We start from the raw sequence: 70,924 nt of genomic DNA, 5'->3' as shown, positions 1-70,924 counted from the left end.
TGGGCCGCCCAAATGGGACAGTGTCCTATTGCATTCTGGGAGTTGGAGTGCTGCACTTTAAAATCCATAGAGGGATGCGCTTTCTTGTTGCCAATGAAGACTCTGGATGAGGCCCGCTCGTGTCACCGTCCTCAATCCTAACGTAGATGCCCCACTGCAAGGTAGGTAAATACCAACCCTGGGGCCCCCAGTGATCAAGGGGTGGTGCATTCCCTACGGCTGAGGCCGCCACACATATATCAGGCTCCAAGGTTACCACACAAATTGGGAAGCACTCAGCACACACCCCGAGATGGAATGGAACAAGGAGGATGTGTCCGGTTTTATACATAACATGATGGTGGCAAAAGAGGTCAAGATATGGGCGGGGAAGGGAGAGCAGCCCTTTTGGGGTTCCTTTTACAAAGGCAGGTCATTTCATACAATTGGAAGGCCCCATCCACCAGCGGGCCGGCAGCCATTTGCTGGAAATTGAAGGTCAATGAATGCACATAGAGGTCCTCTTGTAAGTTTCAACACATATGCTCCACCTGTGGAGGGGCACCAAGCAGCGGGATGCAGACGCAAGAAGGAGCAGCTAGGGGACAAGAAAGAGAAGAAGCACTACCACGGGCACAGTGGGTGTGGGGGGACTAGAGGACTTGAGCAGTTACCAGAAGCAGCGTCCCCCATTATCTCGCACCAGCTCAGGAGGCTGGCTAACAAATACCATAACAAAGATTGTGCGAGTATGTTAGTGAAAGGGTTTTGAGGAAGGTTTTGTCCTACCATGTGAGGGCCCCCTGCCCTCGGGAAATGCCAAAAATGTTAAATCAGCGCAGCAGCACCCAGGCATAAGGAGGCAAAAAAAAGTCAAAGAAATCCCTAGCTAGGATTGAGGGCCCCCTGCCCTCCCCGGCACCAAAGGGATTAGTGATCTCCCCATTGGGGGTGGTTCCCAAGAAGGAAGGAGGTCAGTTCAGACTCATTCACCATCTTTCCTTCCATGAAGGGGAGTCGGTTACTGATGGCATTAGCCCAGAGTTATGTTCAGTGGGCTAGGCGACAGTGGACGATGCCATTGACTAGTCAGGGCAGCAGGCCATGCGGCACTCATGGCGAAAGCAGACATTGAGTCCGCATTCCGCCTGTTCCTGGTTCACCCGGTTAGCATTCACCTGTTGGGTTTCCAGTGGGAGCGGTTGACTTACTTAAACAAAGCAATGCCAATGGGTTGTTCAGTGTCCTGCGCATATTCTGAGCAGTTTAGCACCTTTTTAGAATGGGCTTTGCAATACCGGCACCCCACAGGGGGCAAGCTGCACTACCTCGACGACTTCTTGTTCGCAGGTCTCGCCAGGTCAGCAGAGTGTGGCGAGACCCTGGGGTTGTACGATGGTACAACGCAGGTAATTCGTTTTCATGCCTTTGCCACTCATTTTTTAGCGTGCATGTTTTTACCATGAATTAGCATTTACAACGCATGCCAATACCACACATTGTTTTTAGATTAAAAAACAATGTATTTGTGTGGGGGGGGGGGGGGGGGAGACCCCGCCACAACCTCTCCCGACTTATCTTAAATGCGTGGTATCGTAAATGCATATTCGTAGCAAAAATATGCATGCTAAACATGCGTGGTAAAGGCACAACGAGGTAAAAACCTTACTGTAAAGGTAAGGTTGTTTCCCCGACCCTGGCGGCATTCCAAGAGCTAGCTGGGGAGCTTGGAGTACCACTGGCAGCAGACAAAATAGTAGGACCCTCCACAAGGCTCACATTTTTAGGAATTGAGCTGGTCTCAATCGCAGGAATGTTCAGGCTCCCAGAGCCTGAAGTAAGGGAATGCAGGGAGGACATAATAAACTTGTGCGGTAGGGAGAAGGCAACCCTAAGCGAGTTACAGCAGCTTATTGAAAAGCTCAACTTTGCAGCCAGGATCATCCCAGCCGGCAGGGTCTTTGCCAGACGCCTAACTCAGTTAACTGCCGGACTTACGCACTGACACCACCATATCAGGTTGGAGGTGGGGGTCAAGGACGACCTCATGTGGGACACATTCCTTGCCGAGTTAAACAGCTTGTTAATTTGGAGAGAGGACGGGGTGACGTCCAGGCAGATCGCCCTGTTCACAGACTCTTCAGGTAGCATAGGCTTCGTGGCCATACTAGGTAACAAGTGGTGCGCAGGACAATGGCCAGACAGCTTGCATAAACAGGGAGTCACCAGCAACATCACATTCCTAGAGTTGTTTCCCATTGTAGTGGCCCGATGGTCTGGAGGCGAAAATTGAGGGACATAAAGCGGACGCCATGGTCCGATAACGAAGCAGTGGTGCAGGCGATTAACAGAGGCACAGCCAGGAGTCCTGACACATTGAGGCGAATAGTCACTTGGTTCAATTACCAGGGGAGTAACACAGGCCCCCGCAGCCCCCGTGGTGCAGGGGGGCCCCCACGCTCCAGGGGCCCCCTCACTCTAAGCGGAGGGAGACGGCTGCGCCTGCAAGCAAGCCTTTTCAGCCTCCCCAAGTCCCCATAAATTAAACTGTGAGCGCACACCACGGTGACGGCATCATTCTGTCTCGCTCCTCAGTTAGTGAAAACCGAGACTTCAAGAAACGGGTATTACCCTCTCTTTCGTTTATTTGCTCCCCTGTGAAATGGATCCAAAAAAGAATAAAATTTTTGCTGGAAAGGTTGCCTTTTTCTGACACAAGTACATCCTCGGGGTGGAGAGAAATAAAACATTCCAAATGTGAAAAATAAATAACTAATTAAAGCAAGACAGAGTGGTTGCAAGGTGTCCAGATTGATTTATTTACACCTAAACACATTAGCGCCACTTTACAGTGTTTGCCAGTGAAGTGATACTTTTGTTTACTCCTCTCTCTTTGAACAACATTGTTTTCCCTGTGTGGGAAAGCACACCTTGCCTGGAGGTACTGAAATACCTGCTTGATGGGTGAATTGGAAAACAAAATGTGTACAGCGACTGTGTGTTTACGAATGTGGTCTTTTTAAACCATACTGCCTATGTTTTGAAAGAATATAAGCAATGGGCACTGAAACGGGTCCCTTCCGGGCCCTGTAGTCATGGCCTTACCTTTTCACGCAAAAGCACTCACTGATTTCAGAATAATGAGTGTAAAAGGAAAAAGGTAACCATGTTGTTCCTGCTTACATTTCACATGCTTTACTTAATCTTGCATTCCCTATGAGTGTTTGCTGTTTCTAGGATGTTGTTAATTTTTTTTAGGCAGCATATTGCTCGTCTAGTGCGTAATTAGAATTGAGTCACATCCAGGTATTTATACCGGGTCAGTGCAGTGCAAGTTTCTCTAAGTGGGGCAGTATAGTGTTCAGTGGGGGAAGAGGATGTGGCGCTATGGTCAGAGCTGCTGAAGTGGAACTGGTGAACCAGGTTCCTCCTTAATGACCAGGCTCCCAGACCACTCTCCTGAGGGAGCACATTCCTGTGCTACACCTCAGAAGGCGCCGCAAGATCTTAAAAGCCCTGGTGTCTTAGCACCAGCAGGTGGACCCTAGCGGTGGCAAGTGCGGATTAACCTTGAAGGCCTGTCCACCACTATCCATGAAGTTCAACTCCAGTCTTGGGGACAGACCTACGAAGCAGCACACCATAGAGTGGCAGTGACTCTGTCACTGAGGTCACAGGACCCTTGAGCAAGGTGGCTCTAGGGCAGTACGACCCCACCGGGTGCTAACTTCAGGTGGGGGCGTCTTGTTTGTAATTATATTATGGTTTTAAAAGCACTTGCTGCCTCCTTCCTGGCCTCCAACATTTGTGGGCAACAATAAAAATGTCTTGATAACTCCAGTGAATAATGTTCTTAGTAGAGAGAGATGGTGTTTTGTCTAGTGGAAGGTTTGACTCATGAAAAGGAATGGCAGAGGTGTAATGTGCATGCTGCTAAGAACATGTGCCATGCATATCACAAAGTGCACATAATATGAATAGGTCAGTGAGTTACTGCTTTTGTCAGAGAGACCCTATTGTTACTTGCAGTTAATAAGTTAAAATCCTAACATAGAAAAGTGAGCTATTAACTGTCATGTAAGAGCTGCATGCAAACTCCAAGGTATAAGTTAGAGCGTTATGTTTTTTTACCCAGTCTTCGATTATCCTAATGTTGCAAAAAAAGGGTTCATTTGGGTAGAAATCAATTCTGATTATTAAAGAGAACCCCTAACCATGGTATTATGTTTTTAATTCTGAGTTTGTGTTTCTGCAGACCAATCACTATTAAACTATGCTGCCTACTAGTATGGTTGTCATGTGACTCCTACACCTTGTAATCCTTTGTCTTATGTAAAATTTCCTACACAGTGATTTACACACATATTAATGATTGTCTCTGTGTAATATGTGTGATGTAGAGTGCTCTGATACCCTACACTGGTATTAGTGGTGCTGTAAATTTTCTGATACTTTATTATTTTGAAAGTTTTACACCTGCTAACAGTTTCCTTATTGGTACTAGTGGAACATACAACTGCAGCAATGAGAAAGGTGACCAGTCAACCTTTACAAAAGGCATTCCACTTCACAGCAGCACAAGTCACATTTTTTAGTAACTTTTGATGTGTTTGAGCCATAAACAATTTATTAGTTAAAATCATCAGATTATGCAGCAGATGATGTATTATGTGGCAAATATGGCAAAGCCATAGTTATGTGGAAAACATTTGCAAACTAGGATATTTTGCCATTCATGTTTGAACTCTCTTTCTAGGCATCTTGAAGCTGGAAAACGCCTGCATCCATCCCAAACTGGGTTTCGCCCCTCTCAAGGGACTGAAACAGCCTTACTGGCAGTCACGGAAGACTCTAGAAGGATTCTTGATGCAGGTGGTTCTCTAGCCGTGATATTGTTAGATCTCAGCGCGGCATTTGATATGGTTAATCACTGTATACCAATGCATCGACTCAAAGATCTGGGTGTGACAGGAACAGCCCTGAATTGGCTGTGCTCTTTCCTCGAGGGTAGATCCATCCAGGTCTTCGAGGGCGAGGCCATTTCAAGCCCTAGGCCCCTTTATTGTGGAGTGCCTCAGGGGTCGTCCCTGAGTCCCACTCTCTTTATGGTTTACATGGTTCCTCTCACAGACATTGTTCTACCCTTTGGGGTGCATATAATTACATATGCCGACGACACTCAATTAGTGGTGGCATTTAAGTACAAAAGCAGTTCCCTGCTTGTCTTGGCCCATGCCTCGAGAAGGTGATGAGGTGGATGTGCCATTCCCATCTAAAACTGAACAGTGATAAGACTGAGCTTATGTTGCTCGGTAATCCCTCCTCCCTCGAGGTTTCCTCTATCTTGCCAGCATGTACGAGCCCTGTGCCTATCCCCAATTCCAAAATAAAGCGTTTGGGTTTCTGGCATGATTCTAAGCTTAGCTTTTAAACCCAAACAAGGAAAGTTGTTGCCTCCTACTTCGGTATTCTAAGACTTCTGCGTAAAGTGTTGCCTTTGCTACCCCCTCAAGCAAGAAAGCTCGTGGTCGAGGCCCTTGTCTTATCCCACCTGGACTATGGCAACGATCTTTATCTCGGTGTTCCCTGTGCGGTCTTTAAGAAACTTCAAATCATGCAAAATTGTGCCGCAAGGATTCTTGAGGGTACTCTAAGCCGCCAGTCAGCCAAAGCTGCACTTAGGTCTTTACATTGGCTTTATATTCAGGAAAGAGTCGACTTTAAAGCCCTCTGCACCACCCATAAGATGCTAGGGGGTGTGGGACCGGCTTTCATTTCTTCCTTTGTCCAGCCCTATCAAGCCAACAGGCGGTTACGTTCAAATGACCTCCACCTGGCGTCTGTTCCCAGAATCAAGAGGTCCAGAAGTGGCAGCCGGCTCTTCTCTTACGCCGCTAAACTCTGGAACTCCTTGCCGCTTCAGCTACGTAAAGAGCCAGACCACACCGTCTTCCGCAGGAGGCTGAAAACCCAGCTTTTCCCAAATTGATTGCCACAGCTTAGTGCGGTTTCTGCCCTAGCGCTGGGATGCCTTCGGGTAACCATGCACTTTATAAATGCTATTTCATGCATTTCATTTCAACTGCTCTTATGGAAAAAGGGAGGAGAAGTGCTGATGACAGAAACTCCATGGCTGGGAGACAAATGGCTTGCGATTCCACTTTTAAGGATATTTGGGACATTCTGTGATCCACAGTTCATCTACTTTTTCCCCCCACTTCGACCACTGCCTGGCACTAAAATGCATTAGAGACAACTGTGGGCTTTTACCACTGGGTCTCTTAGAGAATGACACCTCAGGTCCATACACGGGGGCTAAACACATCACGTTTCTGGGTTCTCCGCACAACATGTTTGCTATTTGACGCCAGACTTTTGCAGCATGTGTTGAGGAAATTAAACATCGCCTTGTGCTTGTATAAAACATAGCTGCCAAGTGGCATTGGCACCATGTCGTGTCCATTGGTAGCTTTTATCCAACAACACTTTGCATGCTGGAATGTTTAACCCCTTACTTAGATGGTCACAGCACAACTCCCAGAATGCAAGGCGCGGTTGGCTTAAAATCCAGGCCTGGCTGGCGGTGTAACACGTGACAAAAGAGCCATTTGGAGGAAATGGTGAATCTGTAATTTAGCAGGCGTGCCTATACTCTTAGTAAATTGTAAATACCGCCAGTGTTAACACGCTGAGGTCTGAGGCCTCTGTTATGAGCTAAGGCCCAGTCTGGTGGTTCAGGTCCGTCCTTGTGAGGGAAGCTGCTGGACTTGTTTTTACCATGCACTTTGAAAGTATTTTCACCTTGATGCAAGAAGAAAGTTGGATTGTTTTACAAAACATGCTTGATTTTTATATATTGCTGGACTGGTGATTTCTTTATTTTGCACTTTGAAAGTATTTGCCCTTTTTCTTTTGCTTTACTAACTACAGTTTGTATAGATTGTCATTAGGTACTTGCTGATATGGTTTGTTTTTACTCTACATGCAGTGTTATTTATGGTGTTTTGCATGCACTGGTCTGTAATACGTGTACCTTAAATCTTGTATTTAGCATTGTTTACACTACAGAAATGATAAATTAAAACAGACAAACATCTGCATCAATGTTCTGAAGCATCCAAACAGTTTTCTTCCACAGCCTTGTTTGCCTACCTGTTTTGCAGTGCTTACTAATAAAGACATTATGATTGAAATTGCTTCCTCAGTTCACATTATCATCATGCACAACCCTGGACAGTCGCTAGTGTGTGGCATGCAGATAATTCACCAGTCTATTTCTCTTGACTTTCGCAGGATACTGAGTTATAGCTTGTGTACTTCTCATGTATATTGTCAGTCGAGTTTTTATGGAATTGCAGGTATGGGTTGGTCTTTCAATGTTTCATGGTATCAGCAATTCTAGTTCAGACCCTTCTTAGTGGTTCTTTGTTCTTCAGCAATAGGCAGTTCCTGAGACAATAGGACCGCTCCTTGGCATTGTTCTGATTGCTGCCTGTTAAATAATCTGCTTTTGACAGTATTGTTACAAATGGCATAGCTTGTATGTTAAGAGTGTTTCCCACTTTCTCATTAGAACTTAGAGAAAGACAATATAGAGGCATTTCATTTAAATGTTGAAGGTTTCAAATCAAAATATGCTAGATTTCTGGGTGCTAGGGCAAAGTGGTGGATGGAGGGCCGCGCCGCCAGGGGAGGGGGGGACCCTCCATGTGCTTGTTAGGGGGGCCCCTCAAGTTTTGTTACGCCACTGTCAATTACAGTTGGAGGGGAACGTAGAGGTGAAGGCGTGCCATGTACCTGGGGTGGAGAACGCGGTGGCGGATGCTCTTGCCCGCCCACAGATTAGCAGTTTCAGGAAGCTGGCACCAAAAGACGGAGAGGGACATGACCCCCTTCCCAGAAGACTTGTGGTCTCTGGTGGGTCGGACTTGTCAATCCTAGTGAACCAGGCCCTTACCCCGACGCAGCCAAGCGCTACAAGAAATACGCAGAGACAGTGATGCGAATAAGGCATATCTAGACACTGGGCGATGCAGGCAAGACAAAGGGGACTGTGGAACAATTCATTCAGTGGGCATTTACAAACAGAAGGTCTAGGTCCTGGGCCCAGGCCAACCTGTCAGCCGTAGCACACATCTCCAAGTTAATCACAGGACAGGATCCCACTGCCTCCTACTACATCAAAGCAGCAACGAAGGGATGGAAGGGGTAAAAGCGGATAACCGGAGGCCCAAAAACTTCAACAGACTGGCTTTACCCATGGATGCACTGGGGTAAAAAGCAAAAGATACATATCAACTGAACCTGTTCAAAGCAGCCTTTTCAACCGCATGCTTTGGGGCATTTAGGGTTAGTGAGCTAGTGGCCCCAGCTAGGACAGGCCCTGCGGGGCACTGCCTACAAGCAGCAGACGTCAGGCCCGGAGTGGCAGAGGTAGAATTGCTGCTGAAAAGGTCGAAAACTGATCGGGCAGGCAACAGGGCAGTAGTAAAGGTGGAATGCATCGGGGACCCAAAATACTGAGCAGTATGCTGCCTGCTAACCTACATGACATCACGCCCGGCGGGGGGTGGTGGGGGGGGGGGGTGGGGGGGGGAAGGGGGCCTGTTCAAACAGAGATGGGAACCTCCTAAGTAAATTCCAGTTCTCTGTATTGATGCGACAGGCCCTGGGTAGAGCGGGCCTCCCTCTGGCCTCTTTTGGGTCTCATTCATTTAGGATTGGTGCGGCGACCACTGCAGCGCAGCACAGCACAGGATGACCAAGGCAGGGATCAAGGCCATCTGCAGGTGACGGTCCAAGGCTTACAGGATTTACTTGAGACCCCAGCTGCTGTAAGCAAGCCCGGAAGCATGGCGACATGGGGAGGGAGCACGCAGGGGGCATGACCACAGGAACACATGGTTGCCTACCACGCTCCTGACTGTGATTATTGCCCCTGCAGGTCGGTGGCATCCCCAGCTGCTATGGGTGGTGGGTCACTCTTATTTCCTGGATTAATTTGTGGTGGCAGGGGGGAGGTCACAGGCAGCTAGGCGGCCTGCCAACTCTTGCGTCAGATGGTGGGGTCGCCAGGGGATGAGATGGGACCAACTTCCAGCGGTGCGAAGTTACAGGCGAACTCTGACTGGCACCCATACGTGATGATAGTTCATCTGGGTGGGAACGACTTAGCACGGCAGGGGACGAAAGAGCTACTCCTCGCCATCCAGGCGGACCGAACAGAAGCGGGACGGTGCTTCGGGAGCGCCACCATCATATGGTCCAAACTCATTAGCAGGCTGGTGTGGCAAGGGGCAGAGTCGCATAAGGCGGTCGAGAACTCAAAAAAGAAACTGTATACCACTATAAGCAAATTATGCAAGGCCAATGATATGGAGAGCTGCCCGGAGCTCTATGGTCTGGGTGGGGTTCACCTGTCAGAGGAAGGGATGCGTGTATTCTGGAACAACCTGTGGGGTGCAATGGTTTTAGCTGGCTGCACTAAACAAAAAGACAGATAAAAAATGGACTGCACAGGGGGGGGGGGTCGCAGGAAGACGTGAACCTCCCTAGCGGCGGGGCAGATAAGAAGGGTACATTCGGTTAGTATGGAGGCACACAGACAGGACGGTGTGTAGAAGGAGGGACGCTCACTTGGGGATGCCTTACAGCTGGGTGAGTAGGTCTGATAAAAGGGGGTAGCAAACGGAGACTGCACTCACTGCCTAGACCCCGCCAGACAGCAGGGCACAAAAGAGACTAACAAGGTAGCGAGTTGGGGCCTAACTCTGTTTAGAGGTTACCCCCACACAGGCAAAAGGGCGTGGAAACCAACAGAACAATCTACGAACTGTCAGGGTGATTTATGACTATGATATGCAAATGAGCGATCACAAAGAAGCGATTTATGACCAACAAATGATTTATGGGTGATTCATGACAATCATGCAGAATGATTTATGACAATTTGGTGACTGCTTGTGACAATGAATTACGTTACACCAATGATTTATGACCCGTGATTTATGATGATTAACAATTGATTTATGATTGTGAGAAAGTGCCGTCTTTCTTGCATGGTATGCCCCCACTTTTTGCTGAATGTACTTTGAGTGCGCCCTGGACTCCTGCCAATCAGGTGCCCAGGGCCTATGTTCCTTCCCTAAAACCCAAATTGGCAAACCCTGACCCCATGTCAGCCCATGGTAAATGGTACCATAGGTACCCAGGGCCTTGTGACCAGGTAAGGCCTCTAAGGGCTGCAGCACTATTTGTGCCACCCTTAGAGGCCCTGTACCCTAACACACACACACACACACACACACACCCCCCCCCCCCCCCCCCCCCCCTTGCAGGCTGAGTGTGTGGGTACAAGACAAAACAATGAGTCGACAACCTACACTGCCCTGGCATACATCAGCCACCCCTCTAGCTGGGTGCCCTATGCCAGTGGTGTGGGCACAGGAGCATGAGCCCTGTGCCCCTACAGTACCCAGGTTCATTCCAGGGCACTGTAAGTGCAGTGCTGCCATTTAAGAGTATATGATGCTGGGAGCTCGTCAAACACGAACTCCACAGCACCATATTGGCAACACTGAAGACTGAGAAGTTTGGTATCAAACTTCTCAGCACATTAAACCCGCACTGCTGCCAGTGTGGGATTTAATGTACAAAGCACTACAGAGGACATCTTAGAGATGCCCCATGAAACCTAACCTACAATCCACATCTTGTCTGAGAGGCTGCCACACAGCAGACATGTTGCTGGACCCCTGGGTGGAGAGCCCCCCCGCTCTCCTGGGCCTGCAACAGTGCACATCCTGGGTGAGGTGCTAGGTCTCCTCCCCCAGGATGGGTAGGGGGAATCTTCAAAGGCATGCTGCCTTTGTGAGCTTCTCCAGACCACTTGCTGTAATCAGCAACTGGCCCCCACCGGTTCTGACCCCCACTCTGGCGGGAAGACTGACCGGAAACTCCAAGTAAGGACAGGGGATGTGCCAGCCCTGCCAACCCCACCCCTCAGGTGGGGGAGGCGAGGTGAAGCACATCTCCGGGCTCTCGCCATCTTGAAGATGGGGAGCCCTAACCAATCAGGACCAGGCCACTGCCCCCCTCCCACAGGAGTGTGGCAGGATAGGGGGTGTACCCACCCCAGGACAGGGACCCAGTGATCCCTGCCCTTTACCTACCTGTAACGCCCCTAAATCTAGTATTTAGGGGCACCCTAAACCTTCCTTCCCCAGATTCCAGATTCTAAACTAGCAAAGAAGACCTGACATGCAGCTGCTAAGAGCAAGACACAAACTGCTTTGGCCCCAGCCCTACCGGCCTGTCGACCCTCGAACCTGCTCCTGCTAAATCCCGGCACCTCCTGCGGCCAGCAACCTCACAAACCCCGGAGGACCTGGCTACCTTGCGACTCCGAGCACCTGGGACTCCCACGAGCAGTGGCTCTGCTCAAAGCAAGTTCTAACCCCTGGCATCAGCCCAGAACCGCAAACCCTGCACCCGCCAAGCCTGGCCCGTGCCGGAGTGGACAAAGACCCAGAGGACGTCCCCCCAGCGACTGTGACCCCGAATCCGGCACTCAAAGACCCACCTCGACGCTCCGGATGATGCCTGCAGCCTCAGACCCAGGCACCCTCCCCAACCGCCATCAGAGGGTAAGATTTCCCAACATCAAAAGGCACCCCTGCACCCGGCGCCCTACATCCCCCTGTGCCAGACTCCTGGGTACCTGCCTATCCTCCAACTACCCAACTTACCTCTCAAAGTGGTGGTGGCACCTGAAGAATCTTCGTCCCAGAGCTTGCAGCCTTTGTTAGTCCTTGAGCTTTCCCATTGAAATCCATTGAGCGCCCAAAGGCACAAAAGCACTCTGCACCCAGCCGCCCGAGTGGGCCTGGCAGTGCAGCTTCTACTCCTACTTACTTCCCCATTTGCCCTGAGCAAGTGACCAGGAGCCCAGCTCCCACAGCCGCGTGGCCTGCTAGTCAGCAGCCACCAACCAAGGCCCCCGTGCCTCACATAGGATAACATTGGGCATAACTCACTCTGCACCCGGCTGCCCCTGTGCCACTGAGGGTGTAACAACTGTACTCACCTAACCCTGGGAGACCTCAGAGTCTGTGCCCAGAACCTTAACTCTGCCAGTCAAGTACTTACCCAAAAGCCTATAACTCATTTTTCTTCCATAGGGTAACATTGACTGGCTTCTTCTGAAATTTCTTCCAAGTGTGGAGTTTCTAAACTTTAAAATATTCACCTAAAATCAACCGAGTAACGAAAACGGAAATACTCACCTGCTATTAGGAGAGATCCCAGTGCTCGATCTTGGCGCCCAGCACGGACCCTGAAAAGTACTTACAACCGTACTTACCACTAACTCAATTTATTCCCAAATCATTGGCTGTTTTTCTGTGAAATTTCTTCTAAGTGTCGATTTTTGCAAACTACAAATATTCTTTAAAAATCGTACCAACTGTGAAAACGCAATTACTTACCTGTTTTAGATTGATGCCCCAGCACTGAGCCTAGGAGCCCAGCACTGGATTACAAAAGTAACGAGAACATACTTTACCCGTAACTTGAATTTTCTCCCATAGGAAACCATTGACTGTTTTTCTATGAAATTTCTTCTAAGTGTCGATTTTGCAAACTTATAAAAAATTCCTTAAAAATCGCCTGTGTAACTTAAACGCAGTTTGTCAACTGCTTACAGGTGGTACCCTAGTGCTGGATCTAGGCTCCAACACTGACCTAGAAAAAGTAACCATAACGCCACTTACCTGCTAAGTGAATGTCCTTCCATAGGACAACATAGGTAATTTGATTAGCAAAAGTTTCTAAGTGTCAACTTTTAAAATAGCAAAATATTGCTTAAAAATCACAACAGTAACTAAACCGAATTTACTCACTTGTTTCCAAGAACTGTCCCAGGACTGAATCTAGGATCCAGTCCTGGAGTTAGAAAAGTAATCCTGAAAGTAATCGATTGCACATAACTTAAAATTCCCATTGAGCTCAATGTATTATTGTGTTTGAAATTGTGTTGCCTATTGTAACAAAACTAACTATTATCTGCAAAAGTCAATTGCCTATTGCAAAGTATTTAACTAAAGCATCTGATTCTGAGAAAGTATATTTTGATACCTATTGTTGGTTCTAAAATAAATCAACCATATTTTTTTATATAAACCATTGGCCTAGAGTTCAGTTCTTGAGTGTGTGAGACCATTTGCTGACTGAGTGTGTACAACAAATGCTTTACACTGTCCTCTGATACTGCCTTACTGCTCGACCAAGCTACCACTTTAGAGAGAAAGGTTATATCTAACTTTAACCTCTGCCAAACCTCTTGGGACTGTGGACTCTGTACTCTGTACCTATTTGGGAACAGTATATACAGAGCCACTTTCTCACAATGATAATCAATTGACAATGGTTTATGACGATTTATGACCCTGGCAAAGAGTATGCCCTGGGGAATGTACCAATGTGTAGGTATGTAATGGGTAATAAAATGCAGCCAACAACGACCAAAAAATTACAAGTGTTGGCTGTGTTTGCTAATACATATACGAGTGTGTGCCATCCTAGAATGGGCACAGTGCGGGCGTTATACCAGTGGCCGCCCCCGAAGGGAGCCTCAAGGGCCAGCACCATAACAGCAACCAGAGCCCTGCAAGGAGCCGGTTTGCACCACCTGGATGCGCCCTCAAGCACTTTTGGCACGACAAATTCGCACCTGAAAGGCACCAGGTCACCGGGCCAATAGGTGGGGGGAGGGGGGGGGGCAGGTGATGGTCCAAAAAAGGGGAAGGGAGGGATACAAGGCGCCGCTCACCATACTGCAGCTCACTACTGCATCGTGGAGCTGGGGAGCGGCGCCAAAGGTTTGAGACCCACCCACACCAATGCAACGTCGCAGTGCTAATACGAAGGGTACATTTGGTTGGTTATGGAGGCACTTAGACAGGGCAGTGTGTAGAAGGAGGGCCGCTCACTTGGGGATGCCTTACGACAGGGTGAGTAGGCCTGACAAAAGGGGGTAGCAAATAGATACGGTGCTCGCAGCCCAGACCCCGTCAGATGGCAGGGCACAAAAGAGAGTAGCAAGTTGGGGCCTAACTTCGGGAAGAGGCTACCCCCCCCACACGCAAAGGGGTGTGGAAACCAACAGAACAATCTACAAACAGTCAGGGTGATTTAAGACTGATATGTAAATGAGCTATGACAAGCAAGGGATTTATGACCAACAAATGACTTATAGCTGATGATTTATGACGATCATGCAGAATGATTTAGGACAACAAATCGGTGACTGCTTGCGACTATGATTTACGATACACCAATGATTTATGAACAACCCAAGGAAAGGTGAAATCTCAGATTGAAAAACGGACTAGCGTAACAGTTCAATGTACTGAAAAGAAAGGACTAAATCTATTCTAGTGCAGGGCCCAAAACTCCTACCTTCAGCAGCCGCTCAACAAGCACAGGATGAGCCACTGTATGGAAAGCTGCAGTTCTAACAGCAAAGCCGTCGACCGGCACAGAAGAGCTCTAATGTCCTTTGCTGCAGCCAGTAGACCTGTCCTGGTGCTCTGGAAAGGTCTAACCAGAGTGGACAGTGTCCAGTAACTGGTTCTCTGCCAAGTAAACCATCAGCAGAGAACGGATAGTTTCTTACCCGTTGGTGTAGTTTTGCAGCTTGAAGACTTTCTGGATTCACTATGCTGTGCATTATTCCATCTAGTAGTTGGGTACGGAATTGTAGTCTCTTTTTTTTCGTGGCCCAGGTGGGTGTCGACACCACCATTTGGTGTCCTTCGTGACATCGATGCGCTTCCTCCGGAAGCTCCCACCTTTGGTCGCCATCTTTGGATTCTTTTTTTTCCCCATTCTTCTTTTCCTTTTATCTTTTAAAGTCTTTCTCCAATTTTAATCCCTTTCCTCCTGTCTAATCTTTCTGGTGGAGGAGGGTGGATTAGCTAGTGAATCCAGAAAGTCTTCAAGCTGCAAAACTACACCGACAGGTAAGAAACTATGTTTTGCAGCGTGAATCTTTCTGGATTCACTATGCTCTGCATAGACTTTGTAGCGGTTTGTCCTTATTGTGGTGGCTGTGTGGGAGATGAGCTCTGGTCACTGAATATGTGTTGTAAGACTGTCCCACTTGCGCTTCCTTGTTCATTTGGATATCTACGCAGTAGTGCTTAGTGAACATGTGCACTGAAGACCATGTTGCAGCTTGGCAATGGTCTTGAATTGGTGTGTTAATAGAAACACAATTGTTGCTCCTTTCTTCCTTGTTGAGTGATCATTAGCTGCTCCTTGTAACAGTTGTCCTGCTTGTTTGTGGCAGAGTTGTATGGTTTGTGCAATGCACCGTGTAATGGTATTTTTGGTAACTGATCGTCCCAAAAAACTGCTGGCAAAGGAAACAAAGAACTGCTTTGTCTTTCTGCACATCTTTGTCCTTTCTATATAGTGCATTACAGCCCTCCTGGTGTCTAGTGTGTGTTGTGCCTTTTTCTGTGCTCGTGGCTGGTTTTTGGAAAAAATTAGGTATTTGAATTGTTTGATTGATGTGGAACCGTGACACCACCTTTGGCATGAAATGTGGGTCAGTTTTCATTACAATCCTATCAGTGTATTTGCAGGTAGGGTTCTTGAAGTGTTGGCGCTTGCAATTCACTTATTTTTCATAATGACATGATAGCCACTAAGAAGGCTGTCTTTAGCGTGAGCATGTGCAGTGTAGCCTTGTGAATACGCTCAAATGGTGCCTTTATCAATTGAGTTAGCACTACGTTGAGGTTCCATGCTGGTATTCTGTTTGGGGGTGCGATTCTCTTTGCCCCTTCTAGAAATCTCTTTACTACTTGGGAGGTGAAGAAACTTTTCCCAGTTTCTCCTCTTTTGTAAGCCACTATCGCCGCTAAGTGCACTCTTAGGGATGTGTAGCTTAGTTTATTTTGTAGTAGATGCGTTAAGTATTTTAGTAATGTTGATTCCTTTGTGATTCTCCTTTGTAGCTTCTCCCTAATGCACCATTCCGAGAATCTTTTCCACTTTGCTACGTACCACTTCCTTGTGATAGGTCTTCTTGCCTCCCTGAGCACTGCCATTGTGCTTGCTGGTAGTTTGAGGTGTGCAAATTCTAGGTCTTCAGGAGCCAAGCTGCTAGGCGGAGGCTCTCTGGCTCTGGGTGTAGCACCCTTCCCTTCAGCATTGTTAACAGGTCCCTTCTTTTTGGGAATCTGTGCGCTGGTGCTTGCGCCATTTCCACTATTTGTGAGAAACAGGACTGTCTGGCCCACTGAGGTGCTATTAGTATTAGCGTCATGTTGCTGATCCTGCATTTGTTGAGCACCATGTGTATCAGTGGTATCGGGGGAAAAGCGTATGCAAATGTCCTTGACCAACTTACCCATAGCGCATTCCCTTGTGACCAATGGTCTGGTTGTCTGGATGCGAAGTGTTGGCATTTTGGTGTGTTGCAAATAGGTCTATTTGTGGTGTATCCCACTTCCGGAATACTTTTGGTATTTCCTGTTGGTTGATCTCCCATCCGTGGGATGCTGATGTCTGCCTGCTGAGTCTGTCTGCTTCCACATTGTCCTTCCCTGGGAGATGTATTGCTAGTAGGTCTACTTTTAGTGGGATGGCCCATGTCCACATTTCCTGTCCTAGCCTTGATAGTGCTACTGATTGTGTTCCTCCTTGTTTGTTGATGTAGAACATGGTGGTTGTGTTGTCCGTTTGGATCAACACCTTGTTTCCGTACAGCTCCTTCTGAAAGGGTTTTAAGGCTAGGAACACAGTTTTTAGTTCTAGGTAGTTGATGTGCTGGACCGCATCCTGCTGCGTCCATAACTCCCTAGCCTTGAGTTTGTTCATGTGCGCGCCCCACCCCAGCTGGGAGGAGTCCATTGTGATGGTCTCTGTCAGAGTTGGTTGTGTGAATGGTTTCCCCTGTGATACGTTTTCCTTGTTCCACCACGCTATTTCCTGATGCACTGAACAATCACTAGATCTTCCAAACTCTGTTGCCTCTGACCATTGCTGCTGTATCCATTCCTGGAATGGTCTCATGTGGAGTCGAATATTCGGGACCAGGTGTATGCATGACGCCATCATTCCCATAAGCTTGCTCACTGTCCTCACTTTCCCCTTGAGGTACAGACGTGTTTCCTTCAGTATTGCCAAAGTGCTCTTTGTGCTGGGGAACACTTTGCCTTGTATGGTGTTGATCTCTGCCCCTAAGAATATCTTCACCTGTTCCGGGATCTATTGACTACTTTCCCCCAGTGGATTGAAAACCCCAGTTGGATTAGTGTTTGCATCACCTGCTGGATGTGTTGCTTGCACTGGCTGTAAGAGCTTGCTTTCACGAGACAGACGAGGTAGGGGTATACATGTAGCCCCGCCTTCTTAGGTGCGCTGCTACTGCTGCTAGGCATTTTGTAAACACCCTTGGAGCGGATTTGAGCCCAAACAAGAGCACTGTGAACTGGTAGGGAGTCTTGCCGATCACAAATCTTAGTAGGTGTTTGTGTCCTTTGTTGATGGGGATGTGCAAGTACGCGTCCTTTAAGTGTATAGTTGCCATGTAATACCCATCCTGTACCTGGGGTATTATTTCTTGCAGAGATGTCATTTTGAATCTTTGTGTCCTTGTGAACTTGTTTAAGAATCTTAGGTCCAGGATAGACCTTAGCGTTTCATCCACTTTTGGTACAAGGAAGTAGTTGGAATAAACTCCCTTGTTTCTTTCCTTGTATTTTACTATCTCTATTGCCTCCTTGTTGAGCAGTTCTTGTGCCTCTAGTAGCAAGAGTGAGAGCTCTTTTGCAAAGTGTGCCTTGCTGTTTGTCTTCTTGTTTAGAGGTTGTTTTAGTAGTTCTATACAGTAGCCGTATTGTATGAGGTTTAGTATCCATTTGTTGTCACTTTCTTCCATTTCTGGAGGAAGTTCCTTATTCTGCCTCCTACTGGTGTTATAGGTTTGGTGAACTGTTTGTTTTGTGAAATCTGTTTCTGGACTTTTCCTCTTTTGATGCCCCCCTATAGGTGTTCTCGGTGGGCGTTTGCCTTTCATTGAAGTCACTTGGAGGAGGGTAGTTACCCTCCTCTCCGTGCCGGTCCTCGTCCATTTGAGCGACCTTGAAAGGACTGGCCCCGTGGCTGGTACTGCCAGCTCTGCCGCTGCTGTCCCTGTTGCTGCTGGCCCTGGTTGTTTCACTGATAACCTTGTTGGAAGGTTTGGGGTGAGGTACTCTGTTGGTTGCCTCCCCTACCATTTGGCCTTCTTGAGGGTGTACCTCTTAACACCCCTCTGAACTGCAGTGTTCCCATGGACCTTGCAGTCTCGTTGTCTTTGAGTTGACTTAACTTCTCGTCAACTGGTGTTCCAAGAAGTTGTTCTCCGTTGAAAGGCATGTTTAGGATGTTCTGTACCTCAGGCTTGAAGCCCGAAATCCTAAGCCATGCGTGCCTTCTGTCACCCCAATCATCATCTGCCTGCTGGACGTCTCCGCTGCGTCCAAGGCAGACTTTAAACATGTGCTTGCCATGTTTTTCCCTTCTTCTACCAGGTGGGTTGCCCTTTGCTGGTACTGCTCTGGTAGGTGCTTCAGGAGTTGCTCTACTTCCTCCCAGTGTTGGTATGCTGGTCTGTTGATTAGGGCATTGGCGATGCGCCATTGAATTGCCGCACTCAGTTCTATTTTTCTTCCCGTGAGGTCCATTCTCCTACTCTCGTCAGGTGGTGGGCCGGCATTTGTTTGGACATTGACCCTTTTCCTCACTGTTGCAGTAATTATTGAATCAGCTGGCACTGATCCCTGAATGTATGCAGGGTCCTTTGAGGAGTGCTTGTATTTTTCTGTTCTCGGGGTCACAGATTTACATACAGCTGGCTCTCTGAAAGCCTCTCTGCCCTGGTCCAGCACACTGGGGAGCATGCGCAGGAATGGACTCCTCGTTTGTGTAGGTAAGAGTCTCTAGGAGAAAGCAAGCCTTGGGCTTCTCCTCCTCCAATTTTACCCCATATGTCTGTGCAGCCATCTTGACCACCATATTATAGATCCCTATATCGTCTGGTGGTGAAGGCCTCGAAGGGTACGTGTATTCCTTCTTCCGGCATCGAGGTCATGCCACTCTAAGTCTTGCGCCTCCGAGGACGTAGAGTCCTGGTAGGTTAGTGGTTCCTTCTCCCTCGAAGTAATACAGGGCCTCTTCCTGTTCTTAGACCGGTTAAGGCGTTTGGCGGTTCAGGGTCTTTAAAGCCCTTTTCGACCTTGGTCAGCTGCGGGATGTTGTACTGTCTCATCTTGTTGAAGTCCTTATTCCGCTGCAAGATGCTCGCCATTTCGGCCTCGAGCCTCCTTTTCTTCCTTTCCATCTCAGCAGCTTGATCGGCGTCGAGAGTGAGCGCTTCGAGGTAGTCGACGTTCAAGTAGTTGTTGACCCTTCTTTTCTCAGCGTGGAGTCCTTTTGGGGGGGCTTCCTTCGACGACCTTGATTTTTAGTGGGTCTTCACCATCTGGGAGTCCTTTTTGAAGGATCCGCTGGGCTGTTTGTCCCTGGGTGCAGTTGCTTTTGGCGAGTGTTGCGACTGCAATGTTCCCTTTGAGGACATTGTCACACTCTTTGGAGTGTCGTTTGGGGGTTGTTGATTTACCTCCTTTGACGTTTTCTTATGAACTTTGACAGTGCAGTCCTCTGGCCCTTCGGCGAGGTTTTCCTCCCCACAGGAGAGGACCAAGTCTGAGCGATGGAGGTGGTCCCTGCATGGTGTAGTTCGCCCTTCTCGGCCTCTTACTCCGAGGGTCTAGGGAGTGAACGCAGAGCACACGTTGCAGTCCATGCTGTTGTGTTTGAGCGGCAGGCAGAGGTTGCAGACTGGATGCTGGTCCTTCTGGGCGTATTTGTGGTGGCAACTGGTGCAAAACTTGAAAGGAGTCTTGCCCATTCATTCCCTCAGGGAGCCCCATGTGTGCGCATTCTCGTGTGAACATCGAATTCGGTCGAGAAAATCTCCTTCGTAGTCCCGGCTACCTGGCTTGTAGTCGGGTGTGAAGAAAACCTTCCATTTAGTCAATTTTTCCCAGTTTCCGTCGATTCCTTTTACCAAAAAAACTCGAACTCTATAACGAACCAGACCTAATGGCGTAAAAAAGAATCTAAAGATGGCGACCAAAGGTGGGAGCATCCGGAGGAAGCGCGTCGACGTCACGAAGGACACAAATGGTGCTGTTGATGCCCACCTGGACCACGAAAAAAACAAAACAATTCCAGACCCAACCACTAGATGGCGGAATAATGCACAGCAAAGTGAATCCAGAAAGATTCACGCTGCAAAATTAACTTTCATTTCGAGGAGCTTAGCTTGGAAAGGCAGTAAAGAAATAGGTTTACGGTTGGTGAGATTAGGATCAATATATGTTTTTGGGAGAGTAGAACAATATTACCATGTTTCAAGCAAACTCAGCAGTAGCCAGCCTTTTATATAATAGACCCATTTAGGGGGCCACAAAATTTATAGCGAGGTGCACAATCGCATGTAGCAGATGGTGCTCCAGACTTTACGGATTTCTTTAACAAATTAGGCTCCTGTTGTCATCGGGTGGAATTCCTTCAGGCAGGTGACATGAAGGGAAGTAGCAGCAGTCTCACCCGACAGAGTACAATTGAAGGTATCAGCTAACGAGGGCCACTTTTTTCCTTTATAGAAGAAAAATAGCCAGATTGTCACAGCAGGAGGGAGAAATAGTGTTGGCACAAGCTGCTGGAGATAGAAAGCCTTTAAGAATAGTAAAAACTTCCTCTGAAGGATTCCTCGCACACTCAGCATAGAACGCAGCACAGAGCAAATACTGTAATATGCATTTATTTATAGCTTTGCGATAGCTCCTTCGTTTCTGGGCTCCAGTCTTATCGGCACTGAGCCTTACACTGTATTTTATGGCTCCAACTTCTTCCATGTAACATAGCACCGATGGTTTAGTTCTACATGCTTTTTATAGTCTGGACTAGGACAGCTTTGCCCAGGGTGTGAGGCATCCAAGTAATAAAAGCTTGAGATCCATCCCATGAGGGTGGCCGGGGATAAGGATTAGTGGCCTCCAAGGCAGACTTCAGATTCTCCATCATCACTGTGTGTCATGGCCTAGCTGACCTGGAAGAGAATTTTTTAAAGGGGCCATTTGGCACTTGAGTTTGACATTAAATGGTACCTGGAAGTTGTCTGACCAGCTCACAGTAATAGACTGGATAAACGAACAGAATTCAGATGAGATGAAGACTGCTTGATGAATTAGATGACGGGCAACTTGTCTCAGTCTCAACACCTCTTACTTTCATGAGCTTGGGTGTCATTGTCTTCCTTTCTATCTAAATGATACCCAGGGCCACTGGAATTATGCGATTTTGCAGTCGCTGCTCTTTTCGCATAATTAAGGATTTGCCACAATCTATTACCTCCTCGTCTGTCTTCCCATCCCATTCCTATGCTTATGCAGTTCACCTGCTTCACAGAAACTTACTTAGCCGAGGTCAAAATTAGGGCTCCCGGTTTTAGGGTGCTTTTTTTTTACATTTCCGTCTGCATTTATCCATATTTATTTTTTGCTAATTTTATCTATATTTATTTGGGGTTTGTGGAAAAATTACGCTGAAATTAGTATAGTTCCACATATATTTAATTGAAAAATATGCTCTCATGGTTGAGTGCCTGCCAGGTTTCAATGCTGCGAGCACCTGCAAAAGGTAAATCAATGCACTTATATGAAAACCTGCAGATTTCAGTATCGACCTTGTTCATATCTACTGCTGTTAAAGCCGCTTTACTAAAATTCCTCTTTAACCCTCCTACCTATCAATCCACACAGCTATTGGCCTGGCAGTCATGACAGTATTTAAAATTACTCAAAAAGCCACAGTACAGACAAGGTAAATATTTTCTGTCAATATTTATCTATAAAAATAAGTAATAACAGAAAACGTAGCCTTAGTCAAAATACTTTGCGCTACCTACCCAGCATGCATGAAGGGGGAAGCTTGTCACTTGGACAGGCTGTTCTTTTCTTTCTGCACTGTAGACATGCTGCCTAGCGAGGTCAGGTAAGCTGATCATGGTTTTATTTGAATGTTGATATGTTTGACTGTGTGACTTGCTTTAGTAGTCTGTTTAGGGGACCTGGCCACTTTGCACAGCAGGAGCAAGTCTATTTCTGGGCTGCTACACTTCGCATCCTTTCACCTGCTCTCATCCCCCGCATCCTTTCACCTGCTCTCATCCTCCACAGGTGAGCGGTTCCATTTTCCTTACAGTGCCGGCGAGGGTTTGAGGCTCCTTTACTGCCAGGGCTCCCAATTAGATGGGCATTTTTTTGCTCAACAAAAGTGGCAGCACGCTTGTGGCAGTTTCTTTTCTGACTAAATGCTGGCCTTTTCATGTAAATTTAACTCACATCTCTGATAACAGTTTTGTTGCACCTTTAAGTTTTGTGCTGTTCTAGGTTATGCCCTTCGCCCGGCAAGGTTTACTTGGAGGAGTCATCTTTGGGCTAGTGGTTATAGTACCGTGCTCCCACTTTCGGGGTTATGGTGGAGTCTTCTATTTCCTGTGCTTTTTGCACGGTTTTCTGTGCAGCTGCTCCCGCCTGTGGCGTCCTGCCTCAGCAGGCGGAGCTGGCAGGCTCCATGCATTCTAGCACGGTGTTGTGGCTGTTTTCGGTATGTCTGGTCCATATTGATCTGCACTAGCAAGAAGAGCCTGGGGACTCCGCGTTTAGGGCATTGAGTACCTCGCCCATTGCACTCTGTTAGCAGGTAGGGCTTGGGGACTCCGCGTACTGTTCGCCCTGCTGTAGAGGGCATATTGGTTGTTTCCCTCTAGCAAAGCGGTCCTTATGGCGAGAGGGCTGAGTATGCTATGGCCTTTGTTCCCCCCACATGTTGTATGGGGGTTACATTAAGTTGGCTCCAGCCCACATCCAGCTTCTTTGGATGCCATCAGCATACAGGGAAATTAGAGTTGTTGAATTGTGGCTGGTGCTATAATGGTGCCACCGGATGTGGAACCAGGTCCTTCTGTGCAATTTTTATTGCTTACCTCAAAGGCCATGATTGAGGCTGTGGAGAAGGCAGCCTTTAAGGCCTGCGCAACCACCTCTTAACACCTTCAGTGCTCATGACTGAATAACCCACTAGACACCAGGGACCGGGAGCAACCTTTGCTTACCCCCCCCCCCCCTTTGGAAATGGGCATATTCAGTCTCCCCCCCTACCCCCCCCCCCCCCACCCCACTCCCAGACCAGGGATTTTTTTTTTATTTTTTTTTAAAGAGTTCAGGGTTGGGGGCTGCCCAGAATAGGCAGGCCAATGCCCCTGTCCGCCATAAGAAGCCAACCTTTCTGGCACCAGGAGGCAGATGGGACAATAGCCCCTTATCTGCCCCGCCAGGGGCCGGGGCAGGCAGAAAGCCCGTCAGGCACCAGGGATTCATTTTTCCTACAATGGTCTGGAGCAGCCCAGAATGGGCATGCCAATCCCCCCACTGCTGTAGCACACAAAAAAGTCTTTCTGCCCCCCCCCCCCCATAGGCAGATGGGGCAATAGCCCCCCAATCTGCCCCCAACCCCTGGGGAGGGCAGAAAGCCCACAAGCAACCAGGGATTTATTTTATACATAGGGGTGGTGGCTGCCCAGAATAGACATGCCAATGATCACCCCGCTCCCCCCCCCCCCCCATGGTGGCATATAGCAGGCCAATAGCCCTTGATCTGCCCCACCAAAGGCAGCAGAAAGCCCACTAGGAACTGACAGTTTGACCAATGTGCCTAGCTGTGGATTTTGGCCACTACCTCAACCAGCACCTAGGGAAATCTATTAAACCTGTACAGTTTTGAAAACTAGACACCCAGGGGAATCCAGGATGGGGAGGGGGGAGGAGAAACATGTGGCTCTTACTAGGTCTCTCGATAAAATGGTACCTCACGTGAGTGGTTGTGCCTAGTGCCCGCGACAGGTAGTGGCCCAAAACTACTGTGGAGACTTCAAGCAAAGTTATCAGAAAACAATACTTTGTTTTGCAAGGGAGACACCGGCGTTTTTTTGTTCCTGGGCTCAGTGGGCATCTAGAGAAACCTACCAAACCCAGACATTTCTGAAAACTAATTAGTTTTAGCTTACTGCCCACCTCATTCAACGCCGGAAATGGCAACGAAACAACCCTGAGGTTATTCTAGACGTCCAATATCAAAGGATTCTGAAGTGGTGTTAACTGTCCTACACCATGGTGTAACAATTATATTCTAGTACAGCTACCTGGAGACCATACAAAGACTTGCGATAGTCGTGTAATCAGAAAGAATACAAAACGAGAAACTGGTACTAGGCGCGCAGGGAATTGGTGCACACGCCATTTATTTGATTTTTTTGCAGTTTTACACAGCGCTAACTTGACCCAAAGGTATTTGAGCGCTTTACATGAGCACCAGATGCATTACACAAGGACGCATTAGTGTTTTTTTTTCTTTTTTGGTAGGCAAGGAAGATAAGTGATTTGCCAAGAATCACAGGATGTTAATCAGACGCAGACACTCGCCTGGTTCTCCAGCTCTTGAGTAGGCCGCTCTGGTCATTATCTCTGGACATCCTCCGCATGGTGCTGGCCCTTTTGTGGTAGATAGGCTTTCCAAATTTGTATTTCTCCAAAAATAACCAACCCCAGCTTCCTTTCAGGCAATTGTTATAACTATGGCCTGAAACACCAATATAAGATCATTTTAGTAAAGCAGTTTCTCACTAGCACTTCAAAAACACTGGGCATATTTGTGAGACATTGACGGCTTGGAAGAGCTGCAAATGCGTGGTTTTCAGTTTAACTACACCTTATGGTACAAAAAAAGCTGTCAGCATTGTGAGAAAAATATAGTGCGTCCCAGCTAATGAACGGCCGCAAAACAAAGAGCACGAAAGTGAAAGCTAATAGAACAAGCGACGGTCTGCTAGGAAAGTGAAAGCACGCCATGAGTTTTGTGCGTGACTGCAGTGGGGTAAAAACTCATTAAAGAAAGTAGGGCCTTCAAGCAAACGATCGAGTCCGGATGGGCCGTCCCAAAAGTAGACAGGGTGGTAACAAAGCCTCATTTTAAATCAAAGGCCACCGTTTAGCATAAATGACGCCAGCAAATTAAAATAGTGGGCGGGGCTTCAAGTCCCCTTCTGAAATCTCCTCTACCTCAATGTCTCGCACAGCGAGCATGCGCTGCAACGCTAGGTGAGACCTAAAAAGGATACCTCATTTGTGTGAGGCATCTAATGCAGAGCCAGCTTAAGAAATGCACAAAAATCTAGCGCTTAAAGCTTTCTGTGCTATCCCCTCAGTCTCTACGGTTTTGGCTCTTCCCAGTCGCAGGTCCTTAGCCCACCCATATAAGTGAGGTATCATTTTATTCGAGAACCGAGTGGAATGCTGGGTGGTAGGTATTTTATGCCAGCACAGTAATCCCAGCTAAAACATGAGGAAAATGTGTAGCTAAATTTGAGGGTTGCAGGGGAGTCTCGGTAAGAAAATGTTGGGGGATCCAGCAAGCCATAGCTTCACCGGACTCGCCCGGGTGTCTAGTTTTCATAAATGTCTGAGATAGTTAGGTTTCCGCCGAACCCCTGTGCTGGGCTTGGACTAGTCCAAGCCAAATGTCTGTAAAAGCATAATTTAAAAAAATGAAAAAAGTTAAGGGGGTGGGGAGGGAACAGGACAAGGACCTTGGACACTTACAGAAAAAGACGCTCCCTCCTCCTCTGTAGCCACTAAGTGGAGAGACCATACAAGTATCTGGGGAGGTGTCCAGTCCACTTACATCTGCCAAGACCACAGTACCACCTAATATTTTTAAGTCCTAGTCCATAGGAATGAGGCTCAGGTTCTGCCTGAGAGTATGGTTCCAGGGTGCACCAGTCTGAAGCCACCTCTCCAGCTTAGTGTTGGAGATGGCACCGCCAGAGTCTCCTTAGGGACTGGTTCTGGGGAAGGTAGAGGTGGTATAAACTGAGTAGGTTCAGACCAGGAATGTTTGGGAAAAATTATAGCCATGTTTCACTACACAGATCTCATGCTTGGTTCCAGTTTATCAGCACTATCTCAGACCAACTGAACCATCCCACTTCTCCCTCCATCAAGCTGCTTGGAGCCAAAAAGATTTCCAGTCGGACCTTGCCAGGACAAGATTTAACAGCTGGTCAGAGCCCACTTGAGGCCACTTTGCTTTTCCTGACTTCCACATTAGTTTTGCTCATCAGGTTGTTTACTTGCGTCTACATTACACTTTATTTGGCCAGTGCAGATGTTGTATTACTATGGTTGCCCACCTTTGGCTCCGTGACTTGTGGTTCCAAACAACGCCACTTACCAGTGCGCAGGGTTACCGCTTATGAACAAATTTCTAGATCCAGTTGGACGCCTAGAGATACTTCTAAGATAAGGACACTGCAGCTTGAAGTCTCAGAATTAAAAGCTCAGCCATTCATGGAGGCATAAAAATCATGACTATTTACCACATGTACAGGGCTGTGCCCTGCATGCAAACAAAATGACCTTTATCATGCGGGTCCACAAGGACCATGTTTCCAGACAGTACAGTCCCAGTGGGCAAACCAATGTTAAGAGCAACTTTTGCTGGACCCTAGTAGATCACCCAAGTTGACCAATCTGAAAATCAAAATGGCCAAATCGCTGTAGAGATTACCTTCTGAGAGGACCTGAATGTGAGGGAAGTGGCTTGTGAGCTCAATAAAAATCAGACCTACCATTTTAAACACTAAACACATTGTAATGAACAAAAACAAGAAAATCATGACAGTTTAAACAGAACACTTTAATGAATATAGATCACAATTAGTCAAGTTTGCCATTGTTAAATCCAGACAGGTTCATGTGGCAGACCGACCATGAGCAATTCAGTGAGTTACAATATTGTACAGCTCATGCAAGAGCACCTCTAGGTTAACTCTATCCAAAAGGATTCTGGTAAAACCCTCGAACTTGACAGGTAGATCAAGGTCCTGCAACAAAACGAGAGGGTTTGTTAATGTTACCTCTTTCAACCACAGTAAACTCTAGTAAAAAGACCTTGGATGAATCAGTTCTTGTAGTTTCATCGGGGGCTCAGTGAGAGAGTTCAAGGTACTATCATCATACATCCAGTTTTGAAAGTAAACACTACCAACTGAACCATTTCTCACCTGCTGAAGGGTCTGCACAGGCAAGCTTCAGACATCCTGTGTTCTAGTCTTTCAGGGGAGTTTACGTTGTCACCTAAACAAAATGCATACTTAGTCTTCCATTTTCCAGGCACAAAATTATATTACTTGTGACATTACACCCCGTAAAGGTTATTCAGGTGGATAGAGAAACCTTGAAATAAAGGTCCACAAAGGCTAGTGTGGAGTTGACCGATATGTACACCAAGCCACTGGCTACCCTAGTCAAACAACCTCAGACAAATGGAACGGTAGGAGTATAATCAGCATTACTCATATGGCAGAATCAGTTTCATCACTGGTTGCTTGTGAACTACCCATGACTTCTACAACATTCCCACAATGCAGTATCTTACTTTGAGAACATCTATTTGTGGAATGTAGTGCTGTAGATTCACATGCTCTGTATACTCCGGTCATCTAGTGTTGGGTCCAGAGTTGTGCAAGAACCTGAGTCATGACTCAAGTGACTCTTCTTGGCGATATTGTGCATGGGCATAGACTCCTTGTTATATTGTTTTCCCACAGGCAGGTGAGAAAGGAGTGCAAGTAAAGTGGTGGCCATGCTAAAAGTATGACGTAAATATATAATGCAACTACAATGGCCATTGGCATCCGGGGGAGAGAGGGCACATGTGAATTTATATCACTACATGTCACGAACAGATGCTTACAGGGTAAGTAACAATCTGCATGGAGGCATGTACCTGTAGATGCACACGCTCTGCATAGACTTGGAAATGGGTACATAGCACTGCCTGGCCTACGCTGGCTTGTGGGCGTGCTTCAAGCCAGAGTAGTGTCAGACCACTGAGCAGCCTTACAAGTTTCAGCTACAGGAATATTTCCAAGAAAAGCCCTAGTGGACCCATTTTTACGAGTGGAATGTGCTCTGGGAGTAAGGTTGTGTGGTCTTTTGGCCTTATAATAGCAAGTTTAAATACAATTGACTATCCATCTAGCTATGCCCAATTTGGATATTCAGTGACCTTTATGGAGGTGGAGAAAAGCTACAAAGTTGCTTTGTTTCCCTGAAATCAATCTATGTAGAAGATGTGCTTTTTATATCTAGGGAATGAAGCACTTTCTGCAATGCAATCCATGTGAAGGTGAGGAGGGGGGCAGACTGGGAGCTCAATGGATTGAGCTGAAATGGGTAGGAATATAGGATTGGTAGGAAGAACCAGCCTGTACCTATGCATTTGGAAGAATGGTTCTTCTAGGAAGGCCTGGAGCTCACTAACACATTTAAGCGAGGTAATGGCAACTAAGAATGCCACGTTCCATGAAGGTGGATCAAAGGGGGTACATGTGAAGAGGCACAAGAGGGAACCCATGAGTCTAATAAGAACTATGTTAAAGGTTACAACAGATTGCTGGAGGAACCGAGGCAGAATTCCTTCCATGAACACAATGACTGGAATTTTGAATAGTGAGAGATGCTGCCCATTTTGGAGATTGGCAGCCATTGCAGTGAGATGTAACCATTTGGAAGCGGAGGCTAAGATCTGCCTTTTGCAAATGAAGTAGGTAGCAGATAATGTCTTGCACTGTGGCTTTCATAGAACAATGTTAGAACTGGATGTAAGAAAGCGTCTCCACTTCACAGCACAACCAGCTCTAGTTGGGTTATAGGACTGCAAGAGCCAAATTGCTAGGTGGTGTGTTTTGGGGTCAGATTTGTGTTAGATTGAGCAGCTTTGGCCCGTTAGGAGGCTTCTCGGTGTAGACCTACTGAGAGATCTAGTAGTGTTGTGAACCAGGGCTGACACGCCTAAGTTGGAGCTACAAGGATCATGTTTAGAGGTTTGCCCGAGTTTCCGAACCAGAAATGGAAGGAGGGATCAGTGGAAAAGCATTGGCAAATATCCGCGACAAACTCATCCATAGCGAGTGGCCCTTGGATACTGGGAGTGGGTACCTGGAGGCAAAGTTTGGGCATTTTGCTTTTTCTGATGTGGCCAACAGGTCGATCTGAGGAAACCCTCACCTTTGAAAATAGGCAAGTAGGATTTGTGGGTAGTTTTCTGCCAACAGGTGAAAGTTGTGGTGGAGTCTGAGACAAGTGTGATAGTTGTGAAGACCAACCCCTCCCCTTACATTGCAGTCATTGTCCGTCCAGACTAGGACAGCCTTGTGGGACCGGTGAGACAGGAAGGCTTCAATGCTAAATATACTGCCTGAAGCTCAGGCAGTGGATGTTTATAGATTGGCATCCCAAAGACCGTACACTGTCAAGTCTTGTAGATAAGCACCCCAACCCATGTTTGATATGCCTGTGGTGAGTGATGTCTGGAACAGGGTCCACAAAAGGCTGCCCATAGACTGCTGGTGTTCCACCATTGCAAAGAATGGTGAATTTGGTGGTCTATAAACACTAGATCTTTGGGGTGACCCTGTGATGGAGATCACTGGTAAGTTAGACATTGACGTAGAGGGTGCATGCAACTGTGTGGGGAACTAAGGCAATGCAAGAAGCCATCATTTCTAGCAGACAAGACAGTCCTTACTAAGAGTGTTTGGTTGGAACTGGGGTAGTTACCTAAAAGTTCTGAATTTAAGCAGGATTGGCTAATCTTAACAGTGTTTAGGACTGCTCTCAAGTAGGGTTGCACTTTGAGGTTCGAGGTAAGACCTAGGGATATTGATAGTAAACCCTAGGTGGTGTAGTAGATCCACTGACGGAGTGCGCTGCTGATTGCATTTGAGACCTGGCTTTGATAAGCAAATCTAGTATGGAAATATGCAGATATTTGCCTTTGCAAATGTGCTGTGACCACATCCAAGCATTTTGTGAAAACCTGAGGCGCAGTAGTCACCCCAAACGGAAGTGACTTCAATTGTAGCAAGCACTATCAATTAATCGGAGGCATCTGCAGTGATCAGGGTGTATTTGTATGTAAAAATAGGCATTCTTTAGGTCTAGTGTTGCCATAAAGTTTCCCTGTTGGAGAAGTGTACAACATACTGTAGTGACCATATGACATGTTCCGATAGGATGCAGTGGTTTAGAGGTCTGAGACTGAAGATTGATCTTGGCAACCAATCTTTTGGGGAATCGCAAAGCATTGAGAATATAAGCCTGAGCCTTGAAGAGGGACAGGTTCTATTGCTCCCTTGAAAAAGGCTTAGACCTAGTTTGAGGAGTGTTAAAGAGGTTACTGTGATAACGAGAGCAAGGTGGAATCTTTGCTGGTGTGGTAATGAGCCATGTTGGATAATGGCTAGTACCACCATGTCTGTGGTTTCAGAGTCCCAGACTGTAGCATGCCCCCAACAGGAATTCTAGGGTAGGTTTGGGTAGTCGCTTTGCAGTGGGTGTTGCTCTGCACGCGAAGGTACCCCTGCCCCCTCCCTTGGTTCCCTCCTCTAAAGGACACTCTAAAATGACCCTTACTGTAGGTGGAGGTGGACTGGGTTGGTTTGTAGGGAAGATGGGTCTGTGGAGGTGGATTCATATGCACCTCTGTAGCTTAAGCGACAAAGGGAGCCTCTGGAAGTGGCAGTTTGTAACGCTCATGGCCTTAGCAGTATTGGTGTCTTATTTTGTCACGGGTAGAATCTACCTGCAGTCTATAAAGGTACACAGAAAAGGCATATTTAGGACTGCCTGCTAGACTCATGGCTAAAATCCATAACATCCAAGCCATGCGCATCTTTAAATAAGCACGCTGGTATTAGTACCTCTAGCTGCTGTATCTGCTGCGTCTAGGGCAGTGTGGCTGGAATTGTTGGTGATAGACTGCCCTTCTGCGATAATCTGTTGGCCTCTGACAGTATTGCTCAGGTAGGTACTGCAAGAGTTTGTTCATTTAATCCCAATGGGTCCTTCATAGCCGGCTGGAAGGGCTTGTGAATTGGCAGTGCCAGTGATTGGCTGCTTGTGCCGCAACTCTTACCAGCCTCATCTATGCACTGGTTTTCCTTCTCAGTAGCCTGATGGACCTCTTACAAGCAGTAGTTGCAACCATTTAGTCCAGCAGAAGCAGTCTCTGAAGAAAGGGGGTCAAAATGAGCCACTTTGTATTTTTTGTCCACCCTTGGGGCAACGACTTGGTCTTCGAAGAGGTTCTTAGCATGTCTTATGACAGGAAGCATGGGCAAATACTGGGTGTCCTTGTGAGTGGAAGAGATGTCAAATGCTCTAGGGGTTCCTTATGGAGATCACTGAAAAGTTGCAGCCCTAGCAAGAACCTGTTTAATGGAAGTGGAATCTTCAGGAGGGACCAGCTGGATATAAAAGTGGATCATTGGAAGTAGTGTGATCGGGGTCACATCCCACGGGTTAGGCTCTCCCAATGGTCCCCCTAAACTAGTCTGAATGGTGACCCTGGAGGTGGAGCATCAAGGAGGTCATGTGTTGGACTGTGGTGGTAGCAACTGGTGGCTTTATCCTTTGTCTTTTTGGGAGGAACAGGAATGGTTAGTGTCTTCTCAAATGTGAATTTCCTCTTTGGTGGCAGAGGCAAGAATCAGACCAGTTCCTTCTTGAATTTTAATCTTGCTCTGACAAATTACCAATTTTTTCCAGAATTGGTTCAACAGGAAAGATGGAAGCCAGTGAAGGTCTTGAGTCTTTCAGCTCTGAAGGTTGCTACCGAAGTTTGATTTGGAACTGTGTTCCTTGTTCGACAACAAGGTGGATTGGGTTGATTCGATACTGAAGAATGTCCTCGGTCTGAAGGTCAATGCTGAAGGTTCAACCTTGGGATCAAATTCTGGGCAGGCATCTGGAACAGTTTTGCGGATCCAACTACGGCCCGAAAGTAGTGGTGGTCCAGTGAACTCTGATAAAGGGAACAGGGAATATTTTGTGGCAGACTTGGACAGAGGTCATAGCACTCACGCGTTGGTCGCATGGCAGATCGTGCATCTCCATATCCAGCTCTACAGCAGAACTTTTATCAATAGATAAAGCTTCAGTGGTTGGCTTTTCCTGGGCATATTCTTTGCTGAAAGCGTCAGGAGTGTCACCGCCCATTCCTTTGAGACATTTCCAACATACGATCCTAAAGGGTTCTTAGACCACAACTATTCTACACGAGTCGCAGTCTGCTTCTTTATGGTTGGGCAAAAAAGGTACAGGTTGCACACATGGCGTTGATCCTTGTACAGGTATTTTGCATGGCTAAGCAGGCAAAGTCTTAATGGTGTACATTAAATTAGTAAGGCATCTTCAATGGAGGGTGACACATGCGAAGGAGGGCCAGAACCGGGTAGCACCCCAAAAGGCGGTCGAGGTCCGAACAGACGAAACTAGAGTGCAGTGCAGAAGGGGAAAAGCACAATTGAAAACAATACTGTCAAAGACAGTGAAGAATCAGAACCAACAGTTAAAACAGCAGAGGCGAATACGGCTGGACCAGACGTTGGAGAGAACAAGGCGATGCCCATCCACAACATTGAGTCACTGTCTCGTGACACAAAAGACTTATTTGAAGAAAAACTTGCACAACTGACCCAACACTAGATGGCAGAAGAATGCAGGCATGTGCAACTACAGCCACACATGCCATCGAACAAAAAGCTACCATTTGAGGCTTTGCACAAGGGAAGTGTTGACATGAAGGGCTGTTTAACCATGTATCAGAAGTACAGACTAGGGATGCACAGCAGCAGTTCACAAAGCCAAAGAGTGAACCTGCTTATGCCAAGTAAAGCTTCAGGTTACCCCCAATAACCAAGGTAAACTTACCAGTAGGCAGTAATCCAGAGTAGACACTTGTAGCACCTGGGAATAAAAATAACAGTTCAGAGAGAACACTAGTGTTGTAGAAACCCTACAGCTAGACTGGCATCTGTATCAGGTTGATAAATGTATCCTCATATGGATCGGCGACCTGATTCTAATCATCATGTACAGATCACAAGTTAACACCAAGCACTATGCACAACAGAAGCCATGGGGTTTGGCCAACACTGCACCAAGCAATCCTTCTCAAAGTGCAGAACAGCCCCACAACGGTCAGAGGAAGCCTTGTAGGTGTCTAGTAGCGTTGAAAATGCCATACCATTTTGCCAAATAGTACCCGCCATGGCATTAATACTGCCCTATGAAGACATTTGTTTGAGACGCACTCTGAGATTTCAAAACAATTGTCGTTTAACACGTTTGGACGTAACAATCAAAATACTTTATAAGTAACTCCGGCCAACATGGAAAGGGGTCCACCCTAGCCCAAGGCTTGATAAATGAGTGGAAAAAAAAAATCTAGAACATAAGTGCTAGACACTACTATATATATATATATATATATATATATATATATATATATATATTTTTTTTTTTTTTTTTTAAAACAATCGACTTTGAATTCAAATGAAATGTGTCGAAAAACGTCAGTTCTTTAACCCAGTGGATTGTGGACGGTGAATTCTTTTCACAAATGTGATCAGTCTTTGCAGTGATCCAGTCTCACATTTCCAAACCCACTGTTTCACTGAGTATCACTAGGGTAGACCTGAACAAGGAGTCAAATGACGTACTTCCTGCGAGTACATGTATTATATTTTGATTGTAGTGACCCCCGACAAAGTGCTTTCTAGACTCAAAATGCATTAGGTTTGAACGGACATTAATGGCAACACTAACTTACATTGGACTATACGAATGTGAAGACATTTGTGAAAAGAATTAGCAAGCCACAATCAACTGGAATAGAGAAGAGATTTGTTTTTCGCCACCAGTTTCATTTGAATTATTCCATGTGGATTGTTAAATAATTTTGGTTCACAAGATTACATGGCAGCCCTAGGGCACAGTAGTGGTGTCTAGGGCATCTGTTCTTGGTTCACATTAGTACTGTCCTACCAGATACGTAGGAGGCTAAAAAAGCAAATTAAGACATTGAACTGGCAATAAGCAACAGCTTGAAAAGGTACAAGGTCATTAACAACCAAGCCCATGATCATGACTGGTCCATGCAGGCACCCGGCTTTCCATACACAAGTCAAAGAAAAAAAGAAAACATCCTAAGCGCACAATTACTAACCTGGCTCATCTGTTCTCCGGTCGCAAACGATGCAGTCTGAAAAGAAAAATGACCGCAGAAACTGATCAGAGGCAGATCGCATCAAGAGATGTTAAAGACTGCTGCGTCCTACTAACAATTGGTAATTCAGCTAATGCAATTCGCAGTAGCACCCAATGGAAAGCATGCTTCAGGACTACACCAATTGATACCTTTGAGACTGGCAGGCTACTGGGTTTAGTGGCACCAAGCTTAGTTAACGTGCGAGGTGAACAAGTGTCAAACCTGGGCTATTAGGATGCATCAGCTAGGAGCGAAAGACTGTTCTTCATAGAGAATCAGCTGAACTATGTACTCATCATGCACACCCTGGGCTGAGTGCTGCAGGGAGAAGGTCAGAGCTGAAATATTTCTGAACTCACCTTTTCCTGCAGAGTACACTTGATAAGGGATTCTCCCGGAAGGCAGATGGACTCTACAAGGGAAGGTTAAGAAAAAAGCCATCAGGTAAAAGCATTATTTTACAACTGAAGCCACTGCAAGATGTCAGCGTGCTCTCAGAGTATTAAGTGTGGTTAGCTCTCATCATACTCTTGGTCAAGAGTAGCAAATACCAGTCATCACAGCAGCACGCTCAAGCCGCCCATCCACCTTAGCATGTCTCCACAAACTAATGTGGTTTAAAGCGTTAGATGGTGAATAAAGCAGTGCAGTGAGTGTGAAAATTTAAAATCATCTACTGAAACAGATATAGTATTTTATTGGTTCCGTTTGAGGGATGAAAGTAAAACCAGTGCAAGAGCTGCTTTGAAAAAAATAACAGCTCACGTCCAGTTGGAAAACAGGTCTACATGTTTCAGCCTATGGATTGTATGGTAATCCGGCTTTCGTCAGGACCTAGGATGTTTTGCTACTGCTAATTAATAATGTGTGATAACAAATGTGTATAACAGTGAAAGGAAATTATACAACCTGCTTGGGTTGCGGAGTATATCTTTCAGCACTCTTTTCTGAATTTGTCAGGAGTGTGCATCCATTTCCCGTCGTTATACGGGGTCGCTCCTCTCCTCACCAGGCATCCGCTCTGGGAAATGAGGCCCCGCTCTGTCCGTCGGTACCTCAGGCTTTTGTTGAGCAGGAAGGGGAGGAAATTGATGCACACTCCTGACAAATTCACATTTTTATCACACATTATTAATTAGCAGTAGCAAAACATCCTACGTCCTGACGAAAGCCGGATTACCATACAATCCATAGGCTGAAACATGTAGACCTGTTTTCCAACTGGACGTGAGCTGTTATTTTTTCAAAGCAGCTCTTGCACTGGTTTTACTTTCATCACTCAAACAGAACCAATAAAATACTATATCTGTTTCAGTAGATGATTTTAATTTTTCACACTCACTGCACTGCTTTATTCACCACCATCTAACGCTTTAAACCACATCTTTTCCTGTATTACGGTAGATATTATATCTTATACCGTGAGTAAGATTCTGGTAGCCCGTGATAGCTGTTGCCTTGTTCCATCAGGAGAGCACAGCAAGGGCCACTGGATCCCAGATGTGGGTTGCTACCCTGGTGGCTGAGGGATTTATTCTCACCAGTAATGATACTCACTTGCCTTCTTATTTTTGATATACTTTTGACTATAGGTTCTTTGTTGTTATAACGTTTAGAATGAGGGGGTTAGGAACCTATTTGTCTTTAAACAATTTCCCCTAGACCCTTTTGGTATATCTGGCAGTTTCTAGATATATATAGTTATTGAATAGTGAGAAAGTAGTCTGGGGGCCAAGGAAATATTGAAGTGGTCAAAATCTACAAAGGCACACATTTACCACAGGAAATTGGCACTATGGGCCAGGTTAACAGTTTGCCGGCGGGCACTCCACAGATCCATGCCTTATTACAAGTGCATTAGGGCAGCATGGACTTGTAATATGGCAGACAGGATAACGTCTTAGGAGTAGGTCTGCCAGAGTTGAGCCCTATATGGCTTACTGAGGAAGTAAAGTTGGTCATGTGCCCACACATTATAGACTCATGTCTCTATAGACGTGATTGATGTGTGGAGCGGTCCAGGAGAAGCAGCAAGGGAATTTGTCCCTTATCTAGCATGTGTATTAATCGCCAGAAGATAATTCTGATGGGTATGAAACTGATGGGGCGTAGGTACTTCACCTTCAAAATGTGGATTATTATTACAATGTAGATTAGTTAAATTTGGTCCTTCCTGGGATGGTCTCCTAAGCTGCCAATACACTAGGTTCGTGGACCAATGAAGGTTTGAACCAAGCCAGATGTCCGACTTTGCGAGGAACTCTTGAATCCAACCCTAGGAACAAGCCTTTGCGAGGCTTGAGTTTGCCACCAACTATTTCACTTCATACGCCAAGGACTAAATATAAAAGCTTTAGCTTTCATGCTAAAGGTGAGAAAGAATCTAGTGACTATTCCAGAACGTGAAATAGAATACCTGGGATCAATACCAGCTTCACCTTGTCAGGTGATGCTAGGAAGTGGCTTTATTTCACACCTTGCCTCATTTCTTATGAGCACCAAAAAAATGCTGTACAAAAAAAAAATTGAATCAGTTGACTGGTAATGTGTTAATATTGAGAAAGTAGATGTCAATATGAAAAATACATTCATGTATAAAAACGAAATCACATCTTTAACAAATTAACCAGTTATGAACTCCACGTCAACCTAGACTCAGCTTGCTTAACTATGTATCTGAGACTCAGGATCACTGATTGACAGGTGGGGTTGCAGGTAGACGGTGCGTGCTTGGGGAGGAAATCTCACCAACCCTTATTTTGAAAGCGCAAACAAGCAAAAAAAATTCAGCGAAGCCGCAGAATTTTTGGCAATTCCGCGTAACGCGAGCGGAATGGAATTTACCGCCAAGGCAGAGTAGCCGGCATACGCCCACAGGAAATCCCAGATAGGTGCAGGGACACCACAATGGGAGAGAACTTTTTTCACTGTGTTCTAGCAACACCTGTATTGCAAACTAGGTCACACGACAGCTATCTTATTTTTACATGTCTAACAAAGCTATTCCTCAAGGGTAAGCGGTGCAGGACACCCGTGACTTTCCTTCCGTTACCATGCAACTAGCCGATTTAAAATTCAGAACGTTAGTGCTCTGGCCGGTTACCAGAAGCCCAGTGCTGATGTTCCAATGGGGCACTCATGCACAGGTCAAGCAGGCAAGCAAGGAGCCCCCACCCGAGGAACAGTAATACAGAGTTAAACCATTTAACCGACCGCTACATAGAAGGGTACCCTCAAGGCACTTTGCCAAGGAACCAGTTTTACGATTGCTCCCATGGGGACAGACAGACCTGTTACGTGTCCTGTGCATACAGGAAATAAAGCCTACTCTATTAGCAAAGGGTCAGAGGAATCCAAAGAGCATGGTGCAAGTGCCAGACAGGCTCATGTGGCCGACTTGTCACAAGCAGGTCATTGACCTACACCATTGTACAGTACATGCTAGAGCAACTGTAGGTGCATTTTATCTACAAGGGTGTTTCAGGTCACATTCATCACTTAAGCCATGAAATGCTCAATTTACTGGGTCGGGAGTAGAAATTTACCGTTCACGATCGCTGCGGTGTCAAATCTGCAAAGAACAAATAGGCACCCTTTAGGGTTTAAAAAGGGGGGCAAAAAAAAAAAAAAAAAAAAAAAAGTCAGGGGAATGGCTTTACAATGCCACATCAGAGAGCTAATACAGACTTCAACGTGCAAGTCAAGTCTGACGTCTCATCACGCAAGGCAAAGCAATCACCAAATTAAGCACAGATGCATCCACCCGCTGTACTACAAAGAAACTAGATTACTGTGGACGTCCCTAAATAAGATGCAGGCTGCACAACTTCTGGGTATCTCAACCCACTGAAGTATAGGAAAAATTCAGAACTTGGAGCGCAAAACTTGCTTTACAACAGAAGCCAAATCTCAGCTCGAGAGTTGCCCCGCGAGGCCTGGGTCAAATAAAGCCGCCCAGGAACGACAACGATAGGAAAGGCTAGAAGACTGTCTTGCAAGTGTTAAACTACAGGAGAGGGGAAGGGGTAGAGAAAAGAAAAAAAAAAAAAGACACTTACCTTCATCCTTCCTTTGAGGCTGAAAAGGAGGACACTGCCTGCATTAGTTTTCCTGCGCACATTCTATGCCAACTGCTTCTTTGGCCATAAACGATCGATACATCAGATAGGAGCGAAAGACAAGAGCTCTTATTCACCACGGTTCATCTGCTGAACTATGTGATCATCATTGTATCGAACTCGGCGCAGACCCATCGCGTGCTGCACTAACGCAGTCCACACTAGTACTACATGCATTTCAAAGATAAGCGGTCCTTCCATTGACCGCTTGGTGCGCTTCTCGCCCGACCAGTGGGGGGGCGGGGGGGGGGGGGGGGGGGGGGGGCATTCCTGGTGGCACCCTTTTACAAACGCTTTCGGCCGACAAGCACATGTGACTCGAGCAATTCATAAAACTTTCATGGAATTCTCCCCGTTGGCGACAAACATACCCCTTTATAGGATGGAGCAGTTGGATTATAATACAAGAGTGATATTGCATACCTTTACAAAAAGTTGCCAGATCAACCCCTTGAAGAAAATAAATTGACCAGTAGTATATTACTAAACACTTACCAGCTTCATCCAGGTACGTCCAGTTTCTCCAGCGTAGCACCCAGGCCAATTGGCAGGCCACTGGCATTTTAAACAACTAGTTCTCAGGCACCTCAGACCTGGAGCAGTTCCCATCAAGAGTGTTCCTGCAAAAATTAAGGTGGTATTTTAGGATGTACGTGATCCACGGGCACATTTCCACACCAGTCAGCCCTGTGCAATTTCAGCTACAAGTGCATCCCTCATCCTTTTTCAGAGAGATTCCCATTTGTTTAATAGTCATCATAAGCAGCACAGAGCCAGACTGGACTGTAGATTACAAGACTCAAAATGTAAGTTTTAAAGTTAACCAGGGAGTGTGAAAGTGCTTATCAAATCAGAGAAGTAACGAGAAAATCAAAACATTGAATGTGATAAGGAGAAACAGACACTGAAGCACCGCACTTGTTAAGTCACATTCCCGAGTTGCACCAGTAGTTTGTGTTAAGATCAACTTAAAAAGGCAGTGCACGATTGGCTAAAATGCAAACAGAACAGGCATTTGCAATGCAATCGGTCTTGCCTTTGGAACCTTGTATGTACTTAGCTATGGAGCACATTAGCCTGGGTGCTGAAACATCTGTTCTTTAACATGGAGGGAAAGTAAGCACCAAACTGCGTGACACGCCAGGTATCGAACACAGAAATATTGCCTTTCAGCAGGAAATGGTATAGTCCAAAGCTCTGTTTTTAATAAAAAAAATCAGGGCTTTTGGTGGTCATATCACTGAAAAAACAAGATTTGAGAAATATATTATTGCCCACAGGTGCTTCTGGGACACAATTTCTATGGACTGAAATCTAGATAATTCAAGGCCTTCTAGTTAACCTCCATGCGTGCCTTCCTTATAAACAGGGACACTGAATTACGCAGTGTAGGTCACCAAATGTGACCACCTTAGTTAAGGGCCTTCCACTGCACAGCAAATTGTGGGGCTGCGGCTTTAGTTACTTTCGGTCCCATTGAGCTAGAAACAAAGTTGTAAAATCTTCAGATTGTACATCAGATGATTGTAGCCCAAAACTATATTATCCCTACTTAGGAGGCACGCGCTGCCTGTGGGGTTTTAAGTCACCCAGATAAATCACGGTAGGGAACTCTGTCACCATATTTCTTGCCCCCCCCAAAAGAAAAAAATCTTTGGCTAAGCCATCCCACAATTTTAGGTCTTGCCCCACCCCACCAAACAGTGCAGCTGTGTGGTATACTGAAGAAATTTTGGGCACCTTCTGAAAGGTGGCCTGGGAATACATACGATCTATTGCTTGCTACTGGCTTTGTAACTTGCATCTTCTGGTTTTCCATTTGTTGGCTACATTTGCTTTAGGCTGTTCCCCCCCCCCCCCCCCATGCCAACGCCGTATTTAGATGGTTCCCAAAAACTCGTTACCTGTGATACAGGCCTGTTAATCTTGTTCTTATCACATCTGCTGGACATTCAAAGACCAATGTCGAGCGGTCTTCGTAGGAGCCTGGAGTTTCTCGGGTGGCTTCAAACTGAGCGTTAACAGAAGAGGAACGCAGCGTACTTGCTCCATGGAACAGGCTTGTGGGCCGCATTAATTAGCCTGCTGTACTAGTAATACTAAGTAGTAATACTTCTGCATGTGAATGAAATGAAGGTGGCCCAAAAGCCAACTGTGCAGGACACCCTAGTTACTTGCTTTCACGTATAGTACAAATTATACATCTACACCCCAGCACTGGCTTCGGTGCAGCTTATCTGAAACAAAAAAATAAGCCAGTCAACGCTGGCAGTGTCAAAGCTTTCTACGACATTGGCAACATAGCTAAAGGCATTGACAAAGTCAGTAAATGACACAGGTAAGTCATATTGGCTTTGTCAAAGCTTGTTTTTTACTGGTCCTCCACACATGTTTTGGTGGTCTTTAAGGTGTAAATGGTTATTTTGAGTGCTCTCACGCAGTCGGTGCTACAGGAAACTGCCATTCATGTTTATTGAAGGTGGAGCATTCTGGACAGTCAGTTCACCCACACACAAGCCTAGATGTGTGTGTGGTACCAGATACTATGGCCAAACCATCAGTGTTTGAGGTGAAAACATTAACAGCATTCCATCTGGAATTTGACAGAACCAGACGTACTAAGATAAGAGCGTAGCCATTCGCCTCAGGTATACAATTAATGACTATTTACTACATGTCTAGGACTGAGCCCTCAACGCATACAAAAATGTATATCACCACAGGTGAACATGGTCCATGGTTCCAGGTGGTAAGTCCCAGTAGGCAAACCAGTGCAATGAGCAACTCGTCCCTGGGTATCCAGAACTGAAACCTCAAACCCAGAAGATCACCCAAGTTAACAGCTTTGAAAAGCATCAAAATGGCCTAAAATCTCTGCAGAGATAACCCCTTGGGAGGACCCAAATGTGAGGGGAAAGCAGCTTGTGGGAGCTCAAAGCACACACCATTTCATACATTAAATACCTTGTATAGAACAAAAACATGGAAGTTAACAGAATACTTCAATGATATTATACGTCACAATTATTTTAGTCTGCCTTGGTTAATTAACTTTATCCGACAGGAATCAGTTAACACCCCCAAACCTTAACAGGTAGATCAAGGTCCTGTAACAGAGGGAGGGATAATTAATGCTGGCTCTCGGACCCCAGTTAAGTAAAAGGACCTCGGATTAATCCGTTCTGGTCCATTTCATGGAATGCTCAGTGATAGTAACGAACTATCACCATAAATCCAGTTTTGATAGGAACACTACCAACAAAACCTTAATCTCACCTGCTGAAGGGTCTGCACAGGCAAGCTTCAGAAATCAGATGATACACTCTTTCAAGAGAGTTGACGTTCCCACCTAAAAAAACAAGCATTGGCATAGCCAATAGGTCTCACTTTTGGTACCTTATAAGTATTTAGTTTTGCAGCACAATATCCTTGGTGCAACAACATCAGCTGTTGCATGGCTAAACCTTGTACCTTATAAGTGTTTAGCCATGCAACAGTTAATGTTGTTGAACCAAACATATTGTGCTGCATAACTAAATACTTATAAGGTCCCAAAAGCGAGACCTATTGGCTATGGCAATGCTTGTTCTTAGTTAGTTTTTAGCACAACTGAAATGGTGTCTCTTCGAAGAAATACAAGAATCGGAGACGGTAAGAATCAACGGAGTTTCCAACAAAAACGAACGGTCATCCAAGTTTCTCAGCGGACTACTCATCAACACTCTAACGTCCAGGGGTTCTCAAGAGCTCTATTGGACAAGGGACTTTGATACAAAGGAGGGGAAACAGTTGAGGAAGATACCCACTATATAAAATAAAGTCAATTACTAAGGATGGCGATAATATATACAGAAACGGAAATTACAAATAATCCCAGAATAGGATATCAGAGCACTTTATAATCACACACAGACACAATAAATCATACGTGTGTAAAACAATATACAGGAAATGTTATATAAGACAATGAGGGCTATGTAGTGTAGCAGTCACATACCGTTCATACTTGTAGGCATTATATGTTAAGAGTGAATGGTTGGGAGAAACCAAAGGTGAGGATATAAAGACAGTGATTGGGGTTGACTGTGCTGACAAAGCTTTAGTAATTCCCCAGAGGAGCCCTGCCTTGCAATCTTAGAATAACAGAGAAAAAACAATAAGGATCTAAACCCATGGCTTACAGCTTCCAAGCAGCTGCTTGATACCAATAAACAGATCACTGTGCTATATTAGCACTGCGACTTATGAACTGGAAGTAACAAAAGGATCTCGGTTTCAAACACAGTAGCCCACTTAACTTTCTACATAAAATACATAAAACCTGGGTTCTGCATGCTACTGGATGGGCTTTCCAGTAGGCACATTAACACTGCTACTTTGTGGGTTAAAACTGATTGAATAAAACACAGAATTTTTCCTGAACTGCATTAAAACACCAGAGTTATATTACCACTAGAATAAACCCATCAAAATTGCTTGGAACACAAAGATAGCAGGTGTTTTAACCCTGCAAGATATTTTATAATACAGCCTCTTTGTGACCATTTAGGTAACGTTTGCCCTGGTTGCCAATTTCCTTGCATCAGGTTTCTGTTTTAAATACATGTTAAGTTGACTATCAATTCTGCTTTTCGAGCTCCGTCCCTCGTGACTCCACCCGCTTTCTTCTGCCACACACAGACCCCTCATTTATAGATCACGGAAGTAAGCGTTTACAAATTGCAACACTGCCTCGGCTCCGACCTAGCCCGCTGGCGAAGCTTCTGCCAGGGACTGCATTGTTTGACAGCAGGCTAAACATAACATGCCTAGTAGTTTCCCTTTTCGCATTATAAGTCTGCCTCTTCCCAATCCCCGCCTGGGTTCTGCAATTATCGGAGAGCAGTTGACCAGTTGTCCTCACAGCTGCCCCCCTACAAAGCCCAGAAAACAACTAGTCTGGTCAAACACTAATTACAGCTGCCTAGTCTCGCCTCTTTGACTGTGCCTCTTTATGTTTTATGGGGAATGACGCCCCAAGTAAGTTGGGAGTGGTTAGGGTTTGCAGCCACTGCACCTCGGGCTTGTGATTGAACTTTACGAAGACCTGCCCGTGGTCCGTGTCGTAGCTCCGACCCTGGCTGACGCAGCCGCTACCTTCATAAGATGTGGCTTTGAGCACAGACGTCCCCAGCGCTTCTTTCAGCTACAGCTCCATGTCTGTGGGGCGCTCTAGATTAGTCTGCTGAGGTGGTGTGGGCTAGTTAATACCCGCACGTGTGTCTGACAAATTTGTAGCCATCTTGTAATGTTCTATGACAAGCCTTCTGCAAAGATGCAGTGTAGCAATTTTATTTTAGGGAATAGTCTCGTCATTGTATCATAATCGTATTGATCTAGCGCTTACTATCCCTGAAAATTTATTCATAAAAAGACAAATTATGGTAACGATGTTAAAACTTTCGCTTTCCCTTCAGAGTAGAATATGCTCTCAAAGAGAACCATTATTAAAATATCACGATACAATTAAACTATAAACTTGTGGTTGTTCTCTTGATGTGCCCTTTTACTGAAATCTGAATTTCTCTGATGCCCGTCGTGTGTTTGAATGATGCTGAATTTCCTTTCCATTCAGTGAAAACTTAACTAGGTCGCAATTGTAAGTTGTGTCCAATGAATAAAGAGCGTGCAAATATTTTGCTGGGCGGTCTTCGAAAGCACAAAAGCACGACGAAAACAGACGCCACGCTGCTGGTCTGGAAGCTATGGAATCAGCAAAATAATAATTCGGGTCCACTTTTGGGCCCCAGACGTCGCCATCTAGAACGTACTTTTGTCAACATACCAAGAGACTAGAAGAGTATAAAATTACTGTACACAAAGTTATAAACTAGCTAAACATGGCACTGTCATTTTGAAGTAAATATAATACATCTAAATATTAAAGTGTTACGCGATTTAAAAAATACGCTCCCATTTCCATAGCCTCAATTGATGTTTCTCTGTAAATGTAGCCATATTACAAGCATTCCAAGATGGCTACCTCACTTCCTTATGTCTGGGACGGGCCTTGTTGTGCCGTGTCTTTTTAAGAACTCCTACTGGCTAAAGCGAGGCACGCAGGTTGTCAGGGTAATGCGACTTACAGCTTGAACGGTCTCATTTCTTGCATGGCCAAGCAGAGCACTTGCTCTAGTGGTTGATACAGAGTTACGGGTACCGAGAAGGTCCAAACGTAGCAAGTGTACCCCGCAAGAGGTGAAGCCTGATCAGCGCTTTCTTTAGGTAAGTCCAGAAGAGGAAACACACCCTGGCGGATCCTAAACTGCTGTTAGGCAATACAGAGGATGGAGTCCACAATATATGGTAGAAACAAGCATCGCAGCACCGGCACTTTACTTTTAACATTAAAAGTAAAGTGCCGCGATTATATTTAAAGTAAAGAAATTGATGTTTTCTTCTATTGCTTTACTTTTACTACAATCGCGGCACCCGCACTTTACTTTTAATGTTCAAAGTAAAGCGCGGGTGCCGCGATTATAGCAAGAGGAAAGAAAGATGGTTTTTTTCCTCTTTACTTTTGCAAAAGTGAGTCATCACGGTGCTAATGACCCCTGAAAGACAGCTGGCGGCCAGCTGCGTGAACGCAAGCGCTAGGCCAGCCAGCGGCACTTTGAAAACTCATCTACTAAATGTCTCTCCGAGCAGCGCATGCACGCTGACTCAGCGAGACCTAAAAATGCACTTAGTCTCATTTCCCAGGCACAAAAGTATATTGTCACATTAATCTCCGTAAAGGTTATTCAGGTGGATAGAGAAACCTTGAAGTAAAGGTCCACATAGAGGCTAGTGGGGAGTGGACTGGTGTGTATATATATACACACAGCAAGCCACCAGCTACCCTAGAGTCAAGCAACCTCAGACAAATGGAACTGTAGGAGTATAATCAGCATTACTCGTATGGCAGAATCTGTTTCATCACTGGTTGTTTGTGAACTACCCATGGCCTCTTCAACATGGAGAGGGAAAAAAAGTAACCACCCGAGGCTTTGCATTAGGTGTTGAATAGATCAATCCTTCGCAGAGCGGCCACACAATATGCAGAGGAAGACTGCAGGCGTCTTGTAGCGTTGGAAATGCCATATCATTTTGCCAAATACTACCAGCCAACAAGCCACGGCATTAGTACTGCCCTACCAGCTACGTAGGAGGCAGAAAAAGCAAAGCATAAAGTCACTCACATAGCTATAATCAGGGCTGCAGGACTTCTGCAGCAGAAGAGGGCTAAATTATGCAGCACATTTACCTCATTTTGTAAATAACACATCTGGGCATTGGGAACCTCATTAGTACCAGTTTAATTCCGAAATATGCAACAGAAAGGTGATAAGTCAACATATGCAAAAGGTCTTAAACTGTGTGGCACTGTGCTGCTGCCTTTACCAACTTTTGAACCGTTTGCCTAGGAAACAATTTGTTAAAATACGCAGATTATGCAGCAGATGGACCATGTGGCAAACATAGAATTATGTGAAAAACGCCGCGCCTGCACAATCGCATACATACAGTGGCCCTGGCTATAAGAAACAGCTTGAACAGGTTTCATTAACAAGCCAACCCATGAAAATGGCCCCTGTTGGCACCCGGTTTTACATACACAAGTAAATTATGCAAGTACCCCCATCCTGAGCGCACAATTACTAACCAGGCTCATCTGTTCTCCAGTCGCAAACGATGCAGTCTGAAAAGAGACAGGACAGTAGGAAATGGTCAGAGGCAAATCGCATCAAGAGATGTTAAAAACGGATGCGTCCTACTAACAATTGTTGATTCAGTTAATGCAGTTAGCAGTAGCACCCAATGGAAAGCATGCGTCAGGATTACACCAATTGATAGCTTGGAGACTGGCAGGCTACTCGGTTTATTGGCACCAAGCTTTGTTAAGGTGTGAGGTGAACAAGTGTCAAACCTGGGCTATTGGGGGGCAGCACTTTCAGTTAAGGAGGCATCAGCTAGGAGCGAAAGACTGTTCTTCATAGAGAATCAGCTGAACTATGTACTCATCATGAACACCCTGGGCTGAGTGCTGCAGGGAGAATTTCAGATCTGAAATATTTCTGAACTCACCTTTTCCTGCAGAGTACACTCGATAAGGGATTCTCCCGGAAGGCAGATGGACTCTACAAGGGAAGGTTAAGGGAAAAAAAGAGCCATCAGGTAAAAGCATTATTTTAGAACTAAAACTCCGCAAGATGTCAGCGTGCTCTCAGAGTATTAAGTGTGGTTAGCTCTCATCATACTCTTGGTCAAGAGTAGCAAATACACAAGTCATCACAGCAGCACGCTCAAGCTCCCCAGCCACCTTAACATGGCTCTACAAACTACCCTTTAGTTGAAATAGGAGGTCTATCCCTCCCACCCTCATCCTAAAGGTTGGCGAAGCCATTTACACCACAACATTAAAATTGCCATACTGCCGAATGTCAAGCTTTTTATAGAAAAGTCGATATTTACCATTCTAGGTTTGTTCTGAAGCTTCAACCTAAAAAAAACAAGAAAGTGACATGTCAAGCAAAGTTCAACATCACAAGTTTGGTCTACTGCTCCACAACTAGTCCTAAAGCCTCAGTATTTGAGTTTTCAGAAATAATTTCTGTCCACTACTCTTATAATATTGACATCAAGGGCTTTGGATTAGAGGAGCAAAGGATATAAGAGTTATAAAAAAAAAATAAAAACACCCATGCAGGTGTTCCAAGCAAAGCTCGAGCCAAATACCTTGCTCGGCCTATGCCTGGGTACTGCCAGCCCCAAATGTATCCATAACCACGGTGCCAAACCAGATATGTTCTGGTTAACTCCTGGCAGTGTCACTGTTACGCACACCAGTAGTTTGACCTCCAATGGAGGATAGGCCCCTACAATGCAGTAGCAAAGTCGTGCTGTCAAACAGCATAGCCGCCCCCCCCCCCCCCGCAAATCTGTTAGGATGTCAGTTTGGTAGTCCTTACCCCAAAACAAATATAATACAAGAAAGAACTCCAAGTACTCCTAAATCCGGTAGAGCAGAGACTGGGGGGTGACAGTTTTACATTAAAATCTATGTACATTGACAGTGGGAGTTGAAGCACGATAGACACAAGACTAACACACCAGCGTGCAACCTGCTCAGAGACGTTGGTAATCTTCACACTTTGAGATGTCCCTAGCAACATATTTATCATCATCTGAAGACTTTGCTGTGGATCTACCACAGCAAACACTTTCAGAATTTGTATTGCTCCCACCCGGACTGCTCCACAGATAAAAGCATCTCGACCCAGGTTAAGAGTCAACTTTGGTACCAATGTCAAACCCACGATAATTCACTGGTGTTACACTATAAAAAAAACAGCCACTTACCTCAAAAGGTTAAAGTGCAGCAGTGAAGTCAGGCAGGAAGGAAACCTACAAGAAACAGGCAAGTACAACATGAGCAACTGCAATACTACAGACCAGTTTAGGATCTATGCCACCAAAAAGTAACCTCAGATAACAATGGAACGGTAAGGGGTAGAATCAGCAAAAGTCATATGGCAGAATCGATTACATCATGGGTTACACGTCAGTTTAAGAGGTGTGCCCGTTACAAAGCAAGCACATGCGACAAGAAATGTGTTTTTATACCTGCAGTAAAAGCCAGTTGAAGTCGCCACGTGTTGCTCCAACTGAAGTCTGTTTGTCTAGAAAAACAAATTTAACCAGTCAAGTCACATGCTGTACAACCATAAAACAAAGGACTGACAAAGCTAACATGTCCAGCTTCATGCTTACACAAAGAAAGCTAGCATGCATATTTCCAGACCCATTAGAAGTGCCAATGCTTGGGGAACACAGCGAACTAGGAACAAACTACATACACCGGTCACACCAAACATGTTCGTAAAGTCTGTCATACCAGTTAGATCACTGGTATGGCAGACTTCACCAGGGCTATAATAAACATACAACTTAAACACACAAGGCGTGGTCCAAAAGCAATCACCTGAGCACTGTGGCCCATTCACACCATGTGTGCGAGATCAATTACGTGATCAAGATAGGTGTAGTTTAGTCTTCACAATTTCCTACAACATTGTACCTCTATTAATAGGCACCATCTATCCCAGCTTGACAAATTAGGTGATCATTGGAAATACCTTTATTTCACCTTGCTGCTTTTTCTTATGAGTACCAACCATGTGTTATACAATCAAATCCTCTGATTTAGTAGACATCGTTACATGTATAACAAACTAGGTCAAACGACAACTATCCTATTTTTACAGGATTGTCTATAATATATGTAACATTAAGCTACTCCTCAAGGCTGTGTTGCAGGTCACCTTCTGTGCTTTTCTTTTACTTCAGTTACTATGCAACTAGACCGTTTAACATCTTTCTGAAAGTTTGTGCTCATTCAGGTTACCAGAAGCCCTGTGCTGATTTTCACGAAGGGGCCTGCAAGTAAAGGTAATGAGGGCAAGCACTACAATAGGTATTCCAGTGGTACACCCTCGAGGCTGTTTGCTAAGGCACCCATTGTACAATTGCTCACGAGGGGACAGACACCCAGTGATGCTACGCGTGCTACGATTGCAAAAACTAAAACCTCTCGGAATAGCAAAGTGTCACGGAATGAAAAAGCAAGTTGCAAGTGTCAGGCAGGCTCATGTGGCCGACTGGTCATAAGCAATTCAAGGACATACACCACTGTACATACGGTTTATGCAAGAGCACCTCTAGGTGTATCAGTCTGCATTTTATCAACATGAGTGTTCAGGTCAGACATTCATCAGCATCACCTAAACCAAGAAGTGCTCCATTTGCTCGGAATTTTAAGGAGTAGAAACTCACCGTTCATGATGGCTGCTGTGTCAAATATGCAAACAAGGATCCTTTGGATCAGGTGTCTCTAACCAGTCGACCACGAGCTACTAGTAGCTTCCAGACACCTTCAAATAAAGCACAGGGTCACATTTTTCTTTATAAAACAATAAAAAACAAGCATTTTCATTGCAATAGGTCTCGCATTTATGAGAGTTTGAGCTACTGACAGTACATTACAAAGCCTTTTATTCATATGTTGTTTTTTAAAACAAATAATGCCAACAGCTTAAACTCTCGCAAATGCGAGACCTATTGCATTGCAAATGCGTACTATAAAAAAAAATTGTTATGAGGAGCAGGCAGGAATAAGCTATTTGAGAAAATAGCTCGGAGGCTAATTAAAGCGAACAAAGCAACACCACGTGTAACGGGGTGTCACTATAGGAAGGTTACAAAATGAGACAAGGCGGTACTAAGGATGGACTACTAAGCCTTTTGACCAATGAACAGCCACAGTTCAGTGGACAATGACAAGCCAATGAAAAATCTGGGTGGAGAGTGGGCGGAGCTTCAAGTCCCCACCTCAATACAGCATGCCTTGGAGAGCAGCACATGCACTGCCCAGGCTCGACCTAAAAACACATGGTTATTTATATTCACGCATTAAAAATATACATTGCAGCGGGGCTCTGTAATCCAGCTCTTTCAACTGGTTAGTTGTTTTATTTTGAAAAGTTGTGAATGCCATTTAGCCAAAATCACCAGAATAATTAGCCTCTAAAGAATACTGCCTAGACTACACTTGAAAATGTGGGTGGGTGACAGTCAAATAACACTGTGGTACAAGGGTAACGACAAAGAGGTGCCTAAAAACTGCTACAAAATTAGAAAAAAGGCCTTACATCCAAGTTTTTTGACCCCAGACAAAAAAAAATTCATATAAATTAGTTTACCAAGTGAATATATGAGCATTTATAATGCAAAATCTAATGTCAAAGAACATATGTTTAATAATGCGCAGTCAATTATGAGCCACTTTCTGTAGACACTGAAATGTGGTCAAATGCACTAAAAAAAATTAACGCAACGGCAATAGCTCAAATTTTACTAATGCGAGACCTAGAAGGGGAGACTTTGGGTTGCGGTGCCTGGCACTGGTGGGTGCGGCATCCATAAGGAGGAGTTGTACCCTGGGGTCAGGAATATGGGAGGAGTAGGATGCGGCCCGCATAGGGAGAGGATTCAGGGAACTGCTGGAGTCCTTGGTTGGTGGTCTGGGTACAGTGGGCAATGGAAGAATTGATGAGGAGTAGCCTTCTGAAACTGAACTCAGACAAGACGGAGGTCCTCATCCTCGACCCCACCCCCTCTGCCTGGGACGACTCCTGGTGGCCAACCTCACTGGGTACAGTACCGACACCCACGGACCACGCACGCAACCTAGGATTCATCCTCGACTCCTCCCTCTCCATGTCGAAGCAGGTAAACGCCATCTCCTCCTCCTGCTACAACACCCGCCGCATGCTCCTCAGGATCTACAAGTGGATCCCGACTGAAACTCGAAACGGTGACCCAAGCCCTCGTCAGCAGCAGGCTGGACTACGGCAACGCACTCTACGCAGGGATCCTGGCCAAACAAATACGATGACTGCAACACATCAAAAACTCCTCCGCCCGAGTGATCCTCAACATCCCTCACCGCAGCCACATCACCCCCCACCTGAGACACCTACACTGGCTCCCCGTCAACAAGAGGATCACATTTAAGCCCCTCACCCACGCACAAAGCACTCCACAACACTGGACCATGCCTACCTGAACAGCAGACTCAGCTTCTACACCCCCACCCGCCAGCTCTGCTCTGCCAGCCCCGCCGTCCCCCGCATCCAACGAGCGACCTCCGGTGGCAGGTCCTTCTCCTTCCTCGCCGCCAAGACCTGGAACACCCTCCCTACCCACCTGCGGCAGACCCAAGACCTGCTCACCTTCAGAAAACTCCTCAAAACCTGGCTCTTCCAGCAGTAGCAGCACCCATCTCCCCTCAGCGCATTGAGACCCTCACGGGCAAGTAGTGCGCTCTACAAGTGATTGATTGGAAGGTGAGGGAGGGCTCAGAGTGACTTAGCCTGCACAGGACCATGGGGGGCAAATATGATGCTCCTGAGGTGTGGATCTTGGGTTTGGTACAGGGGGGGGAGAAGAGTTGCGGTTGGTGGCATGTCGGGCTCGAGAGGCAGATGGGGTGACAGGGTCTACGGGGGGGTGGGGGGGAAGAGCGCGTGCTTTCATTAGCAGCCTACAATACTCGGAGTACTAAAGGTTACAAACATATGTAAAACACGGGTGGAATACAGTTTAAGATATGGACATAGCTGCTAAGGTCTCGGATAGTTATGTGTAATAATTCACATTTTAGGCGAGGTTGTTGTGAGTGACGTTGAAGCCGCAGCGAGGGAAGCTGTCCTACGGGCAGGGGGGTCAGCCACGGAAGACGTGGGAGCCAATGGAGGGCCTCATCTCGGCTGTTTTGGTCGGGTAAGGTTAACACCATAAACCACGCCCAGAATAAATATGCAAAGGAATGCACACCGCCACAAAATACCCATACATGTACTCTTGAATTACGCCAGCTCTGCAAAGTGCCTAATAAACATAGTCCTCCCCAGCATACACATAATCAGTATACATGTACTCGTTAGCGCACCCAGTCGCAAAAACAGAATTCAATGTAAACATATTGCAGAACGCCTTCAGGATAAGTACACAACGTAAACCACAAAACAGGCATAAAGGAAGACGAGCGTACATTTCCAACAGCAGAAGTGCCACAAAATTCCCAAGGACAAAGACGTACACATATGAGACAAGTGTGCCTACAATATCCGCTACAGTAAAACCTATTAACATTGAGATATCAAAAATATATAGTCCAGCAAAAGTAGACCTACAGAAAGTTGTGGGCTGTCAAACCAACTACTCAAATAGCAAAGAAGGCGCTGCCACCGGCAGTGTGAAATAGCACACACGTGCTCCTATCACCCAGGCACTACAACTCACACATTCATTACAATTATATAACCGTAAATGCGGCAATAACTAAAAACGCAGAAAGTTCTTAAAACAGCTTTCAGGGTAGACAGTGTGGTAAACCTGGACATAAAATACACCTAATCACACATTTCCAATAATGTAATATAAAATTGGGCTGAATAAATACCTACTATAGTTAGAAACACAATCACTACAGATAGACGCTCGTGAAAAAAAGAAAAAGCCCGTGAGTGGTGCGCGTGCCACTGCAAACCATGGTCTATTGGTGTCTATTACGCGCACCAAGCGTGTAATTAGACACCAATAGGCCATGGGCAGAGCAACGCGCCCGCCTTTGGCCAATTGCGTGTAGTCTTTTATAAAAAGACGCACGCAAAGACCAATGGGGTAGCACAAAAGGAATTACACACGCACAAGCGTGTGAGATTCCTAGGTCAGTGCTATAACCCCGTTTTTCAGTCACTAAAGGTCTTGTGATCTGCGCGAGCACTGCTGTGCAGTGCAATGCAGGTCGCGAGACCTAAAAAAAAAAAGGGGGGGGGGCGGGAGAAGGCTGAGTCTACTTCACATCAGGCTGCCATTATAATTATCAATGCTCATTCAGATTTAGAGGGGATGCTGGGGCATAGGGGTGAACTAAAGCACTGAGTTTTGTAACACTGAAATAAAAGTCCTTGTCCACTCAATATTGGAGCTGGAGGAATTAAATTAGGTTTATAAATGCTTTTAAATAGGAGAGAAATAAAATTAAGTTACCTTAATGATTAACTCTTTAATTTTCTCCTATTTCAAAGTGTGGCATTTACAAGCAGCAGGGCTTTTGCTCCCAGTGGGCAGTAGACACTGCTACATTTAAAACTGAAAAAGCAATTTTTTCAAATAAGAAATTTTAAATGTAGAAAACTGTTTCTAAGAAACATTAAGTATCCATGCCTTTGCCCACTTTCAATTAAGCCAATTAGGGCGGAGGGCCTGATTACATGTTTGACAGTGCGAACCGACCTGCTCTTGTGCAGCCAAACCAGAATGTGGCCCGCCCACCCGATTACGATACAAATCGTTGTTTGGCAGGCAGCGTGGCAGTCCCACAGCAGGGCAGTAATGAGCCTTTAATGCTGCACTGAGACTGAAGAGTCCATGCCGTGCTGAACAGCATATTTTGAGCCCCTGACCACTGCAGTTACCCGATGGCTGCGGTGGTCAAATGGTAGTAAACTGCCAAACGTAAAATATGGCGGTTGGACCCCTAGTGCGGCGGTGGCTGGAGAGATACCACCGCTCTCCCATGAGTCTGGCAGTCCATCAACCACTAGACTTGTGATAAGGTCCTTAACGTTTTATGAAGCATGCTTTATTTTAAATTCCTCCCATTTAAACAAATGTATTCTTTCTGTTATACATATGGCACCATGTCTACAGGCTACTGGAAACGAGATGCTGGTTAATGGGAAAACTAAAGCGTGATGACCTTTACGGAATCCATTTAAATGTAACTCTTCAGTTTAATATGCTCAACAGCGCCATATTTATAATAGGCACTGGACCCCTAATCAAAGTATTTTGTTCAAACCATAATATCAGACTATGGACTTTAGGCTTGAAGTCACTTAAGCTTTGCGAGGGGGCATCTGGTAACAAGGCACAAGTTGGTTAGCCTTCAGTAGCTCATGAAGATTGACTGATCAGAAGTAGCTCTCACTACAGAAAAGCTTGGGGACCCCTGCAGTAGATATAATTTTTTTTTTTTAAACCACAATATGGGGTGATTTTACAATGTCGCATCTGTCAGCATTTCAAGAGAATTCCACATGGGTCAAATCCACCTAGGAACGACAGATAGGAAAGTCTATAAAAAGTCTTCAACTTCCCTGTAAAAAGAGTGACTTCTGATCAATTGAGAATACTTGAGAGCTACTGAAGGACAAGTAACTCCTACATGGTTACCAGACACAGCCATGCCCAGCTTCACTTACTTTAACCCCCTCCATGCTCTTGACGGAATGGTTCCGTCAGGAGCACAAGTTCAAGTAGGCTCATGACGGAACCATTCAGTCATGAGCACATGCTCAGAAAATCCCTCTGCTGCAGACAGCAGAGGGATTTCCCCTTTTTTTTGCCTGAAGAGCTTCCCCAACCTCACCAGACCTAGTTTTGAATTTTGTTGTAATTACGATTGCACGCATTGCTTGCCATGGTCATTGCAACGAAAACAAAACTGAAACGGAGTTTGTTTCTCAGTTTTGGTGCTTGTGAGGCCATCTCAGCCCCCCCGAGCACCAAAAAAGATGGGAGGGGTATCGTTGGAAAGGGGAATCGTTGGAAAGGGGAGAATCTCCCCTTTCCAATGGTATGCCTCCCTAGTGGATCCCTGCTTGGTGATCACGCCAGGACAACGATCCCCAAGCAGGGATCCACCTACTAGCACCAGGGAGGGGCCCCTTGGGCAAGGGCCTTTGCTCCCCCCATATTTGTTTGGGCGCAGTCTTTCTGCCCGCCCCCCCAGGGGGCAGTAGCCCCCAATCAGCCCCCACCCCAGGGGACGGAAAGCCCACTAGAAACCAGGGTTTTTTGTTTAATTGATGTTGGGGTGGGGGCTGCCCAAAAAGGGCATGGCAATGCCCCCACCCCTCCAGAGAAATGTCAGTCTTTCTGCCCCTGGGGGGGGGCAGGAGCCCCCAGGGGAGCAGGAAGCTCACTAGGCAACAGGGATATTTATTTATAATGTAGGGGTGGGGGCTGCCCATAATGCCCCCACCCCAGAAACAATTACCACAGTCTTTCAGACCCTCTCCGGAGGCATAAGGCATATTGGGGAATTAGTCCCATATCTGCACCCTGGGGGGGGGGGGGGGGGGCATAAAGCCCACTAGGCCTCAGGATTTCTGAACACTAGACACCCTGGGGACTCCAAGGAGGTATGGCTTGCGTGGATCCCCCAAAGTTTCCCTACACAGAATACCTTGCAAACCTCAAATTTAGCTGGAAACCCCCCCCCCCCCCCCCCCCCAAAAACAGCACTTATTTTATACATATTTGTGGGAAATCATGGTGGCAGCACAAATATCCTACCACACAGCGTTCTCCTTGGTGTCCCGAGTAAAATGATACCTCACTTGTGTGGGTGTCCAATGCAGAATTGGCTAAAAAAAAAAAAAGATTTAAAAAAAATGTAGCGCTTAGAATTCTCGGTGCTATTCCCTTATTCCCTATATTTTTGGCTTTTCCCTGTCACAGGCCCTTGCCCCACCCACACAAGTGAGGTATCATTTTACTCGGGAGACTGAGGGCAAACACTGGGGTAGGACATTTGTGCCAGCACGGTGATTCCACACAAAAATGTGTTTTTCAGCTAAATTTGAGGTTTGCAGGGGGATTCTGGGTGGAGAAATGTTGGGGGATCCACCCAAGCCATACCTTCCTAGGCTCCCCCAGGTATCTAGTTTTCAGAAATGTGTGAGTTTGGTAGGTTTGCCTAGAAGACCGCCAAGCCCGGGACCAAAAACTCATGTGTACATGGGTGTCTTTCATACCGATTTTTCCATGTATATATTTTCCCATATAAATTGCTATATACCCGGAACATAAAAAACCATTGCAAGACGCTGCTCAGTTATTGGCTCTGGGTTAGTCGGGTTCTTGGTGAACCTACAAGTCCTATATATCCCCACAACCAGAAAGGTCCAGCGGATGTAACCGCACATTGCTTTCAAACAGCTGTCATAATTAGAAGTTACAGGTGAAAACGTTGACACAAATGGCTGTTTTTTCCAACTAATTTTCAAATTTCCTAAATTCAACTGTTAATTTCTATAAAGAAACCTTGAAAGATCTACACAAATGACCCCTTGCTGAATACAGAATTTTGTTTACGTTTCTAAAATGTATAGCTTTCCAGGATCCATTACTGCTTTCATACCCATTTCTACCATTAACTGGAAGGAGGTTGAAAGTACACAAAAAAATAGCAAAATAGGCTACGTCTCGGTTTTCTGACAAAAGTCTGCTTGTCCCTGAAAGCTGGGAACATTGGGATTTCAGCACCACAACCCCTTTGTTGATACCATTTGCAGGGGGGGGGGCGACACTTTCATCTGTGCCCCCCCCCCCCCCGAAAAAACATTTTTAGCTGTATTTTGGCTAATTTCTGGGTCCCCTCCAGGGTAATCCACAAACCCTGGGGATCTTTAGAATCCAAGATGTTGGAAGAAAAGGACACAAATTTGGCGTGGATACTTTATGTGGACAAAAAGTTACAGGGGCCTAAGTGTGAACTACCCCAAATAGCCATAAAAAGGCTTAGCACGGTCAGGGCTAGCAGCAAAGGGGTTAAACTTAAGACCCATTGAGCCCGATACTATGGTTTGAACAAAATACTGTGCATAAGGGGTAATATGATAGTGCTGCCATGTGGCAGTGAGTGCATGGTCGGTATGAACATTTGTGTGAATGAATGGGATATATGGGTGACAGAGCCTCTGCGGTATGTACCCGTGGTACAGAACATACCTTTTGCCATATGCAGCACTATTGCATGTACAACACCAACATATTTTTTTAAATGGTACAAGTGTAAAGAACAGAAAAAAGTTCTGCAAAATTGGGCACAGAGAACATTTCAAATTTCTCACTTTCAAAAAAGGGTATTTTCCAATTATAAATATGGCAGCAGGTCTACCAGCTATTGGGAGGAAGATTCCTGGTGTGCATAAATGACACTTTGCAATGAGAAAATTCAACTGAAGTTAACTTTGTTTATCTGCATTACATAAAAATCAATTTTAATTTTCTACCATGTCATTGTCTTTACAAACAATAGACATTTTAATCCCAGAGGCCTGCAGACATGGCACTATATTTAAAACGGGGAAATGGTAGTTTGTGATGGGGGGTGGGGGGGGTGTTAAAGTGAAGAAAAAGGTTTTTAAAACATTAGGACATAACTGGCTTAATTTAAAGTAGAGAAAAATATTAAGACTTAATGATTCATTGAAATATTTTTCTTCACTTTGAATTTCTCCAGTTTAAAAGAAAATGACCGTTTGTTATAAATAAGTTTTTACCAGCTACTAGGCGCAAGATGCCCGTTAGTAAATGACACTTTGAAAAGTGTGAAAATTAAAATGGAGTTGAGTTAATTTAGGTAACTTCATTTTAGTTCTCATGAAAAGGGTTTTGTTCTCGTGCCCCACTATCGAGTTGAGGGACTTATTCAGGAGTTAAATACCTCTGTGATTCAGTTCGGAAACTGACCAACATGGGTCATAAATCCCAGCAGAGCACAGCTCATCAGGCTCTGCTAGTTGCACTCCCATAATGTAAATTAAACATATCCTGAACTTCGAAAAAGGGGAAAAATAGTTATTTTATTACAGCTCTTGGTTAAAACTCAAGACTAGGAGCTACCCTGAAGGTTTGTGAGCTACTGGTAGTTCACAATAGGCTGGCTGGAGACACCTGGTCCAGAACACAGCTGGCAACAAGTGATAAACTAGAGAAGAGAAACTTACCCTCAACCATTCGTCTCTCCTTTGAGGCTGAAAAGAAAAGGACACGATCTGCATTAGTTTTCCTACACACATTACATGCCAACTGCGGCTTTGGCCACAAACGATCGATACATCAGATAGGAGCGAAAGACAAGAGCTCTTATTCATTACGGTTCCTCTGCTGAACTATGTGATCATCACTGTATCAAACTCGGCGCAGACCTATCGCGTGCTGCACCAATGCAGTCCACACTAACAGTACTACATGCAGGTTACCCTGTTAGAAACACAAAGAAATCCTGCCCGAGGAGTCTTAACTAGTGCAAAGGCTAGCACGCGCGCCTGGAGCGATTTATGACGTTTCATGCAAAGCTCCTTCTGGTGATAAACGTGTACTTCTTTAGAGGTTAGAGTCTAACTTAAGGAAAAAGGATAAAGTAAAAGACATGCCTTTTATAGACAAATTAGCCATATCAACCCAGTGACGAAAACAAACTGGCCCGAGGAATACTTACTACTAAACACCTTCAACCAGCACACTTACCAGCTTCATCCCGACACGTCCCGTTTCTCCAGCGCCGCACCCAGGGCAATTGGCAGCCCACTGGCATTTTAACCAGCTCGTTTCTAGGCACCCCATGTCTGGAGCTGCTCCCATCAAATGTGGCCCTGCAAAAATTAAAGTGGTATTTTAGGGTGTACGTGATCCACGGGCACATTTCCACACCAGTCAGCCCTGTGAAATTTCAGCTACAAGTGTATCCCTCATACTTTTTCAGAGAGATTCCCATTTGTTTAATAGTCATCATAAGCAGCACAGAGCAAGACTGGACTGTCGATTACAAGACTCAAAATTAAAGTTTTAAATTTAAACAAGGAGTGTGAAAATGCTTATCAAGTCAGAGCCGTAACAAAAAAAATCAAGACAAAGAATATGTTACAACTTAAGGAGAACAGACATTGAAGCACCACACTTAAGTCAGATTCACGAGTTGCACCAGTACTTTGTGTTAAGCTCAACTTAACAAGGCAGTGCGCGATTGGCTAAAATGCAAAATATTCAGCTAACAAACAAGCCACACTTTAGAAATGGGCACATCACAAAGCACCCTTAAAATACAAGCTTATATATATATATATATATATATATATATATATATACACACACATACACACACACCCCCCTCGGTGATCCGCAACGGTTCCGTTACGCCTCACCTCCATGCGCGGCTAGCCGAAATACACAACCAGCAGGTGAGCTTAACTAGCCCAGGCACCTAAAACGCAAAGTGGATAGGTGTAGAGCCAGAGTATCGCGACAGTATACTAATGTACACTTCGTGGAGTAGATGCGCGGAAAAGAGTGCGGGAGGCGGGAGTCTCCTATATGCCGTGGTTGTGATGTAATTGCGCACTGCGTCCTCTGCCATAGGTCGACTCTCAAATGTCGTGCTCCAATCACCTTTCTGTTGCAGTCACTGCTATCCGATCCAAATAACTACTGGCAGGTGGGCTTATGCGAGGTAGTCAATGACAGCAACATCCTGACAGGTTTTTTAACAGGTTTATAAAAAGTGGTCGAAGTATATGAAGATAAGACCTGCGAAACTGAGTGCAGGGAGAGCGGGAACAAACGTTTAGTTGAGACCAAAATGTACGGCAATTTTGTTTGTTTCCACTTACAGGTAATTGCATGTAAACAACAGCACGGGTTCCCAGGTCCATGCCTGACGGACGGGCTGCTTTAGTCCAGGTTTTTCCCTTTAAATTCTGGGAATAAGCCTGCAAGTCCCAGAATTCAAAGGAAAAAAGCGTGGTGTGGAGTAACACATCACATGCTCCTGGGGAACTTGGCATGGTTCAGCAGTCACCTGAGGTCCCTCTCGTAGTGTCTTTGGGAGGTCGGTCGGAATGGAGCCATTCATGAATTGTATCTCCGAAGCGTTCAAAGCCCCATTGCCTCCTCCAGAAACAGGGGGCCCCACCCGAATCAGTGCAGCTACGCTACCGCTTGTGGCTCTCTTCCTCACTGCCTGCTCCTGGGAAGGGCGGGAGAGGTACTTACAGGCTGACTAGAACCGATTCCGGACCGGGTCCAACCCTCCTCAACGTCCTGGCGATCCGATGGAGGATGGTCCCTTTGGATTCCAACCAGTCCCAGGCTTCGTAGGTCGGGTTGGAACAGAAGTGCTTTATCACCATCCAAGACTCAAAGTCTAGCTGGAACAAGCATTTACAATGCAATGGTCTCGGCATTGTTAAAGTTAGAGCTATTGTAATTGCTCATGACATTATTTTTGTTTATGTTTTTGTTTTTAAAACATTAAAAGAAACGGCATTGTTATTTACAATGTCAATAGCTTAATCACTCTCAAATGCGAGACCTATTGCATTTGCACCCACACAGAGCCACACACAAAGCCACCCACCCACACAGAGCCACCCACATACACCCAAATACAGGAGCGAAGACTGAAGGTCCCTTCGTTCTAGGTGAAGGAGACATTAATTTTAGAGATTGGTTTCTCAATCCCACGAAGCAGGAAACTCCTTTTAGGGGAGATGCCTCAACTGGTAACCTGCTCAGTCCCTAATGCTCAACATCTACCTACTAGGTAACCTATGGTGGACACCTCAGCTGTAACAAACTACATAAACAGGCATATATTTTTCCTGTGTGTAGATTTAGGCATTTTGTGAATTCACAAATTTTACTCGACACCTCCATCAGTCGCTGGTTTCCAGGTGTTATGCCGTAAACTGTGAATCTGCAACTTTGCTGACGTAGGGGCTTTTCGGCATGTCCAGTTGTACCGAGTGGGAAACCCTCGTGGAGAAATACAACCATCCTTGTTCAATTTTAATTCTTATCACCCAGGATAAATATTTTTATATTTAAGGTAGGTTTGTAATCTGTATCCTTAAACTTGGGAGTTTGTGAGGGGTTCAACCCGTCCAGGGTATCCATGCAATGAAATGCCCACTTCCATCCCCCCAGAAGGATTTACTCATGCAGTGATATTACACACGTGTGAATGGACTACATATGCTAGGCCCCCTTTGTGAATTGCTCGAACTAGTCAAACGAGCCCTTGGTGCACGGAAGTTGAACTTGCACAGATGGCTTTGTGAATCGGCCCCCAGTGATGCTGCACTGGGAATGTCTATGGAGCCAGCGGTTAAACTGAACATCTGGCATGGAGCCGGCCCCCCTGAACCGACGTAGGGCTCCCCGGCTGAAACCCATCCTCTCTCACACCCGCTGCCCCGCCCTGTGCATAGACATGGACGGAGGAGGCCCTCACAGGCCACCGTAGATTATCACACAAACAGGTCAGTTCCCAGAAGGAGAAAGGCCTCATTCACACACCGAGTTTATTCCCCCGCTGAAACAACTGTAATTAATTAGAACCGAGAAAGCCAGGCCCGACAGCCAGAGAGGCTGGGATTGGGGGATAATTACATACATCAGAGAATTGTGAGGTGGGGGCAGAAGTCTGCCCCCAGGGGTCGCGAGGTTCTCACATGATGGTCAGTTTGACTTGCAGATGGCTATGTCCCCCGTGATTAAGTGGTGAACCCTTGATGTGACCTGCAGTTAACCGGAAGGGGCAATTTCTCCTAAAGAAGCCATCACAGAGTTCACCAATAAAAACTCTCTCGCATTTGCTTGTGGTTAAAAAGTCGTTTTATGTGAATGCCAGAGGCCGGCTGGTGTCCTGTATTTATGGATGTGATGTTGTAGTTTATTGGCCACAAACGAGTCCAGGGAGCTTTCCATGGAAGACTGCGTCAGTGAACCATAACATTTAAATATGAAAATATATTAAGCGAGCATATATAACTGCAGAGATTCCCCCCAGGTGGTGGGTCTTTGGGTGGCAGAGGAATGTCTCAAATCACTCACCCTCTGCCCCCTAACAGGGCTACTGCAATCGTGACACTCTGCGTCTGCAGTGTTTTCCGCATAGTTCTGGCTTTGCCACACTTGCCGCAGTTTCCATATTCTCCAGAGTAATTTGCAGTTTGTGAAAAAGAGATTGTTTCTAGCTGAAACGTATCAAAAGTTAGCAAAAACACTGCCGTACAATAGTGAGCCGTTTGCATCAGTTATGAAGTCAGCATCCAGGTGCTGTTTGCCGCATATATTTGTGAAGCAGATACTGAGGTGAAACCTTTGCACAGACAACGTTAACATAAGAGAAAATAGTGAAGCAATACTGCCACAAAATGTGCTGCGTTCTGCGCCACAATTTGCCCTTTCTTACAGCAGAAAATCTCCAATTTTGTTGCATAATTTGATCCTCTCTTGCCGCATAATTCTAATTCACTGCCACTAGGCAGCAGAGGAACAAAAAGCAGACCTAAGATACAAAAGTTATTAAGATAACACATAAATCAAAACAAAAAGACCGGAAAACTATGTTTTGTGATATTTACTTTATGAACGCTCTGAATGTATAAAGGAGTGACACTGAGTGGAACATGGCTTCTAAGTGCCGCTGTGAAAGGGCCACACACACGGCTGGCCGGGGGCCGAGGTCTGGGGTCCAAGCTCCGGCCGGCTCACGGGGCTGGATGCTGAGACGCCCACCCGTCAGATACTGGTCATGCCCGTGGCGCGAGGTCAAGGCGCCTGGCACTGCCCTGGTGAAGTCTGCCAGGCCAGCTCGCGCTGGTGCTGACACATGTGCCCACACTCTCAGCAGATGCCACCCTTTAATTGACAGCAAACGGGCTTCGCCTTCGCGAACTGCAAAATAATGTGAGAGGCTCCATTAATTGGACAATGACGGATCATAAAACCTCCCCTCTCAGATTTCATCCACTAATTAGCAGAGACAGCTCTGTGTCTGGCTGGTGACTCTCTCAGCAGGAAGTGTCTTCAGAACAAAGCGCGCGCGAGGCGCAGTGACATGAAGTCACCACCAGCTCGTAACGGGTAAAGCGAGCCTTTGGGAGGGAGGGGTGGGGGGGGCAAAGCAGACCACTGACCAAGGTATGTGTGTAAAAGGCCGCTTTATTGGAGACAGGTGCACATTACAATTTTACAACCTTGGCCGAAACGCCTTCCAAAACTAAACCTCACTAAATATAACAATACCTAACCCCGCCCCCCACCCCCTCCCCTAAATTCCTTCGAGCCCGCCCCCGCCCGTACAATACAACATTACAACAATATCAAACATTACATTCCTGTATAACCCCCCCCAACAATCTCTAAATACAAACCTTCCGTTAAACAAACTCCCCTGCCTGCCCCTTTACAGCTATCGGCCCCCAAACTGTGTAACCGAACTAAACTTACCAACCTATCCTTTCCCTGTCGATAACCCAACTCAACAACATAACTCCACCAACCTCCGGTAAAACTATCGAAAATTCAACATAACCCCCGCACTGCACCTGCTCCAAGCGACAAAATACAAGCGTATGCAAACCCCTGCACACCTGTCCCCAGCAAACCGCCCAAAAAATACAAACGGAAAAAAGGCAAAAACAAAAAACCCCGCAAAAGTGTTTTTTGTGGGAGGGAGGGGGGGACAAAAAACACACAGCACTAGCCTAGCTCCCAGCCACCAGGTCACCAAACCTAAAATGGTGGCCGGGAGCAGGCGCCCAAAGTATTTATACTTGGGCAGCATTTGGTAGAAAAAAGGAGCCCAAATTCAAAAACGGCCGCGCGGGGCCAGCCACGCCCCCCCCCACACGCCCCCTCCCAAACTGCCCGGGGGCGGGGACTCCCTTCGGTCGCCACCCCCCCCAAGCCCCCCTTGGGAGGGAGGGGTGGGGGGGGCAAAGCAGACCACTGACCAAGGTATGTGTGTAAAAGGCCGCTTTATTGGAGACAGGTGCACATTACAATTTTACAACCTTGGCCGAAACGCCTTCCAAAACGAAACCTCACTAAATATAACAATACCTAACCCCGCCCCCCACCCCCTCCCCTACATTCCTTCGAGCCCGCCCCCGCCCGTACAATACAACATTACAACAATATCAAACATTACATTCCTGTATAACCCCCCCCAACAATCTCTAAATACAAACCTTCCGTTAAACAAACTTCCCTGCCTGCCCCTTTACAGCTATCGGCCCCCAAACTGTGTACCGAACTAAACTTACCAACCTATCCTTTCCCTGTCGATAACCCAACTCAACAACATAACTCCACCAACCTCCGGTAAAACTATCGAAAATTCACCATAACCCCCGCCACCCAGAAAGAGGGGGGCGGTGCAACTACCCTCCCCTCTTTCTGCCCCCCACCAAAAAAGGGCTTTAAACACAACGAGCCTGATTCTGCACATTCAAGCAGCGAGACAAAACCTCCCGAAGCTCCAACAAATACAAATCCATGCCCAACCTCGACAAATGGACCCCATCTCCCCGAAAAAATTCAACCGCCTCGAAACGAATATCTTTGTGCGTCACCCTCCCAAAATCCAGGTCTCTGCAAAACCTGGAGATTTCCAAATTCACCTTCCTCCGAGACCTGTCAATCGCCCTGGGATTCTTTGCCCCTCTCCACACTCTCCGCGGGACCAATTCTGTCCAAATAACATGACAACCCGACCATCGCTCCTTCAACAAAGCCAAATCCCGTTTCATGGCACGCAATAACACCACCCCTTTTACACTGCACGGATCGTTCTCCCCCAAATGTATTAAAAGAATATCCGGGCATTGACCCCTCACCATGGCTTTGTTCAAACACGGAATCAGTTCCCTCCAAAGCATACCACCCTTCCCTTTCCAGGTCATTCGAAAAAGGCTGTCATTAAAACCCAAATTCCCCCCAAAATAACTCTTGCACGCTTGAACGTGTGCCCACTTGACGAAGGAATGCCCCACAATCCACACCGTCAATTCCTTTGCTTGTGGCCCAGCCACCGAACCTGAAAAGAAAAACAAGAATGAGACTCAAGCCATAGAGGTGGACGCAAGCGCCTCCGCTGCATTTGCACGCACATATTTGTTAAAGCAGTCCGAGGACCAGCGCCCTAAGCGCCTTATGTCGCCCTGAGACCAACCCCGATTATGCGCTTCAGTTGCCGCCCCAATTCTAAAAGAGTGCGTCCCAAACTGGGCCCCATCCAGCCCAATACGCTGCAGCCCCTTGCGCAGAACCATACGCAGCTGATAATCCGTGACGCGCGCCCCATTCATATGCCTGAAAACCAAATCGCCCCCATCTCCCCCGATAAGATCTTCCATTGCCTCGCCAAACGCAGCGGACACGTACAACTGGGGGCTCCTGCTTCTAACCACCCCCCCGTACCCTTCCCCCTCTGGTCGGTTTTCAAACTGGTCAACCAAATGTTCACACCTGTGTCCGAGAAGAAAACGTCCTGCCAACAAATACCCCTCTTCACCTTGGTCCCGAGGAGCTCAGAAACCCGAAAAGCCCCAAAAAACATGAACACCATAAGAGTGGCAAATAACGAAGCCTCAAAATCATCCCTGCAAACCGCAGGCAACACTGTCAACAAACGTGCTAACATCTGCCAGGAAATAGGTAAACGGGACATCACCGTTCCCCCCCGCTCTCTGGCCCAACCCTCTAGCATCCTGCGTCCTACTTCCCCAGCAGACGGGGAATAGCCCCAGAAAAGCTTACCCATAAAGGAAATTCCCGCCAACTTCCCAGCAATGGTGACTCTAGACAAACCCCTGTCGATGAGGTCAAGGATAAATTGAACTACATCCTCTGAACTGCGCCACCCTTCATCCCTCCTACGCGCACCTTAAGACAAAAATTCCTTCCACGCCAAAGCATACGCTGCACGAGTGGAAGCAGACAGGGAACCTACCACCAGTTGAAATACCCTACGTTGCCTACAGACCAGAGGTGCTCCGGCATCGGGGTCGGTGTCCTGTCCGCCTCCTTGGCCAGCCCATGGAATCTGTCCCACTGCGAACGAGACAAAGCATCCGCAATGTCATTGTCCACACCTGGCACATGCAAAGCCCTGAATGCAATATCATAGCGCAAACAGCCCAACACAAACACTCTCATCAGTTTCAAGATCTGCTCGTCCCTAGCCGACTGCCTGTTGACTATTTGCACCACCGCCATATTGTCCACACGGAACAAAACCTTCTTATGTTCCAGGTCCTTGCCCCAAATAGTCAGAGCCAGTGGAAAAAGCTCCAAAAAAGCAATGCTCCGCCCACCATTCCTCCATTCCTGCGGCCATTTCTCTGCACACCAACGCCCTTGCCAGTAAATGCCAAAACCATCACTACCCGCTGCATCTGAAAACAATTGCACGTCCCACTGCATATCCTCATCTCTGGCCAGGGGTACCCCATTAAAAGAGTGTAAGAAAAAGGACCACATACGCAGGTCTTCTTTCACGCCTGCTGACAAACGCACATGATGGTGAGGTAAATGCTGCCCTGACAAGGCCCGACCCAGACGCCTACAGAAAGTCCGCCCCGCCCTTACGACCCTGCAAGCAAAATTCAAATGGCCTAACAGCACCTGGATGTCCTTCACTGTCACTTTCGGACGGGCCAACATCGAGTCCAGCAATGCCAACATTTTGTATTTCTTATCCTCGGGCAAACGGGCCTGCATTGCAACTGAGTCAAGCTCAATACCCAAAAAGGAAATAACAGTATCCGGCCCCATTGTCTTTTCCGGAGCCAACGGCACCCCCAATTCCTCCATAATCCCCTGAAAAGACTCCAGAGCCTGCCGGCACTCCGAAGAGCCCGGAGAGCCCACAAAGAAGAAATCATCCAAATAATGGGTGACCAAGCCGTGACCAGTGCGATGCGTGAAAAACCATTGCAAAAAAGTGCTGAACAGTTCAAACAAAGCACATGACACCGAGCATCCCATTGGTAAGGCCTTGTCCACATACCATTTACCCTCAAACTGTATGCCCAACAACGGCCAATCGTCCGGATGAACCGGGAGCAGCCTGAAAGCCGACTTAATATCACACTTTGCCATACCTGCAGCTGCGCCCGCGGTCACGACAAGTGACATGGCGACGTCAACTGAGGAGTATGACACCGAAGCAGCGTCTTCATCGATAAAATCGTTGACGGACAACCCTTCAGGCCATGACAGATGTTGAATCAGTCGAAACTGGCCTTCCTCCTTTTTGGGCACCACACCAATAGGGGAAATGATCAAATTATGAACTGGCCACTCTCCAAACGGGCCTGCCATCCTCCCCTCCTGCACTTCCTTATCCAATTTTTCACGCACCACCATAGCGTGCTCTGAGGCGGATTTCAAATTATCTGCCCATCTTCTCTGCCGGGGACCGTGGTACCCCAAATGAAAACCCCACCTGAAACCATCAAGAAGTGTCTGCCGAGCCACCAAGTCCCCGTAGCCCTGCAATGCGTCTTCAAGTGGAGCCAACTTAATTGGCGTAGGAGCCCTTTGGCCCAGAACCCTGTGCGCCCCTACCTCCCCGCCCACCTTGTGACTGCTGCGCATTGCTAGACATCCCTGCGCCTGACTGCTGTCCTTGCTGTCCGCCCGCCGGCCTGACACCCCAGCAATTGACGAGAGGGTGGCGCTTGCCGCATTTGGAACACTCGTGACGGTATTTGCAATACTCCCGAGTACATAGGCCTTTGTTGAAATCCCAACATGCCCCGACCCCTGACTGTGACGCGGCTGAGCCTCCCACCCCACCCCGGGTGGGCTTGCCCTGAAAGGGCCGATAAACTAAAGGCAGACCACTAGCCGTAAAAATAGTCTTACCTCCCGGTGCAGCCCCCATGGTATGTTGCCACAAGTCATTATCTAGTTCACCCCACTTTGCCTCCGGATCCCAAGCCATACGGGCCCTAAACTCTTCATCGTATTGTGCCCAAGCGTAACCAGTACCTGTAATCTGGGCCTTCTGTATGACATCCATATACTTGAATATGGCCACACAGCGCTCAGGAAACTTTTCACAGTAGACACTGGCAAAGATTAGAAATGCCGCCGTCCAATTTTCAATCGTCAGCGGCACCTTAGGGCGCTTCGCCAATTCATACTCCTCTTCCTTAGAGCCCTCCTTAGACCTCACCTCCCTGTGTAACAGCTTTAAAATTTCCACATATTCGCCCTTCCAAATGCGCTCCTTGGTCGCTAACATCAAATGGGCGCCTAAAGGCTTAGTCACCCCCATATACGGTAGCTTCTTGATTTTTAATTCTTTGCTCTGTGGCTTGTCCTTCCCTTCACCTACCTCTGGATTTGACCCAGACTCCACCTTGTTCCCCAAAACCACTCCCTCTGACCCTCTGTACCAACCCTTGTATCTTTCACATATTTACCTTTATAAAGTCTCCCCTCCGACACCCCTCCTGCCCCATCCCCCCCAGACCCCACAGACACCATAATAGGTTTGGCCCGTGGGTTAGCACTCTCACCTGGCTCTAACGAGGGTTTGCGGACCGACTCCGACCGCCTCGCCGACCTCTCAGAAGACTCCCTTGGAGGATGCGCCCTCACTGACGGGCCGTGCTCTCCTTTGGCCGTCCCCACCACGGGCTGTGCCATGTGTGCCGCACCAGACACCTGTAACATACTGCAAGAAGCATTAGAGTGTCCCCCCTCCTCATAACCCCGTATCTCCCCTTCTTCGGGGCTGTCTTCCTCATAATCAAGCAAAAGTGGCTCATCCACCATCGAATTTTCTGCAGCAAATTCCACCACACGGGCCTTACCGGACCCAGAATTAGCCCAATCGGCCTCCACGGCCTTAAAACCAGCTTGCGGGGGAGCCGACTGTACACGCCGGTCCTCCCCCCTACGCTGAGCAACATAACCATCCATCTTATTTGAAAAATCCGTCCACCTTGACCGCCGTGACGTTGGGGCCAGCGAGGCCGCGCCGGACCTTCGTGAGCTGGCCGCGACGGGATCCCCCGCCGGTACGGAATGTGCCGCGCTAGGCCTCATCCTCCCTTCTCCTCGGCGATAATGGGCCGCACTTCGCCCTACCGAGTCTGCTGCGCTGCAACGCCTCCTGTCCTGAAATGATAAAGTTTGGACTGGTGTGCTGGGAGCCTGAAAAACAACCGGGCCACCCGCCCGATGACCACTCAATAAAACTTCCCTATCTTGCCTAGGTCCGGAAAAACCGACATGCTCCCCGGCACCCGACAACGTAGAAACCACGCCTTCCTCGTCCCCACTCCAATCTAGCATCGCCTGCACCACCGCCGACGCCGATCCCCCAACCCGCTCAACCCTTCCCGCCCGCAAACCGTCTAACCCAACGCCAGACGCGTCGCCAACACCGACGCCTGCCCGCGTCCCCGACTCCAAAACCAACCCGTGCCCCTGCCCTAGAAACGGGCCCGACGCTACCCCCCCCACACCGCTCCGCACTCCCTCAGACCACGAGGGGAAAATATCCAAACCGTCCCAGGCTAAATCCCCCCCAGCTGGCTCCAGATCCCCAAAACCCAAAACCTCCTCCCCGCTACTACCCCCCCTGCCCCCGCCCCGCTTTGACCTCCCACATAACTCGAAAAACGCGAATCCCCTGCTGCGAGGAAAAGGACACCCCAGAAACCCCAAGATCCCTGCGAGGAATCAAATCCTGCTGAGAAACCCACCCCCCCCCACCTGAGCCCACTCACCGTCGCCCAATGAACTCGTTCCTAAAGACCCCGGCCCCCTCCTCAAAGGGGAAGGGGGGGAAAACAATAAAGGACTTACCTCTCCTGACGCCCCCACAAACCCCCGCTCCCCCACCACCTCTGCCATACCAAAAGCCTCACAATCCTGCTCCTCATAAAAATGCCCCGCAAGCTCTCCAGACCCACCAGTACCCGACCGCTGATCCCTCACAACCCCCGCGCCGCCTGCCCTGCCGCCTGCCCCATCCCCTTCGTGATCTCGAGGAGAAAACACCGCACGCGCCAAGTGCTTAACCTCTTGACCTGCCGGGCCCCCTCCACACACATCAGCGCCTCCCTCCTCCACATGTGGCCGCGCCGGAGCCCCCGGCACCGAAGAAGCGCGCTGCTTATATACGCGCCCTCCCCCGCGCTTGCCTCTCACCGCGGGGGAAGAATAAGAGCGCACCGCCGCCGCCCTCACCCCCGAACTGGACTCCCCAGCACGCCATGCCTCACGGCCTGCCCCAGTCACGCCTCCCGCCACACCCTGCGCAACCTGCGCCCCTCTCCGAATAACTTCCGTCGGAGCCGCTTTCCTAAAGCGCTGACGGCCCCGCTCACTTACCGCCACAGTTTTCAACCGCTTCGGCGAAGTGCAGGCGGCCACTGCCGCCGCCACGCCTGCCGAGGCCTGGCGCATGGGCCGCGACGGCCCTGCCACCTCACCAACGACGAGGTCCATCCGGCCCGCCTCACTCAAAAGCCTGAGGGCTTCCAAAACGCGATAATCACCTTCCGCCATAGCAATAAGAACGAAATACTACCAAAACAGGCTAAACTACCCTGACAAAAAACACACAGCACTAGCCTAGCTCCCAGCCACCAGGTCACCAAACCTAAAATGGTGGCCGGGAGCAGGCGCCCAAAGTATTTATACTTGGGCAGCATTTGGTAGAAAAAAGGAGCCCAAATTCAAAAACGGCCGCGCGGGGCCAGCCACGCCCTCCCCACACGCCCCCTCCCAAACTGCCCGGGGGCGGGGACTCCCTTCGGTCGCCACCCCCCCCAAGCCCCCCTTGCACAAAAGCAATTAGGTGCACGTGCACAATCTGATACACAGATGGAAATGTGCAACTCTGTCTGCCAGGGCACCCGGCCACCAGTGCCTGTGGCGTAGCCTGAGAGGGAGGGGCGTGCAAATGGCAAAACATTTTTTTTTGCAAAGTTTAGTCAAATTTGGCAAAAATGACTTGAAACTGTGAAATGTATTCAAATTCACTTACCACTAAATCCTCAAAACGGTCGAAAGACTAAGGGTAAACTCAACACAAGGAAATGTCAACACCCCCCCAAACAAACCACACAGAGCCGCCTACAAACAAGAGGAGTTATGACCTCACTGAGTGGAGACTCCAACGGGCCTCCTCTAAACTCCTCGCACCCCCGCCACAAGACAGACGTCAGTTCCAGCTCGTGAAAATGAGTGGGCTTCCAAGGGAGTGCGGTTTGTTCTTTCTGCAGATGCCTCGGCCCTCCCGCTCTGCTGCCAGGAGCCTCCTGGCTCCGGGCCTGTGAGGT

The 70,924-nt window shown here is 46.9% G+C and overlaps 1 protein-coding gene and 11 non-coding genes across 12 annotated transcripts; all 12 read right to left on the bottom strand.

Annotated features, from left to right (window-relative positions):
* Positions 1 to 26,838: 26,838 nt before the first annotated feature.
* Positions 26,839 to 59,119, bottom strand: LOC146833719 (uncharacterized). The gene is made up of 14 exons (XM_085601590.1): positions 58,973 to 59,119; positions 58,299 to 58,423; positions 57,776 to 57,802; positions 48,036 to 48,091; positions 47,772 to 47,816; positions 46,884 to 46,911; positions 46,497 to 46,549; positions 46,075 to 46,110; positions 38,886 to 39,010; positions 34,632 to 34,684; positions 34,231 to 34,266; positions 32,934 to 32,969; positions 27,221 to 27,293; positions 26,839 to 27,040 (listed from the first exon to the last, which is right to left on the bottom strand). Exons 2-8 carry the CDS (start codon positions 58,410 to 58,412, stop codon positions 46,080 to 46,082), a joined length of 354 nt encoding a protein of 117 aa, XP_085457716.1. The 5' UTR covers positions 58,413 to 58,423; positions 58,973 to 59,119; the 3' UTR covers positions 26,839 to 27,040; positions 27,221 to 27,293; positions 32,934 to 32,969; positions 34,231 to 34,266; positions 34,632 to 34,684; positions 38,886 to 39,010; positions 46,075 to 46,079.
* Positions 27,470 to 27,542, bottom strand: LOC146833730 (small nucleolar RNA SNORD47). Its single transcript, XR_014960886.1, has one exon. It is a non-coding gene; the product is annotated as a small nucleolar RNA SNORD47 (small nucleolar RNA).
* LOC146833729 (small nucleolar RNA snR60/Z15/Z230/Z193/J17) lies at positions 34,505 to 34,580 on the bottom strand. Its single transcript, XR_014960844.1, has one exon. It is a non-coding gene; the product is annotated as a small nucleolar RNA snR60/Z15/Z230/Z193/J17 (small nucleolar RNA).
* Positions 38,425 to 38,508, bottom strand: LOC146833728 (small nucleolar RNA snR60/Z15/Z230/Z193/J17). Its single transcript, XR_014960840.1, has one exon. It is a non-coding gene; the product is annotated as a small nucleolar RNA snR60/Z15/Z230/Z193/J17 (small nucleolar RNA).
* LOC146833727 (small nucleolar RNA SNORD79) lies at positions 39,081 to 39,158 on the bottom strand. The gene has a single exon (XR_014961014.1). It is a non-coding gene; the product is annotated as a small nucleolar RNA SNORD79 (small nucleolar RNA).
* Positions 45,284 to 45,356, bottom strand: LOC146833726 (small nucleolar RNA SNORD47). The gene has a single exon (XR_014960897.1). It is a non-coding gene; the product is annotated as a small nucleolar RNA SNORD47 (small nucleolar RNA).
* On the bottom strand, positions 46,370 to 46,447 carry LOC146833725 (small nucleolar RNA snR60/Z15/Z230/Z193/J17). Its single transcript, XR_014960846.1, has one exon. It is a non-coding gene; the product is annotated as a small nucleolar RNA snR60/Z15/Z230/Z193/J17 (small nucleolar RNA).
* Positions 46,991 to 47,058, bottom strand: LOC146833724 (small nucleolar RNA SNORD75). Its single transcript, XR_014960863.1, has one exon. It is a non-coding gene; the product is annotated as a small nucleolar RNA SNORD75 (small nucleolar RNA).
* On the bottom strand, positions 47,529 to 47,609 carry LOC146833723 (small nucleolar RNA SNORD74). The gene has a single exon (XR_014960838.1). It is a non-coding gene; the product is annotated as a small nucleolar RNA SNORD74 (small nucleolar RNA).
* LOC146833722 (small nucleolar RNA SNORD47) lies at positions 47,893 to 47,968 on the bottom strand. The gene has a single exon (XR_014960890.1). It is a non-coding gene; the product is annotated as a small nucleolar RNA SNORD47 (small nucleolar RNA).
* LOC146833721 (small nucleolar RNA snR60/Z15/Z230/Z193/J17) lies at positions 57,880 to 57,963 on the bottom strand. Its single transcript, XR_014960842.1, has one exon. It is a non-coding gene; the product is annotated as a small nucleolar RNA snR60/Z15/Z230/Z193/J17 (small nucleolar RNA).
* Positions 58,494 to 58,571, bottom strand: LOC146833720 (small nucleolar RNA SNORD79). The gene has a single exon (XR_014961046.1). It is a non-coding gene; the product is annotated as a small nucleolar RNA SNORD79 (small nucleolar RNA).
* Positions 59,120 to 70,924: the final 11,805 nt, after the last annotated feature.

This window comes from Triturus cristatus, chromosome 4_2, assembly GCF_964204655.1.
Source record: "Triturus cristatus chromosome 4_2, aTriCri1.1, whole genome shotgun sequence".
Lineage (NCBI taxonomy): Eukaryota > Metazoa > Chordata > Amphibia > Caudata > Salamandridae > Triturus > Triturus cristatus.
This window is presented reverse-complemented; position numbering and strand designations above follow the sequence as displayed.

What these genes read in the sequence shown, in the direction of transcription:
- LOC146833719 (XM_085601590.1), bottom strand. Translation starts at nt 58,412, where the DNA reads ATGGGAGCAGCTCCAGACATGGGGTGCCTAGAAACGAGCTGGTTAAAA. An exon ending in GACGTGTCGGGATGAAGCTG is followed by an intron (nt 57,803 to 58,298) that starts GTAAGTGTGCTG and finishes TTTTCTTTTCAG; the next exon opens with CCTCAAAGGAGAGACGAATG. An exon ending in TTCAGAACAAACCTAGAATG is followed by an intron (nt 46,550 to 46,883) that starts GTAAATATCGAC and finishes CTTCCCTTGTAG; the next exon opens with AGTCCATCTGCCTTCCGGGA.